The sequence below is a fragment of the Lolium perenne genome, chromosome 7 (genome assembly GCF_019359855.2).
Source record: "Lolium perenne isolate Kyuss_39 chromosome 7, Kyuss_2.0, whole genome shotgun sequence".
Lineage (NCBI taxonomy): Eukaryota > Viridiplantae > Streptophyta > Magnoliopsida > Poales > Poaceae > Lolium > Lolium perenne.
This window is the reverse complement of record NC_067250.2, coordinates 227602137-227674225: the sequence shown is the minus strand read 5'-3', so window position 1 is coordinate 227674225 and position 72089 is coordinate 227602137. Positions and strand designations below refer to the sequence as shown.

Here is a 72089-nt window from a genome sequence, read left to right as displayed (position 1 = left end):
GGTCTGTTTTTTGGTGGAGTAGCAGACATGAAGATCATTGTTTTGAATACCTCGCCGGACATCTTTATTTTCTTCAAAAATTAGCTAAGCTCGCGCTATTAGGCGCAAATGACTTCAGTAACGATCAGGGTTCCAGCGCTGCTCCATGTACCACATATTTTTTTTTGGTAAGGGTACCCCTATGTACCACCTTACCAATAAAAAGTTCTCAAAAAAAACCTTACCAATAGAAAAAGGGCACGTCTAGCGAGCACGCGCGTGCTCGTTGGTTAATCTTGGCACACCCTTAAATAAGGAAAATTCATGCCCCATCCTCCAAAAGATATAAAAGAAAAGATTATGTACACGGTGGTAAGTGTACCAGAAGGAAAGGCGTGAAATAATTTAGATTAATTTTCCTTTATAAATGTTCAAAATCGTATAATTTTTCACAAGATGTCGAAATTAAGATCCGCTTTCACTTTTGAATTTCTTGCGGTGAGCTCTTCAAAACTAGATCTCATTTCTATGTATTTTGATAAAGTTTTTTCTAAAGCAACTTCTACGTGCGACAAAGCAATTATAATGGAAGACGATGCAACTTTAGTGCGGGACGAAGCAACTTTGCTGCACAGCGTAAATCTATATTCACAATGAAAGTTGCATCGCTGGATGCCAAAGTTGCTCATCCATACATCAAAATTTATTCGGTGGACACCAAAGTTGCTTTGATGGACGCCAAAATTAGACCATCACAAACCAAATTTGCTCTCTCGAGTACCAAAGTTGCTCTACAGGACACTAAATTTGCCCGGTCGGACGCCAAAGTTGCTCTGCAAGGTTAAAAAACTATGTCGCCAGGCGCCAAAGTTGCTATGCAGTGCACTTAAGTTCCTTCGTCACACATTGAAAATGCTCCGATTGACACCAAAATTGTTGTCGGGCATCAAAGTTGTGACTTCGCGTACCCAAAAGTGCATATGTTAGTTGCATATCAAAGTTGCTTTGTCACATACCAAAGTTATTTTGCTGCATAACAAAATTGCTTTGTCACGCATCAAAGTTGCTTGTTTAAAAAATTCGTCGAAACATATGAAAATGTGGTCTAGTTTCGAAGCTCTCGTCGTGGGGATTGTAGAAGTGAAAACGGATTGTAATTCCGCCGCACGGTTTAAAAGTTACATTTTTTCAGAAAACGGCACCTGATATCAGATAGCTTACGCATCAGTTGTGCCCGGGACGTACGTCTGGCACGCGCCCGCCGGTTAGATTTCAGGATAGAAAAAAAGTACTCGTACTGTACGGCAATCTACATGGTAATTTACGTGGGCCTACTAGCTCAGGAGATAACGGCCCAATACCTGCGTCCTCATCATTGAAATGCGGCCAGAGATCAAAAGAAAAAAAATCCAAGAAAGGAAACATTTATTCTACATAGAGGATGACATGTGGGACCTATTTTGCAGCAGTGTCCTCAACGTTGACAAGGCAGCAGGGGATCGAAAGAAACGGCAATGTAGCCCGAAATCAGGGGTCAAATATAAATTCGAGAAAGGAAACGTTTATTCAACAGTCAGGCTGACATGTGGGACCTATCTTGCAGCCGCGGCCACAACATTTATCATTCAGAGAGGATGACATGTGGGACCCATGAACCAGCATCGTTCTCGATGTTTCTCAAAGGGGGCAGGAGATCGAAAGAAAAAGGCAAGTAGCTCGAAATCAGGTGTCCCAAAAAAATCCAAGAAAGGAAAGGTTTATCGCACATAGATGCTGACATATTGGACCCAATTTGCAGCAGCGTCATCAACGTTTCAAAGGCGGTGGAGCTCGAAAGAAAAAGGCAAATAGCCAGAAATTAGGGGTCAAAATAAATCCAGCAAAAGAAACTTTTATCGTACAAAGAGGCTGACATGTGGGACCCATGAGCCAGCAGCGTCCTCAACGTTTCTAAGGCGGCAGGCGATCGAAAAAAGGCAAATAGCCAGAAATTAGGGGTCAAAAATAAAGTAGCCAGAAATTAGGGGGAAAAAACTCCAAGAAAAGAAAGTTTATTGTACATAGAGGATGACATGCGGGTCCCAAGGCGGCAGCTTACTCAACGTTTCCAAGGCGGCAGGGGAACAAAAGAAAAAGGAAATAGCCAAAAATCAGAGGGTGAAAAAAAATCCAAGAAAAGAAACTTTTATAGTTCATAGAGGATGACATGCGGGTCCCACGAGGCAGCAGCGTCCTCAACGTTTCCAAGGCGGCACAGGACCAAAAGAAAAAGAATGTATCCCTGCTGGGGCTGCATGGCGATCTGGGCTTTCTAACCTGCTGGACGCCTTTTGACTCGTACAATTTCAGCCCACTCCAAAAACAGGAAAGTCCTATGCTTCGCAAAAACAAAACAAAAACAAGGAGATTCAACATATTAGTTTGTTTACGTAAAAATAAAGATATAATTTATCCGTTTGCAATAGCTCAGAGCGAAATACACTTTTTATTGTCTGCAAAATAAACAAGATATCACATGTTTCTTGTACGGGGAGGCTGACATCGGGACCCATGAGCCAGCAGCGTCGTCAAAGTTTTAAAGGCGGCAGGGGATCGAAAGAAAAAATAAATCAAAAATAAGTTGGTAAAAAAATCGAAGAAAAGAAACATTTATCGTTCTGAGGGGATTGACATGCGGGACCCATGTGGCAGCAGCATCCTCAACGTTTCCAAGGTGGCATGGGATCCAAAAAAAAGGAAAAATAGCCAGAAATTAGGGGTCAAAATAACTCCAAGAAAAGAAATGTTTATCGTTCATAGAGGCTGCCATGCGGGACCCATGAGCCGGCAGCGTCCCCAACGTGTTAAAGGCGGCAGGAGATCGAAAGACAAAGGCCAAAAATCAGTTGGTAAAAAAATCCAAGAAAAGAAACATTTACCGTTCTGAGAGGCTGACATGCGGGACCCATGAGGCAGCAGCATCCTCAACGATTCCAAGGCGGCAGGGGATCAAAAGGGGTCAAAAATAAATCCATCATAGGAAACTTTTATTGTTCATAGAGGATGTGGGACCGACCAGCCAGTAGCGTCCTCATCGTTTCAAAGGGGGCAGGGGATCAAAAGAAAACGGCAAATAGCCAGAAATTAGGGGTAAAAAATAAATCCAATTTAGGACACTTTTATTGTTCATAGAGTATGACATGCGGGACCCATGAGCCAATAGATTCCTCAACGTTTCTAAGGCGGCATGAGATCGAAATGAAAAGGAAAGTGACCAAATATCAGGAGCCAAAAATAATCTAAGGAAAGAAACTTTATTGTGCATAGAGAATGACATGCGGGTCCCATTTTGCAGCACCGGTCTGAAGGTTTCAAAGTCGGCATTAGATCGAAAGAAAAAGACAAGTGCCAAATATCAGGAGCCAAAAATAATCCAAGAAAAGAAACTTCTATTGTACATAGAGGATGACATGCGGGTCCCATTTTGCAGCCGCGGTCTCAATGTTTCCAAGGCGGCACATGACCAAAAGAAAAAGGAAGTAGCCAGAAATAAGGGTGTCAAAAAATCCAAGAAAAGGAATATTTCAATTGGGCTGCTTCTGGCCATCTCGGGCCTTCAAACTATCCCATTTGGACGCCTTTTGATTCGTACAATTTCAGCCCATTCCAAAACAGGAAAGTCCTATGCCTCGCAAAAACAAAAAAAAACAAGGAGATTCAACATATAAGTTTGTTTATGTAAAAATAAAGATTTAATTTATCCCTTTGCAATAGCTCAGAGCAAAATACACTGTTTATTGTCTGCAAAATAATCAAGATATCACATGTTTCTTATACGGGGAGGCTGACATCGGGGACCCATGCGCCAGCAGCGTCGTCAACGTTTTAAAGGCGGCAGGGATGGAAAGAAAAAATAAACCAAAAATCTGTTGGTACAAAATCCAAGAAAAGAAACATTTTCGTTCTGAGAGGATAACATGCGGGACCCATGAGGCAGCAGCATCCTCAGCGTTTAATGTTAGAGGCTGACATGTGGGACCTGTGAGCCAGCAGCGTCCTCAACGTTTTAAAGGCGGCAGGAGATCGAAAGAAAAAATAAGCCAAAAATCATTTGCTATTCAAAATCCAAGAAAATAAACATTTACCGTTCTGAGAGGATGACATGCGGGACCCATGAGGCAAGCAAGATCCTCAACGATTCCAAGGCTGCAGGGGATCAAAAGAAAAAAAGGAAATATCCAGAAATTAATTAGGGGTTCAAAATAAATCCATCAAAGGAAAGTTTTATTGTTCATAGAGGATGGCATGTGGGACCGACCTGCCAACAGCGTTCTCATCGTTTCAAAGGGGGCATGAGATCAAAAGAAAAAGGCAAGTAGCCAGAAATTAGGGGTAAAAAATAACTCCAAGAAAGGAAACTTTTATTGTTCGTAGAGGATGACATGCGGGACCCATGAGCCAGCAGCTTACTTAAAGTTTCAAAGGCGGCATGAGATCGAAAGAAAAAGGCAAGTGACAAAATATCAGGAGCCAAAGATAATCCAAGAAAAGAAACTTTATTTACATAGAGGATGACATGCGGGTCCCATTTTGCGGCGACGGTCCCAACGTTTCAAATGCGGCTTGAGATCAAAAGAAAAAGAAAGTAGCCGTAAATTAGGGGTCAAAAAAATCCAAGAAAATAAAGTTGATGGACATAGAGGATGACATGCGGGTCCCATGAGCTAGCGACTTACTCAACGTTTCCAAGGCGGCGAGGATCAAAAGAAAAAGGAAATAGCCAAAAATCGAGAGGGTGAAAAAACAAAGAAAATGAACTTTTATAGTACATAGAGGATGACATGCGGGTCCCATGAGCCAGCAGGTTCCTCAACGTTTCAAACGTGGCATGAGATCGAAAGAAAAAGGCAAGTGACCAAATATGAGGAGCCAAAAATAATTCAAGAAAAGAAAGTTTTATAGTACATAGAGGATGACATGCGGGTCCCATGATCCTGCAGGTTCCTCAACGTTTCAAACGTGGCATGAGATCGAAAGAAAAAGGCAAGTGACCAAATATCAGGAGCCAAAAATAATTCAAGAAAAGAAACTTGATTGTACATAGAGGATGACATGCGGGTCCCATTTAGCAAGAAATGGTATCACCGTTTGAGAGGCTGCACGGGATCGAAAGAAAAAGGCAAGTGACCAAATATCAGGAGCCAAAAAAAATCCAAGAAAAGAAATTTTATTGTACGTAGAGGATGACATGCGGGTCCTATTTTGCAGCAGCGGTCTCAATGTTTCCAAGGCGGCACAGATCAAAAGAAAAATGAAGTAGCCAGAAATCAGGGGGTGAAAAAAATCCAAGAAGAAAGATTTCAATTGGGCTGCATCTGGACATCTGGGCCTTCGAACTATCCTGCTTGGCCTTTTGACTCGTACAATTTCAGCCCACTCCAAAACAGGAAAGTTCCGAATTTTCTAAAAAAAACAGGAAAGTCCTATGCTTCGCAAAGACAAAAAAGCAAGGAGATTCAACATACATGTTTTTTTTATGTAAAAATAAAGATTTAATTTTCCGTTTGAAATAGCTCAGAGCGCAATACACTGTTTATTGTTTGCAAAATAATCAAGATATCATATGTTTCTTGTACGGGGAGGCTGACATCGGGGACCCATGAGCCAGCAGCGTCGTCAACGTTTTAAAGGCGGCAGGGGATGGAAAGAAAAAATAAACCAAAAATATGTTGGTACAAAATCCAAGAAAAGAAACATTTTCGTTCTAAGAGGATGACATGCGGGACCCATGAGGCAGCAGCATCCTCAGCGTTTATTGTTCATAGAGGCTGACATGTGGGACCCGTGAGCCAGCAGCGTCCTCAACGTTTTAAAGGCGGTAGGAGATCGAAAGAAAAATTAGCCAAAAATCATTTGGTAAACAAAATCCAAGAAAAAAAACATTTACCGTTCTGAGAGGATGACATGCGAGACCCATGAGGCAGCAGCATCCTCAACGATTCCAAGGCGGCAGGGGATTAAAGGAAAAAAAAGGAAATATCCCGAAATTAATTAGGGGTTCAAAATAAATCCATCAAAGGAAACTTTTATTGTTCACAGAGGATGACATGTGGGACCGACCTGCCAACAGCGTCCTCATCGTTTCAAAGGGGGCAGGAGATCAAAAGAAAAAGGCAAATAGCCAGAAATTAGGGGTCAAAAATAACTCCAAGAAAGGAAACTTTTATTGTTCGTAGAGGATGACATGCGGGACCCATGAGCCAGCAGCTTACTCAACGTTTCAAAGGCGGCATGAGATCGAAAGAAAAAGGCAAGTGGCAAAATATCAGGAGCCAAAGATAATCCAAGAAAAGAAACTTTATTGTACATAGAGGATGACATGCGGGTCCCAAATAGCAGCAGCGGTCTCAACGTTTCAAATGCGGCTTGAGATCAAAAGAAAAAGAAAGTTGATTGTACATAGAGGATGACATGCGGGTCCCATGAGTCAGCAGCTTACTCAACGTTTCCAAGGCGGCAGGGGATCAAAAGAAAAAGGAAATAGCCAAAAATCAGAGGGTGAAAAAAAACCCAAGAAAATAAACTTTTATAGCACATAGAGGATGACATGCGGGTCCCATGAGCCAGCAGGTTCCTCAACGTTTCAAACGTGGCATGAGATCGAAAGAAAAATGCAAGTGACCAAATATCAGGAGCCAAAAATAATTCAAGAAAAGAAACTTGAGTGTACATAGAGGATGACATGCGGGTCCCATTTAGCAGCAGCGGTATCACCGTTTGAGAGGCTGCACGGGATCGAAAGAAAAAGGCAAGTGACCAAATATCAGGAGCAAAAAATAATCCAAGAAAAGAAATTTTATTGTACATAGAGGATGACATGCGGGTCCCATGAGCCTGCAGGGTCCTCAACATGGCATGAGATCGAAAGAAAAATGCAAGTGACCAAATATCAGGAGCCAAAAATAATTCAAGAAAATAAACTTGATTGTACATAGAGGATGACATGCGGGTCCCATTTAGCAGCAGCGGTATCACCGTTTGAGAGGCTACACGGGATCGAAAGAAAAAGGCAAGTGACCAAATATCAGGAGCCAAAAATAATCCTAGAAAAGAAAGTTTTATAGTACATAGAGGATGACATGCGGGTCCCATTTAGCAGCAGCGGTCTCACCGTTTGAGAGGCGGCAGGGGATCGAAAGAAAAAGGTAAGTGACCAAATATGAGGTGCCAAAAAAATCGAAGAAAAGAAAGTTTTATAGTACATAGAGGATGACATGCGGGGCCCATTTAGCAGCAGCGGTATCACCGTTTGAGAGGCGGCAGGGGATCAAAAGAAAAAGGCAAGTGACCAAATTTGAGGTGCCAAAAAAACTCCAAGAAAAGAAAGTTGATTGCTCATAGAGGATGACATGCGGGTCCCAATTAGCAGCAGCGGTGTCAACGTTTCCAAGGCGGCAAGGGATCAAAAGAAAAAGGAAGTAGCCGTAAATCGTGGGTCAAAAAAATCCAAGAATAGAAAGAATTTTGGTTCATAGAGGATGACATGCGGGACCCATGATCCTGCATCGTAAACGGCTCGATCGGAGAGCATTGAACGAGATGGCGCGATCGAGAAAAAAAACAATGCCAGAGAGGCTGCCATCTGGGCCCTACATCCCTCGGCGGTGCGGATTTGCGTTGACTCTGCCGGCGAACCCGAGAATTCGAGATGCACCACGTCCCGGGCCACCATACGCAACGTTTTGGCCGGTTTCGTCGGGCTAGGTGGCCTCAAAAACGAGAAAAAAAACGTTTTGACATGCACAACGGACAGACCCAAAATCGTCGGCCATGGTACACCAGCAACCACGACGCGACTTCAACTTCGTCGGCCATGGCAACTTTTCTTGTAGTGAGTTCTAAGGTTGTGGATGTGCTGTTGCCACTAGGGATAAAACATCAATGCTTTGTCTAAGGATATTTGTGTTGATTACATTACGCACCATACTTAATGCAATTGTCTGTTGTTTGCAACTTAATACTGGAAGGGGTGCGGATGCTAACCCGAAGGTGGACTTTTTAGGCATAGATGCATGCTGGATAGCGGTCTATGTACTTTGTCGTAATGCCCAATTGAATTTCACACTACTCATCATGATATGTATGTGCATTGTCATGCCCTCTTTATTTGTCAATTGCCAACTGTAATTTGTTCACCCAACATGCTTTATCTTATTGGAGAGACACCACTAGTGAACTATGGATCCCGGTCCATTCTTTTACATCGAATACAATCTACTGCAATACTTGTTCTTACTGTTCTTCGTAAACATCATCTTCACACTATACATCTAATCCTTTGTTACAGCAAGCCGGTGAGATTGACAACCTCACTGTTACGTTGGGGCAAAGTACTTTGATTGTGTTGTGCAGGTTCCACATTGGCGCCGAAATCCCTGGTGTTGCGCCGCACTACACTCCGCCACCAACGACCTTCACGTGCTTCTTGACTCCTACTGGTTCGATAACCTTGGTTTCTTACTGAGGGAAAAACTTGCCGCTGCACGCATCATACCTTCCTCTTGGGGTTCTCAACGGGCGCGTGCTGTACGCGTACAAGCAACGTTTTTTCTGGCGCCGTTGCCGGGGAGATCAAGACACGCTGCAAGGGGAGTCTCCCTCTTCCAATCTCTTTACTTTGTTTTTGTCTTACTTTACTTTATTTTATTTACTACTTTGTTTGCTCATTATACCAAAATACAAACAAATTAGTTACTTGCTTTACTTTATTTATTGTCTTGTTTGCGTTCTCCATATTAAAAACACAAAAAATTTAGTTACTTGCATTTACTTTATTTTATTTCATCATGTTTCCTCCTAAGTTTACTCTGAAATATATACCGGTAGGACGAGGGTCTATTATTGGAAGAGATAATATAGAAGAATTTTTCACCCATGTTAGTATGGATGAAGATTTTGAAGATATACCCTTGGTAAAAGCTTTCCCTACTTATGAAAGTGCTTCTGCCTGTTTGGTACACATGTTGGAAACTAGATTTGTTAATCTCAATCCCATAATACAACATATGTTTCTTACACTTTCTGATATGGAGATGTGAGAAAAGAGAGATTTTGTTTTAAAAGTACTAGTTAGAGAATTTGAAGATATAGCTAAAGAAGCTAGAAAAGTTTTTATTAAGCATAAGAGGCTTGGTTTGTTCACTGATTTTAAAAGAACACTTGAAAAGGTGGACATGGATAGAATAAGGTACACTAATAATGTTAATGATGGTGGGGAGATTAAAGTACCGATACCTAGTAAGCTCCTAGGAATGCATGAAGCTCTAGAAAATAACTATGCTTGGTTTGTTCCTGAAAATTTCTTTGATGAGAATAGTAAGCCTAAAAGAATACAAAGAGGAGAAACTTACATAGACCAGATACAATGCATATTTGAGAAAACTCCAAACCCCTCTATTGATGCTTCATCTCTTGATAATACTTGATTCACACTTTCTGCGCCTAGCTGAAAGGCGTTAAAGAAAAGCGCTTATGGGAGACAACCCATTATTTTACTTCTGCACTTTTGTTTTATATTTGAGTCTTGGAAGTTGTTACTACTGTAGCAACCTCTCCTTATCTTTATTTTATTGCATTGTTGTGCCAAGTAAAGTCTTTGATAGTAAGGTTCATACTAGATTTGGATTACTGCGCAGAAACAGATTTCTTGCTGTCACGAATTTGAGTAGTATTCTCTGTAGGTAACTCAGAAAAATCTGCCAATTTACATGAGTGATCCTCAGATATGTACGCAACTTTCATTCAGTTTGAGCATTTTCATCTGAGCAAGTTTAGTGCCCCAGAAAAATTTGTCTTCACGGACTGTTCTGTTTTGACAGATTCTACCGTTTATTTCGCATTGCCTGTTTTGCTATGTTTGATGGATTTCTTTGTTCCATTAACTTTCAGTAGCTTTGTGCAATGTCCAGAAGTGTTAAGAATGATTATGTCACCTCTGAACATGTGAATTTTTTATTATGCACTAACCCTCTAATGAGTTTGTTTTGAGTCTGGTGTGGAGGAGGTTTTCAAGGATCAAGAGAGGAGGATGATACAATAGGATCAAGGAGAGTGAAAGCTCTAAGCTTGGGGATGCCCCCGTGGTTCATCCCTGCATATTTTAAGAAGACTCAAGCATCTAAGCTTGGGGATGCCCAAGGCATCCCCTTCTTCATCGACAAATTATCAGGTCACCTCTAGTGAAACTATATTTTTATTCCATCACATCTTATGTGCTTTACTTGGAGCGTCTGTTTGTTCTTGTTTTTGTTTGTTTGAATAAAATTGGAACCTAGCATTCATTGTGTGGGAGAGAGACACGCTCCACTGTTGCATATGAACACATATGTTCTTAGCTTTATTCTTAATGTTCATGGCGAAGGTTGAAACTGCTTCGTTAATTGTTATATGGTTGGAAACAGGAAATGTTGCATGTGATAGTGTATAATGAAATACTTGTAGTTCATTGAGCTTTGATAACTTGATTCTTTGCAAATGTTTTGAGGTATTTTGATGGTAAAGCTTGCTGGATAAATAAGTTAAATTTGGTAGTGGATTGTTGTCTTTAAGCTTGTGCCGTACTACGAACTTTATTTAAATAGTTGAAGGTGTAGTTGGACTTGATAGCTTTCCATGTCTGAGAGTTCATCGTAATAACTAAGTTGTGCTGAAGGTCGAGAGAGCTAGCGGGGTACTTGTGCCACCGTGAACGGCCCTCCTTGGAGTAAATTTTAATCATGCTCTTAATGTTGAACCTGTTAGATGTTTGCAATAAGCTTGTGAGTTCTTTTTGACTAATGTTAAGCTACGGTTTTTGGAACTTCCACCATCCAAATTTGCTAGCCTCTTCAGTACTGTGCATTGCCTTTTGCTCACATTGAGAATTGTGCATACTTCGCCAGTACATCTAAACCCGTGGGAGGACTTTCTCTTGTTCTCCTACACATAAGCCATACATCTTCCTCAAAACCGCCACCATACCTACCTACCACAACATTTCCATAGCTGTTCCGAGATATATTGCCATGCAACTTCCATTTTACATTACATGACTTGTTGTCATTTATCATTTATATATTGCTTTGCATGATTCTATACAGCTGATGTGAGGTTTACCCATGTTACGCTAGATCATTGCACATCCTGCTACACTGGCAGAGGCATATAGTTTTACACATCATGTTTCATTCATTATGAGTTATTTGTTCCAAAAAGTGTGTTGTCATATTAGGATGTTGCCCCTAAAAGTGAAAAGAGCCATGGAGGCCATCAAAAAGAGAAAAAGAAAAAAAAATATAGAAAAGAAAAAAAAAGAAAAAAAAGAGAAAAAGAAAAAAAAAGGGGCAGCATTACTATCTTTTATCCACACTTGTGCTCATGTTTTAGCACCTGCAGTATTCATAGTCATCATTTGTGCTCATGTTTAGCACCTATACTCCATATGAGAGAGTTTTCATGGTTTACTAGTATAACTATGTGAGGAATTTACACTATAGAACTTGGCTTGTATATTCCAATGATGAGCCTCCTCAAAAGTGCTCTAGGTCTTCGTGAGCAACCAAGTTGGATGCACCCCACTAGTTCCATTGGAGAGCTTTCATACACATATAGCTCTATGTGCATCCGTTGCATGACAATCACTACTCCTTGCATAGCTTCGATCATAAGACTTCCTCTTGTCTAATGATCACTTATAGCTTTGTAAGACTTTCTTCCATTTGGCCTTCCAAACCCCCATTAACGTTCTTTATGCCATAACATCTTGGTGCCAATACCAAATGCTTGCGCTCACCGGTTGAGTAGACTTCGAAACAGTTGATTCATGACGTTCATGTTTATTTTTACTTGACTGAATCCTTCTTATGTTGTGAAAATTTACTTGATGCTTGGAATGAAGGATAGAACTTCTACGCTGGATACTTAAAACATCTTTAATGAACTTTGTACGGTGACGTGGGCATTACCCTTCGAGTAACCAGCATTGCCCTATCCGGTATTGACTAATTGGAGGCCCATGAAGATACCTGAAGGCGAGATGGGCCACTGGGTCGGCGCACCAGAAGATTCCTTGACGGGCAAGACAAGGAAGCGAACAAACAAGGAAAGATTGGATCTAAACTACTGTAAACCTAGTCGTACTCGGTTAGGCCTCTTGAGACCTGGCCTCCTATATAAAAGCCAGGAGAGGGGCTGCCGAGGGACACGATCAATCTTAGCAGTCTTAGCCAGGAAAAGCTTAGAGCTAGGTAACCCTAGCAATAGCAATCTCGACTAGATCTCAGCCGAACTATTCGGCACCCCATTGTAACCCATTGTCTTCATAATCAAAGAACAGACAGGTAGGACGTAAGGGTTTTACCTCATCGAGGGCCCCGAACCTGGGTAAATCGCTCTCCCCGCTTGTCTGTGAACCGATGTCTTGTGTCAGCCTACAGGATTCCGTCAACCCTAAGCCCCTATCGGAGGGCATTGGCGAGGAGTACCCTCGACAATTGGAGCCGTCTGTGGGAACCCTGTCGGCACAAGATCGGACATCGGTTGAACCCGTTATGCCATCAGCAGCTTCATCAGCACCATCATCGCCTCATCTGGGAAGCCCGATCCGTTTTGGCTCCTATGAATTCACCCCGCACAGCGAATCATCTCGCTCGACCTTCTCTGTTCTTCAAGGCAACATGGAGATGGCTTTTGGGAGCGTCCACTACAATGTCAACTCAGAAGGAATTCTTCGGTTGCTGGAATCCCCTATCTCCAGATCGACGAGTCCAAGCGCATCGTCGACACCCGACCTTTCGGCTGGCCTGACAAGCCCGTCGAGTCCGTCCGCGCCATCGACTCCTCGTTCGGTATCTTCCATGTCGGTTGGATCTGATGACCCCGTGCCCTCGGAGCTGACCTCGTATTACTGCATGAACTGCGACACCAGGCACGGACTAGGGTCAAGCGACACGCCATTCATCTGCAACGCCTACTATTCATCGGGAGAGGACAGCATCGGCAGCATCGCCCGAGGAGACACCCGAAGAGTGGCACCCCTCCAAGTTTACGTCGCTAACAGAGGAGACGGAGATCGCACCCCCCCCCCCCCGTTCCAGCAGGCGTGCTAGTTTTGAGAATAGCGCCAGCAATGACAATAGCGACCACACCATTACGGAAGAGGAGTGGGCGGCGGCCAAGGCAGCCGTACTCAACAACACACCGCTTTCGGCGGGAACCACGGTCGGCACACTCAATTCTTACCGCTCCATATTGGAGAAAAATCGGGAGCGCCTGTCTAAGGAGCAAGCCACCCTCGAGAGACGCTTATCTGCGGCAGACCGGTCCAGCGAGCGACGAAGGGGCTCGCGGGGGAGTGCCTCTCGAAGTACCCACGGAGGAGGCAAACATCGATCGAGACTGTCCAGGCTTTCGAAAGATGATGCAAGGGAGATAACATCAAACCTGACCAAGTCTTTTATAACCACGGACACCGCGGGCATGCCACGGCCGAAAACCGTTGCAGGAGCAACAGCCAACCTTGCAGCATACCTCATTAACCAGCGTCCCGAAGGATCCATGGCTCAGGCCCACCGTGGCACTTTGGAAAGTCTTGCGATACTAGGACATAATCTAGTTCCACCGAAAGAGAAGACCCTGCAGACCAGCGGGTCAAAGCATCGCGCAAGAGACGCTCGGGACGAAATCACACAGAGCAGGATCGACAAAGCAAGGCGGCGACGCGCCATCAGAGAAGAACTTGACAGTGATTCTTCGGACGAGACCCAGGAGAACGACGGCGAGCTTAGAGGAGCCGATTGTTTGAGCTACAAAATTCGGGAGGCGATGCCACCCAAGAAGTTCAAACGTACACCTACCGATGCCGCCAAATATGATGGGCAGCAGGAGCCAAGATCCTGGATAGAGGACTATCTGCAGACAGTAATTCTGCAAAAAGGGAATCAGATAGCTGCAATGCAATGCCTGCAGCTTTACCTAAAAGACTCAGCACGAGCCTGGCTCAGAGGGCTGCCGAAGGGTTCCATCAAGTCATGGGATGACCTAGTAGAAGCTTTTGTCGCTAACTTTCAAGCAACCTACAAAAGGCCCGTCGGGATCGAGGAGTTACGGCACTGTCAGCAAAAGCAGAAGGAGTCGATGCGCGCATATATCGGGAGGTTCACCAAACTCCTGAATGTTGCGGAAGACGTATCTGTCGACAGAGCAATCGATGGTTTCAGTGATGGCATCCGACGTGAAAGCTATATAGAAGAACTTGGGCGCAATAAGCCGAAAACCATAACCAAGTTAATGGAAATCGCCAACAGCTGGGCCGACGGTGAAGACAACGTCCGAAAGCCACGACAGCGCAGTGACGACGAAGAGGATGACCAGCCGAAGCATGATTCGGGTGGTCGAAGGGATCGGAACAAGAGAAGGAAGAACCGCAGTTACGATGACAATAACTTGGTGGCCGCAGGTTACTCTGATCGGCAGGATGATCGGTACGACAACAGGCGAGACGATCGGCAGGACGGTAATCGGAACGACTCTGGGAACCGTAGCAACTATAAACCACGACCACAGAGAACTCCCGAATTACCTTACGCTGAACAGATCAACGCCCCTTGCTACCTGCATTCGTATGCCGATTCTAAGGATGGTAAAGTAAAGTCTAGCCACCTGCTCATGGACTATCGGCAGTTCCTCGATATGCATAAACTCATCCAGCAGGCAGGCCAGCAACAGCTACCGCCACCACCACCGCCACCCCCGTCACAACATCAAGTCCAGCAAGCTCAACCTCATCAACCCAACGAGGCGTTTCCACCACCACGTGGGCAAATGAGTATGATCCACAGGACAGGTGTTTCAAGGAGAGAGATGAAGAAGCTCACCCGAGAAATCAACCTGGCAGAAAGTGTTATGGCGAACATTCCTGAATATGTCGAGTGGTCGTCTCAGGAGATCACGTTTAGTCGAACGGACCACCCGATGACTATACCAAAACCAGGGCACGCCGCCCTAGTAGTCGAAGCACAGATAAGAGGGTTCAAGATGAGCAAAGTCTTCATGGATGGAGGAAGTGGACTCAACTTAATATTTCTTGACACAATTCAAAGTATGGGGATCACCATGAGAATGTTGGAAGACTCAGACACCCGCTTCCATGGGATACTCCCTACTTCACCAGCGTACTCTCTTGGCAAGGCATACCTGAACGTCGTCTTCGGCAAACCCGACAACTTCAGGAAGGAGAAGATCGAGTTTGAAGTCGTGAACTGGGAATCACAGTATCACGCCATACTCGGGAGACCAGCTTATGCCAAGTTCATGGCTGTACCGCACTATGCATACCTCAAGCTGAAGATGCCAGGGAACAACGGAACAAACATCACAGTCTACGGAAGCTTCTCGCGCTCGGACAATTGTGATCGTGACTTCCAAAGGATTGCTGCAAAGTTTGGGCCACGGCGAGAGACTGTCGACCCCCCGCCCAAATTGACGATACAAGAAATCAAGGAGGAAAAACTCGACGGGGAAATCAAGAAGAAGCCAACTCCTGAAGCCCCAGCAGCAAAAGCATCGGCGGAAAAAGTTTCGGCAGTGGCCAAAGCAGAAGATATAGGAGGCGGCAAGATGCTAACAACCGCTGCCCAGGCACCTGGCGAAATCAATAGTGCTGCAGCAACCACCAGCATGACGAAGAAATCGGAAGATGCTTCTGAAGAAGAGAAGAACCCCTTCCTTGATAAAACACTCCCTTAGCTTTTAAATTTTTCCCTTTACTTTAAACAGGGCCTCTTGTTTTCGCCTTCTAGTTTCGTATTTACCCTATCAATAAGTGATGGCGTGTAACTCACACGTTCGTTGGGAACCCCAAGAGGAAGGTATGATGCGCACAGCAGCTAGTTTTCCCTCAGAAAGAAACCAAGGTTTATCGAACCAGGAGGAGCCAAGAAGCACGTTGAAGGTTGATGGCGGCGGGATGTAGTGCGGCGCAACACCAGGGATTCCGGCGCCAACGTGGAACCTGCACAACACAACCAAAGTACTTTGCCCCAACGAAACAGTGAGGTTGTCAATCTCACCGGCTTGCTGTAACAAAGGATTAACCGTATTGTGTGGAAGATGATTGTTTAAAAAAAGAGAACAAAGATTACAAGAGATTGTATTTCAGTATAGAGAATTGGACCGGGGTCCACAGTTCACTAGAGGTGTCTCTCCCATAAGATAAACAGCATGTTGGGTGAACAAATTACAGTTGGGCAATTGACAAATAAAGAGGGCATGACCATGCACATACATATTATGATGAGTATAGTGAGATTTAATTGGGCATTACGACAAAGTACATAGACCGCCATCCAGCATGCATCTATGCCTAAAAAGTCCACCTTCAGGTTATCATCCGAACCCCCTCCAGTATTAAGTTGCTAACAACAGACAATTGCATTAAGTATTGCGTGTAATGTAATCAGTGACTATATCCTCGAACATAGCACTAATGTTTTATCCCTAGTGGCAACAGCACATCCATAATCTTAGAGATTTCTGTCACTTCCCCAGATTCACGGAGACATGAACCCACTATCGAGCATAAATACTCCCTCTTGGAGTTACAAGCATCTACTTGGCCAGAGCATCTACTAGTAACGGAGAGCATGCAAGATCATAAACAACACATAGACATAACTTTGATAATCAACATAACAAGTATTCTCTATTCATCGGATCCCAACAAACGCAACATATAGAATTACAGATAGATGATCTTGATCATGTTAGGCAGCTCACAAGACCCGACAATTAAGCACAATGGGGAGAAGACAACCATCTAGCTACTGCTATGGACCCATAGTCCAGGGGTAGACTACTCACACATCACTCCGGAGGCGACCATGGCGGCGTAGAGTCCTCCGGGAGATGATTCCCCTCTCCGGCAGGGTGCCGGAGGTGATCTCCTGGATCCCCCGAGATGGGATCGGCGGCGGCGGCGTCTCTGGAAGGTTTTCCGTATCGTGGCTCTCTGCACTGCGGGGTTTCGCAACGGAGGCTTTAAGTAGGCGGAAGGGCAGGTCAGGAGGCGGCACGAGGGGCCCACACCACGTGGCCGCGCGGCCAAGGGGGGCCGCGCCGCCTAGGGTGTGGCCACCTCGTGGCCCCACTTCGTCTCCTCTTCGGTCTTCTCGGAAGCTTCGTGGCAAAATAGGACCCCGGGCGTTGATTTCGTCCAATTCCGAGAATATTTCGTTACTAGGATTTCTGAAACCAAAAACAGCAGAAACGACAAGAATCGGCACTTCGGCATCTTGTTAATAGGTTAGTTCCGTAAAATGCACGAATATGACATAAAGTGTGCATAAAACATGTAGATAACATCAATAATGTGGCATGGAACATAAGAAATTATCGATACGTCGGAGACGTATCAGCATCCCCAAGCTTAGTTCTGCTCGTCCCGAGCAGGTAAAACGATAACACAGATAATTTCTGGAGTGACATGCCATCATAACCTTGATCATACTATTTGTAAAGCATATGTAGTGAATGCAGCGATCAAAACAATGTAAATGACATCAGTAAACAAGTGAATCATATAGCAAAGACTTTTCATGAATAGTTACTTCAAGACAAGCATCAATAAGTCTTGCATAAGAGTTAACTCATAAAGCAATAATTCAAAGTAAAGGCATTGAAGCAACACAAAGGAAGATTAAGTTTCAGCGGTTGCTTTCAACTTGTAACATGTATATGTCATGGATAATTGTCAACATAGAGTAATATAATAAGTGCAATATGCAAGTATGTAGGAATCAATGCATAGTTCACACAAGTGTTTGCTTCTTGAGGTGGAGAGAAATAGGTGAACTGACTCAACAATGAAAGTAAAAGAATGGTCCTCCATAGAGGAAAAGCATCGATTGCTATATTTGTGCTAGAGCTTTGATTTTGAAAACATGAAACAATTTTGTCAACGGTAGTAATAAAGCATATGTATCATGTAAATTATATCTTACAAGTTGCAAGCCTCATGCATAGTATACTAATAGTGCCCACACCTTGTCCTAATTAGCTTGGACTACCGGATCATCACAATGCACATGTTTTAACCAAGTGTCACAAAGGGGTACCTCTATGCCGCCTGTACAAAGGTCTAAGGAGAAAGCTCGCATTGGATTTCTCGCTATTGATTATTCTCAACTTAGACATCCATACCGGGACAACATAGACAACAGATAATGGACTCCTCTTTATGCATAAGCATGTAACAACAATTAATAATTTTCTCATATGAGATTGAGGATATATGTCCAAACTCGAAACTTCCACCATGGATCATGGCTTTAGTTAGCGGCCCAATGTTCTTCTCTAACAATATGCATGCTTAACCATAAGGTGGTAGATCGCTCTTACTTCAGACAAGACGAACATGCATAGCAACTCACATGAAATTCAACAAAGAGTAGTTGATGGCGTCCCCAGTGAACATGGTTATCGCACAACAAGCAACTTAATAAGAGATAAAGTGCATAAGTACATATTCAATACCACAATAGTTTTTAAGCTATTTGTCCCATGAGCTATATATTGCAAAGGCGAATGATGGAATTTTAAAGGTAGCACTCAAGCAATTTACTTTGGAATGGCGGAAAATACCATGTAGTAGGTAGGTATGGTGGACACAAATGGCATAGTGGTTGGCTCAAGTATTTTGGATGCATGAGAGGTATTCCCTCTCGATACAAGGTTTAGGCTAGCAAGGCTTATTTGAAACAAACACAAGGATGAACCGGTGCAGCAAAACTCACATAAAAGACATATTGTAAACATTATAAGAATCTACACCGTCTTCCTTGTTGTTCAAACTCAATACTAGAAATTATCTAGACCTTAGAGAGACCAAATATGCAACCAAATTTTAGCATGCTCTATGTATTTCTTCATTAATGGGTGCAAAGTATATGATGCAAGAGCTTAAACATGAGCACAACAATTGCCAAGTATCACATTACCCAAGACATTTATAGCGATTACTACATGTATCATTTTCCAATTCCAACCATATAACAATTTAACGAAGAAGAAACTTCGCCGTGAATACTATGAGTAGAGCCTAAGGACATACTTGTCCATATGCTACAGCGGAGCGTGTCTCTCTCCCATAAAGTGAATGCTAGGATCCATTTTATTCAAACAAAACAAAAAACAAAAACAAACCGACGCTCCAAAAAAAGCACATAAGATGTGATGGAATAAAAATATAGTTTCAGGGGAGGAACCTGATAATGTTGTCGATGAAGAAGGGGATGCCTTGGGCATCCCCAAGCTTAGACGCTTGAGTCTTCTTAGAATATGCAGGGGTGAACCACCGGGGCATCCCCAAGCTTAGAGCTTTCACTCTCCTTGATCATGTTGCATCATACTCCTCTCTTGATCCTTGAAAACTTCCTCCACACCAAACTTAGAACAACTCATTAGAGGGTTAGCGACAATAAAAATTAACATGTTCAGAGGTGACACAATCATTCTTAACACTTCTGGACATTGCATAAAGCTACTGGACATTAATGGATCAAAGAAATTCATCCAACATAGCAAAAGAGGCAATGCGAAATAAAAGGCAGAATCTGTCAAAACAGAACAGTTCGTATTGACGAATTTTATCGAGGCACCAGACTTGCTCAAATGAAAATGCTGAAATTGAATGAAAGTTGCGTACATATCTGAGGATCACTCACGTAAATTGGCATAATTTTCTGAGTTACCTACAGATAAAACAGCCCAGATTCGTGACAGCAAAGAAATCTGTTTCTGCGCAGTAATCCAAATCTAGTATGAACTTTACTATCAACGACTTTACTTGGCACAACAAAACGCTAAACTAAGATAAGGAGAGGTTTCTACAGTAGTAAACAACTTCCAAGACACAAAATAAAAACAAAGTACTGTAGGTAAAAACCATGGGTTGTCTCCCATAAGCGCTTTTCTTTAACGCCTTTCAGCTAGGCGCAGAAAGTGTGTATCAAGTATTATCAAGAGACGAAGTGTCAACATCATAATTTGTTCTAATAATATAATCGAAAGGTAACTTCATTCTCTTTCTAGGGAAGTGTTCCATACCTTTCTTGAGAGGAAATTGATATTTTATATTACCTTCCTTCATATCAATGATAGCACCAACAGTTCGAAGAAAAGGTCTTCCCAATATAATGGGACAAGATGCATTGCATTCAATATCCAAGACAACAAAATCAACGGGGACAAGGTTATTGTTAACGGTAATGCGAACATTATCAACTTTCCCCAAAGGTTTCTTTGTAGAATGATCAGCAAGATTAACATCCAAATAACAATTTTTCAGAGGTGGCAAGTCAAGCATATTATAGATTTTCTTAGGCATAACAGAAATACTTGCACCAAGATCACATAAAGTATTACAATCAAAATCTTTAACCTTCATCTTAATGATGGGCTCCCAACCATCCTCTAGCTTTTTAGGAATAGAGGCTTCGCGCTCTAGTTTCTCTTCTCTAGCTTTTATGAGAGCATTTGTAATATGTTGCGTGAAAGCCAAATTTATAGCACTAGCATTAGGACTTTTAGCAAGTTTTTGCAAGAACTTTATAACTTCAGAGATGTGGCAATCATCAAAATTCAAACCATTATAATCTAAAGCAATGGGATCATCATCCCCAATGTTGGAAAAAATTTCAGCAGCTTTATCACAGGCAGTTTCAGCAGTTTTAGCAGTTTCGGGCAGTTTCTCGCGCTTTGCATTAGGAGTGGAAACATTGCTAACACCAATTCTTTTATTATTAATAGTAGGAGGTGCAGTAACATGTGTAGCATTAACATTGCTTGTGGTGGTAATAGTCCAAACTTTAGCTACATTCTTCTCTTTAGCTAGTTTTTCATTTTCTTCTCTATCCCACCTAGCACGCAGTTCGGCCATTAATCTTATATTCTCATTAATTCTTACTTGAATGGCATTTGCTGTAGTAACAATTTTATTTTCAATATCCCTATTAGGCATAACTTTCGATTTCAAAAGATCAACATCAGCAGCAAGACTATCGACTTTAGAAGCAAGTATATCAATTTTCCCAAGCTTTTCTTCAACAGATTTGTTAAAAGCAGTTTGTGTACTAATAAATTCTTTAAGCATGGCTTCAAGTCCAGGGGGTGTGTTCCTATTATTGTTGTAAGAATTCCCATAAGAATTACCATAGCCGGTGCCATTATTATAAGGATATGGCCTATAGTTGTTACTAGAATTGTTCCGGTAAGCATTGTTGTTGAAATTATTATTTTTAATGAAGTTCACATCAACATGTTCTTCTTGTGCAACCAATGAAGCTAACGGAACATTATTAGGATCAACATTTGTCCTATCATTCACAAGCATAGACATAATAGCATCAATCTTATCACTCAAGGAAGAGGTTTCTTCGACAGAATTTACCTTCTTACCTTGTGGAGCTCTTTCCGTGTGCCATTCAGAGTAGTTGATCATCATATTATCAAGAAGCTTTGTTGCTTCACCAAGAGTGATGGACATAAAGGTACCTCCAGCAGCTGAATCCAATAAATTCCGCGAAGAAAAATTTAGTCCTGCATAGAAGGTTTGGATGATCATCCAAGTAGTCAGTCCATGGGTTGGACAATTTTTAACCAGAGATTTCATTCTTTCCCAAGCTTGAGCAACATGTTCAGTATCTAATTGTTTAAAATTCATTATGCTACTCCTCAAAGATATAATTTTAGCAGGGGGATAATATCTACCAATAAAAGCATCCTTGTATTTAGTCCATGAATCAATACTATTCTTAAACAGAGATAGCAACCAATCTTTAGCTCTTCCTCTTAATGAGAAAGGGAACAATTTTAGTTTAATAATGTCACCATCTACATCCTTATACTTTTGCATTTCACATAATTCAACAAAATTATTAAGATGGGCAGCAGCATCATCAGAACTAACACCAGAAAATTGCTCTCGCATAACAAGATTGATAAGAAAGCAGGTTTAATTTCAAAGAATTCTGCTGTAGTAGCAGGTGGAGCAATAGGTGTGCATAAGAAATCATTATTATTTGTGGTTGTGAAGTCAGACAACTTAGTATTTTCAGGGGTAGCCATTTTAGCAACAGTAAATAAAGCAAACTAGATAAAGTAAATGCAAGTAACTAATTTTTTTGTGTTTTTGATATAACAAACAAGATAGCAAATAAAGTAAAACTAGCAACTAATTTTTTTTTGTATTTGATTTAGTGCAGCAAACAAAGTAGTAAATAAAACTAAGTAAGACAAAAAACAAGTAAAGAGATTGGGATGTGGAGACTCCCCTCGCAGCGTGTCTTGATCTCCCCGGCAACGGCGCCAGAAAAAGAGCTTGATGGCGTGTAACTCACACGTTCGTTGGGAACCCCAAGAGGAAGGTATGATGCGCACAGCAGCAAGTTTTCCCTCAGAAAGAAACCAAGGTTTATCGAACCAGGAGGAGCCAAGAAGCACGTTGAAGGGTGATGGCGGCGGGATGTAGTGCGGCGCAACACCAGGGATTCCGGCGCCAACGTGGAACCTGCACAACACAACCAAAGTACTTTGCCCCAACGAAACAGTGAGGTTGTCAATCTCACCGGCTTGCTGTAACAAAGGATTAACCGTATTGTGTGGAAGATGATTGTTTGCAGAAAACAAGAGAACAAGATTGCAAGAGATTGTATTTCAAGATAGAGAATTGGACCGGGTCCACAGTTCACTAGAGGTGTCTCTCCCATAAGATAAACAGCATGTTGGGTGAACAAATTACAGTTGGGCAATTGACAAATAAAGAGGGCATGACCATGCACATACATATTATGATGAGTATAGTGAGATTTAATTGGGCATTACGACAAAGTACATAGACCGCCATCCAGCATGCATCTATGCCTAAAAAGTCCACCTTCAGGTTATCATCCGAACCCCCTCCAGTATTAAGTTGCTAACAATAGACAATTGCATTAAGTATTGCGCGTAATGTAATCAGTGACTATATCCTCGAGCATAGCACTAATGTTTTATCCCTAGTGGCAACAACACATCCATAATCTTAGAGATTTCTGTCACTTCCCCAGATTCACGGTGACATGAACCCACTATCGAGCATAAATACTCCCTCTTAGAGTTACAAGCATCTACTTGGCCAGAGCATCTACTAGTAACGGAGAGCATGCAAGATCATAAACAACACATAGACATAACTTTGATAATCAACATAACAAGTATTCTCTATTCATCGGATCCCAACAAACGCAACATATAGAATTACAGATAGATGATCTTGATCATGTTAGGCAGCTCACAAGACCCGACAATTAAGCACAATGGGGAGAAGACAACCATCTAGCTACTGCTATGGACCCATAGTCCAGGGGTAGACTACTCACACATCACTCCGGAGGCGACCATGGCGGCGTAGAGTCCTCCGGGAGATGATTCCCCTCTCCGGCAGGGTGCCGGAGGCGATCTCCTGGATCCCCCGAGATGGGATCGGCGGCGGCGGCGTCTCTGGAAGGTTTTCCGTATCGTGGCTCTCGGTACTGGGGGTTTCGCAACGGAGGCTTTAAGTAGGCGGAAGGGCAGGTCAGGAGGCGGCACGAGGGGCCCACACCACAGGGCCGCGCGGCCAAGGGGGGGGGCCGCGCCGTCCTAGGGTGTGGCCACCTCGTGGCCCCACTTCGTCTCCTCTTCGGTCTTCTGGAAGCTTCGTGGCAAAATAGGACCCTGGGCGTTGATTTCGTCCAATTCCGAGAATATTTCGTTACTAGGATTTCTGAAACCAAAAACAGCAGAAAACAAAGAATCGGCACTTCGGCATCTTTTTAATAGGTTAGTTCCAGAAAATGCACGAATATGACATAAAGTGTGCATAAAACATGTAGATAACATCAATAATGTGGCATGGAACATAAGAAATTATCGATACGTCAGAGACGTATCAATAAGCACTTAAGTTTCGATTCTTGTTAAAGTATTGCAGTAATTTAAAGCATCTATGACCGTGCCGCCGCCAAGTAACGGCATAGCGTAACGCGCGGCAGAAGATAGCGCCCAGGGCAAAAGCCTCTACGAGCACTGCAAAGAAGAATAAGGACATTAACCCTTCCCTCTGCTTCAGATGCCTCTACGAGTGTCGTACAAAGCAAGAGTTTGGAAAATTTATACACAACCCACGCTCGATATTTCACTTATGGAAATATCAGAGAGCAACGGGCTCATCGGCAGAATCATTACACCCGAAAAATTTGGGAATGACTGTCGAAATTTACAATCGGTTGAAAGCAAAGTTGCGCATACAACAGGTTTAGCAAAACCTGCAACACGAGCTGATCACTCATAATGATTTGCTGACCAACTAGTTCACATACATCCAACGGGCAATTAAGATTTGCTCCTTTGAATATTTGCCAACGGCATGGTAAAAGTACATATTCATGTATTAACCAAATAAAAAGTTTTGGCTCAACAATCCTAACACTAGGATGGACTAGCCAAAACAATTTACAAAAAGTAACTTTACACCTTCACATCACCCTTGCGGAGTTTCTCTTTCCTCAGGTACCTTTGACTCCTCCTCAAGCCTGTCAACAATTATATGGGCGGGTGCTAAAACCTTCGGATACAGCTCTTCAAAATCACCAGTCGCATTGGCAATAGATAACAAGCAAGCTGAAGGATAATGAGCAAGCACAAGGGCAAGCGTACACTTGGCCCCTGCAAAAACTTGAGATCTTACTAGCTCCCGAACCTTCTTGGCACTTCCAAACTCAGACATCAAAGTCAAAAGGAACTGCATTCAAAGGAAACATCGTCTTCCAAACTACCCTCATAGCCTTGTAGCAATTGTCGAAGAACTGGTGGACTTGTTGCACTCGATCCTGAAATTTGACGACAGCCGAGGCCTTCGAGTGTTCCCGCCAGAAAATCTCTTCGGATGAGGAAAGCTGAGTCAAAGCATGCACTCGCTCGTGTATCCGCTTGTTCACTTCCGCATGGTTCAAAGCTATGACTGGCAAAAGAATCAGCAAAGACTTAGACAAGAAGTTGCTAGCAAACAGGCAAAGGGATCAGGAAACTTACAGTTTAAACTTTCAGTAGCCTTATGCAGCTCGCTAAGAATGTACCGCTCCACGTCGGCTGCAATCTCGCTCTTTTTATTGACGATGGCAGCTAAGGCATAAGTGCTGCGTAAGTCCTTTTCCATCTGCGTGACCCGGTCCTTCATACGCTGGATCCGATCACTTTCAGGAAGAGCACCCGACGAGTCGTCAACAAACGAGGGCACTGGGAAGACCTGCAGAAAATACCGTTATAAAGGGATGATGGATATGGTACAGCCGAACATCCAAAATAACTCCCATCGGGAGAAGTGCAAGAAAGTGATATCATAACAAAAGTGTGCTAACACCACTGCTAGCACGGAGTTTATTACAAGCATAAGTTTTGCGGCAGAACAATGTTTCGCATCAGCTCAAGGCACAAGTTTGTTACAAGAATCAAGGGAGTTGGGTCTGAGTCGATAAACTGGGTCCAGCCGATGACTTCCTTGATGAAACCAGTTCAAGGAGCTGACGGGCACAAGTGAGAGCAGACGCCTTAAAGGTGCTCAAATCAACAAGCTGCCCGTCTCGCTCTTTCGGAAGCCCCTTAGTCATTTCCTCGATGTCACCCTTAAAGCCGTAACCCATCATAAGCTGGAAGGCAAGGACAGCACCAAAAGTGTGCGATGTACGCTTGAATACCTCGATAACCTCCTTGGTGTCAACCGCGAAGGTATCGACCAGCTGTCCCAGGGTCTTCTCTTGCTTGATCTTGGGAAAGATCATTGAGTGCATCCGCGCCAAAGCACCCTTCCCCTTCACAAGAAGCTCTTGTGTAAGCTGGTGAGAAGCAAGAATCGTTGATACATCATTCGCCGGAGAGTTATTTGGAACTCTTTCCAGGGCATCGACAGGGATGTTCGCTGCTTCTGCAGTAGAAAGGAAGGAAAAAATTCAGTCATTGACAAAAAAGTTCGAATCCATAAGTATGTCATTCGACAGAAGTATGACAGAAATTACCAAGCAAGGCCAAAGAAGACTGACGAAGGACTTCATCCTTTTCGGCTGCCCGAGCTTCAGCCGCCAGCCTGGATGCTTCCTCCTCCTTTAGCTTCTCTTTCAGCCTGCCTAGTTCCTCCTTCAGAGAATCGATCTCTTGGCGAGCCACAGTAGCTATCTTGACTGCGCCATCCAATTTCGAGGAAGAAGATTCGACTTCCTCTTGTAGCCGAGCCTTGTCGGCTTCTAGAGAAGTGAATCGGGAGGCGAAAACCTCCAGAGAAGAGATAACGCCTCGCAGGTCCTTAAGAGAGAAAGAAAAATAGTTAAACAAGGCACGCTCCAAGAAATCTGTATTGCAATCAGAAGAGGACTTACAGAAAAAGGAGCCGCAGTGGCAGCAGTTGGAGAAATATCCTTCCCTTTGGAAAGGGAAGAGGCAGTCGATGCTTGAGCCATGGGGGCAGCCTTAGGAGCCGAAGCTTCGGAAGCCACCATGACCGGCGAGGCAGCATCAGATTTGGCCTTTTTAGGCGGAGGCTCGATAAAGCCCTCGTCGCTGCAAAGGTGAATGGTCGACTATGATTATAAAAGTGGTATGAAAAGTAAAAAGGCACAGTATAACTTTTGGAAAAGAACTACTTACATGTCGAAGAGATCATCTTCATCGGCAAAGCCGCCGGTTGATCTCTTCGCAGGTGAAGCTCTGACCCCTTCCGCAGCTGCATCAACAAAAGTATCACGATCAGTGTCGTCATTGCGCACTGATCCATTTGCGACACAAGTGGTATCGGCTGAGGAGGGAAGGTCAGTGTGGGCAACTTCGAGATCCATCAGACCATTATATTCATCCTCTAGACCTGTTTGCTCGGTGGTGTGAAAATCTACGGGGATTGAGGAGCCTCTCCCCTCAGAAGTATCATCCAGTAAATCATGTGTATTTTCAGAAGCCATGGGGATCTGGCAAAGAAAAATGACAAGTAAGAACAAAGGTAATTATGTCGGCTAAGAAAGAAGGCATGGTAGAGATGTGAAGAAAGGAAAATACCCCTGATGGTGGATGATCAACGTCAAGGGGAGCATAAGAGGAGATCAGCGGAATCGAATCTTCCTGGTTGAAGGAAGTAAGGCGACGGACTTCATCAAGCAACTCCTTTTCTGATAGATCGGCAGCATTAATCCTGGTCTCATCCTTTGGACCTGAGTACAACCACATCGGGTGAACTCTGGCCATGACTGGCTGGATTCGGCGCTTCAGGAATACTGCTGCCACCTCTGTACCAATCATAGTTTGGCCGTCAGCCTCTTTGATTCGAAGGAATTTGGCAAATAATTCTTCGGCTGAAGCCCTTTCGTCGGCTGAGAGAATATTCTTCCAAGAGTTCTTGGGCTTGGCTTCAGAAACATCGGCATAGCAAGGGAGCCGACACTCGGGTGACGAGGAGTCCTTGACGTAAAACCATTTTAGCCTCCATCCTTGCACGGACTCTCTCATTGGGAAGTTAAAGTAATTGACCTCTGAGCGAGCGACAACACCTACTCCTCCGGTGACAAAGTACCCATTACTACTGCTGTATCTCTTCACATAGAAGATCTTCTTCCACAGCCCGAAATGAGGTTCAATACCCAGAAACGCCTCGCAGAGGGTGATGAACACAGCAACATGGAGGATTGAGTTGGGGGTAAGTTGCCATAATTGGATTTCATACGTCCGCAAGAGATGGAGGAGGAATCCGTGAGTGGGGAGCGAAAGGCCTCGATGAAGGAAAGATAAGAACATCACAGTAAATCCAGCAGGAGGATCAGGCCGAGAAATCGCACCTGGAAGGATCACATCTCCCGCATCGGAGGATATCAATCCCAGGCTTCGGGATCTCTTCTCGTCACGCTTGGTGACGGTTGATGCTACCCAGTCTCCAGGTTTGACCATTGAGCTTGGCGGAGCTGGGGGAGGGGCGCCCGGAGCGCTCCCCTTCGGAAGAGAAGAGGAGGACATGGCGGCGGCGCCTCCGCTGGTGGAGCTAGCGGCGGCGGCATGATTCTTCTTCTTCACCATCGTGGGATCTGAGGAAGATTGGAACAGCTGTGGTGGCGGCGCGACAATGACGAAGGAAGGAAGAAGGGGAAGAATGAGGAGATACTGCGGAACCGTGGAGAAGATTGGGAATTTTTCGCCCTTTGGAGATTTTGAGGAGAAGTTAAGAGTTAAGTAAGCACGTGGCGCTTGAGGAAGGGGAGGAACCGGCGGCCCACTACGTCCACGATTGCGCGAAAATCGAGGAGCCACCTCGATCGTTACGCGTGTAGTGGTCAAGCCCTAAAAAACTGATTGCACAGAGCTAGGGCAAGCCCGTCAGGTCAGGACCCGTCAAATCAGCCCGCAACAGTTACACGTCAACAATGACGTCATAAAAAGAAACTAGAAGCATTCGAAGGAAACATGAAAAGTCATCGGATAAAGGACTTGAGTCTACGCACGGATTGCAAGCATCCGAACTTAGACTCGGGGGCTACTCCCATCGGGAGTACTGACATGCACCCGATAAAAAGAAGGCTCGACAGGATAAACAGTCGAAGGAAGAAGGTTTGAGTCTGTACCCAGACTCGATAATTACTCCCATCGGGAAGACGTGGTGCACACCCGTTAAAAGTTTTTTGCACTCCAGGATCATGCCCGGGGACTTGATTCTGTGTAGGGTAACGATGTTTTGCCATCGACAGTTAACCAACAAAAGTTGGGCACGTTACTCATTATCCTTTGCGTAAAGAAAGAATATCGGATGACTCAAGAAGATCTGCGAAAAATTCGGCAGAGGAAAGCATTCGAGTAGAACAACTTGAGTCTACGCACGGATTGCAAGCATCCGTACCTAGACTCGAGGGCTACTCCCATCGGGAGCGCTGACGCGCACCCGATAAAAGAAGGTGAAGCAGATTCAAGATGAACAAGGACAATGAAGGAGAAAAATATCAGGAGAAAACATGCATTAAGTCTCTACCCGAATAATCTTCAGCTAGACACTCGGGGGCTACTGACGTGGGCATTACCCTTCGAGTAACCAGCATTGCCCTATCCGGTATTGACTAATTGGAGGCCCATGAAGATACCTGAAGGCGAGATGGGCCACTGGGTCGGCGCACCAGAAGATTCCTTGACGGGCAAGACAAGGAAGCGAACAAACAAGGAAAGATTGGATCTAAACTACTGTAAACCTAGTCGTACTCGGTTAGGCCTCTTGAGACCTGGCCTCCTATATAAAAGCCATTAGAGGGGCTGCCGAGGGACACGATCAATCTTAGCAGTCTTAGCCAGGAAAAGCTTAGAGCTAGGTAACCCTAGCAATAGCAATCTCGACTAGATCTCAGCCGAACTATTCGGCACCCCATTGTAACCCATTGTCTTCATAATCAAAGAACAGACAGGCAGGACGTAAGGGTTTTACCTCATCGAGGGCCCCGAACCTGGGTAAATCGCTCTCCCCGCTTGTCTGTGAACCGATGTCTCGTGTCAGCCTACAGGATTTCGTCAACCCTAAGCCCCTATCGGAGGGCATTGGCGAGGAGTACCCTCGACATACGGTTTCATGTCTTTAAAGCAATAGTCCATGAAAACTTTTAGCTTGTTTAACTCTTGCATTATCATCTCTTATATCAATATAGATATTTTCTTTGAATAATTTGATCTCAGCTCATATGCTATACAAATAGTATTGATCAATATTATGATAGCATGTCACTTCAGAAATTACCTTTGTTATCGTTTACCTACTCGAGGACGAGTAGGAACTAAGCTTGGGGATGCTTGATACGTCTCAAACGTATCTATAATTTCTTATGTTCCATGCTACTTTATTGATGATACTCACATGTTTTATACACACTTTATGTCATATTTATGCATTTTCTGGCACTAACCTATTGACAAGATGCCGAAGAGCCAGTTGCTGTTTTCTGCTGTTTTTGGTTTCAGAAATCCTACAAAGGAAATATTCTCGGAATTGGACGAAATCAACGCTCAGGGGCTTATTTTTCCACGAAGCTTCCAGAAGACCGAAGGAGATACGAAGTGGGGCCACGAGGTGGCGCCACACTAAGGCGGCACGGCCAAGGAGTGGCCCGCGCCGCCCTGTTGTGTGGGCCCCTCGTGACGCCCCTAAACTACCCTTCCGCCTACTTAAAGCCTTCGTCGCGAATACCCTAGTACCGAGAGCCACGATACGGAAAACCTTCCAGAGACGCCGCTGCCGCCAATCCCATCTCAGGGGATTTAGGAGATCACCTCCGGCACCCTGCCGGAGAGGGGAATCATCTCCCGGAGGACTCTTCATCACCATGATCGCATCCGGATTGATGTGTGAGTAGTTCACCCCTGGACTATGGGTCCATAGCAGTAGCTAGATGGTCGTCTTCTCCTCATTGTGCTATCATTGTTGGATCTTGTGAGCTGCCTAACATGATCAAGATCATCTATTTGTAATGCTACATGTTGCGTTTGTTGGGATCCGATGAATATGGAATACTATGTTATGTTGATTATCAATCTATCATATATGTGTTGTTTAAGATCTTGCATGTTCTCCGTTGCTAGTAGAGGCTCTGGCCAAGTTGATACTTGTAACTCCAAGAGGGAGTATTTATGCTCGATAGTGGGTTCATGCCTCCATTTAATCTGGGACAGTGACAAAAAGTTCTAAGGTTGTGGATGTGCTGTTGCCACTAGGGATAAAACATCAATGCTTTGTCTAAGCATATTTGTGTTGATTACATTACGCACCATACTTAATGCAATTTTCTGTTGTTTGCAACTTAATACTGGAAGGGGTGCGGATGCTAACCCGAAGGTGGACTTTTTAGACATAGATGCATGCTGGATAGCGGTCTATGTACTTTGTCGTAATGCCCAATTGAATTTCACACTACTCATCATGATATGTATGTGCATTGTCATGCCCTCTTTATTTGTCAATTGCCCAACTGTAATTTGTTCACCCAACATGCTTTATCTTATTGGAGAGACACCACTAGTGAACTGTGGACCCCGGTCCATTCTTTTACATCGAATACAATCTACTGCAATACTTGTTCTTACTGTTCTTCGCAAACATCATCTTCCACACTATACATCCAATCCTTTGTTACAGCAAGCCGGTGAGATTGACAACCTCACTGTTACGTTGGGGCAAAGTACTTTGATTGTGTTGTGCAGGTTCCACGCTGGCGCCGGAATCCCTGGTGTTGCGCCGCACTACACTCCGCCACCAACGACCTTCACGTGCTTCTTGACTCCTACTGGTTCGATAACCTTGGTTTCTTACTGAGGGAAAAACTTGCCGTTGCACGCATCATACCTTCCTCTTGGGGTTCCCAACGGGCACGTGTTGTACGCGTACAAGCATATCTACAAGTTGTTTGCACATGTCTATGTCCGGAACCCGAGGCCCCAGAGTGACAGCAACTGGGATAACTGGAGGGGAAGGCGTAGGTATGAGGATCACATGTTTTCACCAAGTGTTAATGCTTTGCTCCGGTGCTCTATTAAAAGGAGTACCTTAATTACCAGTAGATTCCCTTGAGGCCCGGCTGTCACCGACTGGTAGGACAAAAGATGTTATGCAAGTTTCTCATTGCGAGCACGTATGACTATATATGGAAAACATGCCTACATGATTAATAATCTTGATGTTCTGTCTTAATGCTATTTTAATCCTATCAATTGCCCAACTGTATTTTGTTCACCCAACACTTGTCACTTGTTATTGGAGAGTTACCACTAGTGTAGATAGCTGGGAACCCCGGTCCATCTCTCATCATCATATACTCGTTCCTACATGTCATTGGAAGTAGTATCAACTATTTTCTGGTGCCATTGCCTCTGTGTTACTGCTACTGCTGTTATTGTATTACTCTGCTCTCATATTATCGCTTTCACATCACCCCTGTTACTAGTGCTTTTCCAGGTGCTTCTGAATTGACAACTCAGTTGTTAAGGCTTATATGTATTCTTTACCTCCCCTTGTGTCGAATCAATAAATTTGGGTTTTACTTCCCTCGAATACTGTCGCGATCCCCTATACTTGTGGGTTATCAGGCATCGATAGCATTTTGGAAGGGCGGCATCGCAAATAGGCTCACATCAGCGCGCCTCAAAAGGCGCCGACGCGTTTTCGCACCCAATAGAAGCGCTAGCAACCCCGTGCTGGCCCTTTCGCAAAGGGCACGAATCGGGCACGCCGACGGCTAACGCAGCGAATGATTTTGGGCGTGGGACCCACATGTTAGCCGGACATCCCAAAATTATACATATTCTTTCCCCCAAAACCCATTCTCCTCCGCTGGTCATTTCTCCCGCCCGTCGCTCCATCTCTCATCCAGACTCCAACGCAAAAAACCCTCACTGCCTCCATGCCGCCGAAGAAAAAGGCTTCGGTGAAGGAAACGAAGGTGCCGATGAAGGCGTCGGCGAAGCCGCGCACCGTGGCGCCGAAGGAGAAGCCGGCGCCCATGTCGCAGGAGGCGTGACTACACCACCATGCACATGATCCGGATCGAGGACATCCTCTCTCACCGTTGGAACATCATCAAGACGGCGTGTAGCAAATTCCATGGCTACTTTGAGAAGATTAAGGCCCGAAAGGAGAGCGGCAAGCCGATGGTGGATTGGGTATGTTCTATGTCCATTTGATGATGTCTATTTCATAATGCATCATAGTATATCTTGTTAATGTAATCTTGCATTGTTAGATGATCGACGCCCTCGATATGTACAAGAGCCAAAACGAGGACAAATATTTCCTCTTCATGCACTGCTTTAAGAAACTAGAGGGTTGCAAAAAATGGGACACCATCCGCCTCACTCTCAAAAAATGGGACACCATCGGGGAAGATGGGCCGGTCGATCCCGCCGGCGCCTCCACCGGGCGCCCCATTGGAAACAAGAAGGACAAGGCCGAGAGGAATGCGGCGCAGGCATTGGTCACCATGGACGCTTCCCTCGAGAAGATGATATCCTCCTTCTCAACGGAGAACAATGATGCGACGGATAGGGCCGCCGTTGTGTGGAAGGTAATACTGGAGAAGCAAGATATGAAGATTGAGCCGGAGAGGGAGAAGGTGGAGGCGGCGGAGATGGAAGCTCAAGCCGCTGCCATCAAAGCCACCAACAAAGCGACGCAGCTTTCGTTGGCCAAGATGACTCAATAATCAAAGATCTTGATGGCGAAGATGGACCCATTGGCGAGGGTGTGGCACGAGATGTACCGCGAGCGCATCGAGCAAGAGGTGCTGGCGGCGCGAGCTGCGTTGGCGTCCATGACGTTCATGCCTCCCCCGATGCACGTGGAGCCGGTTCCCGCGATGGAGGTGCCACCGGTGCTCGTTGACGATGAGGACGTCGTCGAGGTTCAGTCGACCATGACCCCGTTCATCTGATCATTTGGTCTGGAAGCCCAAGTTGTTTTTGCAGTCGGACTATGATGGTGATTCGGTGGCCGTATGTTGGTGCAAACTTCATATTCGAAAAACTATTCGAATTTTGTGGCAATATGTTTGCCCCAAACTTCATATTCGAAAACCTAGTCGAATTTTTATGCATGTTTTATGAGTTTTTGTTCCAATGATCTATCGGAGCCGCCGGTTTGGGGAGCGCCGGTGTGGGAGCATCACCTCCAACTGGAGGATGCTGTGCCGGCGTACCCCATACGGCTGCGCCTGAGCCCCTGTCAGCGCCTATTTGGGGGTGCCAATGGAGATGCTCTAAGGGTGTCTCTAAGGGTTGAACCAAAACGACGACACATTGACACATTCCAGTCGTACTGGTTTGTTTTGGCTAACCCGTGGATAAAATTTAGGTTGTTGTTTGGTCTGCCATTTCAGCGTATACACCAGTGAAATGGTCCGCATTGACCGTTTGGCTCAAATTTGAATAAATTGAAAAAGCATGTGAAAGTTGGATAAAGATGTCATTCATTCCAACATAATTTATTTAAATTTACATAGAAAAAACTAAACCCATTCCTAGCGCCGTCGTCTTCTTCGTCATCGGAGACAAGCTCGGCGAACTGCGAAGGTGCCCAAGCAGGGACCTTCGGCGGCCGCGGCACATACTTTAATGGAGTGGCGGGTGGCGCGCACTCTGGAGGAGGCGGCGCCATCTGGCCTTCCCACGCGACCAGCGGCAGATGTGGTGATGGAGGAAGAGACGCGACGTGCTCCACCATCAAGACGAACAAGATGACGTCCTCCAGGCCAAGCTAGAGATGCCCTTATCTAGACTCTGCATATTGCTGTTTGGACATGACATAGATCTGTGGAGAAAAGCCAAAAAAAAGAAAATTTGTAGGATGAAGGCCACCATGAGTAGAGGATGATTCCAATGCACACGACCTGTTTAATGGAATGCATCTCTTTATTTTCTTTTCCTCCATCTCTTTGTAGGAATGGGTATATGTAAGGGGGAGCTATGAGGTATTGCCATCAGTCATATTCTGATTTACTGCTATTTTCTTTCTAACAACAAAACTAACTATTTTCTTGATAAATAAGGTTTCAGACTAAGCACCATAGTGTCCCCATGTCTCTACGTGGTGCTCTCATGCGGTGTGAGTGCACTATCCAGTATCGTTGATGCCAACTTTCTGTTTCGGAGTGAGTACCTCCATGCATGCTGGCCAACTGCATTTTTCACGGATGATGAGTATTAGAATATTAAAATCTCCATAAAAATTGGGGTTGAATCCTACAAAATACTTATATAAAATATGTCGAAGATCTATTAAAAATTAAATATATCTATACATTAAATCATGCTTAGATTTGTCTAAGTTTAGACAAATTTGTAGTATCCCTCCTGCAGTCAGGCTCCACCCTCTTCCCCCGATCCCCAAACCCCTACCACCCTTTCCCGTAGCGCGGAGCCGCCACTTCCCCACCCCGCGGCCCATTTTGCAAAACCTAGATCCAGCCGCCGGCCATGGCGAGTAGCCGGGCCATCTCATCAGCCCTCCGCACGGCCTCCCGCACCCGCGCCGCCTCCCCGTCACCGTGTCCCCGCGCGCTGCTCCATCGCCCATCCCCCGCCGGCTTCCTCTTCAACCGCGCCGCCGCCTACGCGTCCTCCGCCGAGGCGCAACCGGTAAGGGCACGACCACAAAGAAAATCCATGCTTGTAGTTTACGAATGTCCACAAACATATTGATTTGTCGCTGATCGTTAGCAAGGAGACACATGCGAAATGTTGACTCTGCACATCATGCCTGCCATGATATTGCCATCTTCGACACTAATTTTATGAACTCTATCTTTTTAGCCTATTCTTATCACCTGAGGTTGAGGACGAAAATATTTAGTAGTATTAGATACTTGCGTTACTGGATGATGCATGCCTCGAGACAAATTTTCTTGAGTGTTCAAAAAAAAAAGATATTTTTTCTTGCTTAGTACATCTCTGTGGTCTGAGAATCGTTCAAAGCATAGAGTTATCTTGTTTCTTCGTCCTATAGTGGAAAAGGCGGAGTGTGTGTGCGCGCTTTGGTGGTTCTCACTAAGTAATCATACAAATTGGCAGGTCCAGAGGACCATACATTTCCCAAAGTTGTAATATTGTGCTGCAGAATGACCTTATGAAAATGACATCAGTGAAACATGGAAATGTATTTTATAATATTTTATTATTATAATTGTGCTCAAAGTGTTACATTAAGGACCATGTCAATCTCCTAATGACATTTCTCGATTGAAATTTGGTTGTTATGGATTTGAGACGATTGGGAGTAGTTAGTGGTGATGCTGCTGGTAGAAATTGCTAACAGATAGTTTATTTGCGCAGACACGTCGGGTGGGTAACAAGGCCAAGGGCGCGAAAAGCGGAAAAGCCATGATGTTTCCGCTCCATTTTCATTACGAAGATGTATTGCGTGAGGACCTGCTGCTCAAACTCAATCACACCAATGTCATGGAAGTCCCCGGACTGTTTGAGATCAGACTGGTACCAAAATCTACCTCTGATGCCAAAATCCAATTTGGAAAGTTGGCCATGGAGATTCTGTGTGGTCAGAAATCCATACAGGCACAATTGCCCGACCATTTGAAATCAGGAAGGTCGGGATCCAATGCGTTTCTGGCGTCCCAGAAAGACGCTACATCTCTAAGACAAAGCATCATTCGAGGGCATGGAATGTACAATTTCCTGGTCAGAGTCTTGACAGTAATGTCTATGTTGGATTCTAAGGTATCAATAGAACAGGGAAACTGCATCAAGTTCTTCATGGCAACTGAGTTTTGCGAGTTCTCCCCAGAGATAGAAGATCATTTTGAGATCTTTGAGAACATTGGAGGCTTCAATGTGACAATTGTCACTTCCGCCAGTTCAAAAGAGGAGACTTCCCTTCTGTGGAGTGGCTTTTTGCTCAAAGATGAAGGTGAAATTAACTAAGATGCTGGAGATGAAGCAGTGAGAGATCACAAGCGTCACTGCTAAATATGAACTAATATGAAAACTTTTAGCATTTTGTAATCTGATCTTTTCCCAGGTCGAGCATTCCAAGATGCCCAGAATGAAAAAGTTGGGTACTTGGCTTCTCTTGCTGCATTAGTAGCCAGTTACTTGTGAAGTTTGGCCTCTCAAGTAGGCTATGATTCTGGATAGCAACTGTGTAGATTTTCTTTTGTTACCTGAAGCAAGCCAATATTTCTTGCGCTTAAAGTTTATCATTCGAACTGATAAGATATTTGCCAAGACGTGATGTTCCTTTTGTTGTTTTCCTTGTGGATGGACATATGGTGTATGTTACTCAAGTGAAAGCAGGAGAGCAATTCCCAAGCATCATATTTCATTTTTTCCTAGGTGGTTGTCTCTTGTGAATTCTGGGAATTAACTTGATTTTTGTGTGGGAATGATGTGTTGGGCTAATGCAATTGTAGTTTGTTTGGTTGCCGACATTATCCTTCCCTCTACTATGATTAATCTTCTCTCAATCTCTCTAATTACAAGCTTGAAGCCTTGAAGTAAATAGTTCTCAACGTTCCCTATTTTCAAACCCTTTGTACCAACTATTCTTTTTAGACCAGTGAAGATGCCACCAATTGCCATTAACCATGCAGAAACAATTGAAAATGGAAAGCAACAAGCAACTCATGATAGCGTTAGAGGATAAGCATAAATATTCGCTGAAATCGTTATAGGAATCATCAGAGCACATAGTTTATGCTTCATCATCGCTGCAACTCTCTGCATTCCCATTTCTTGTGCCCATTTGAAAAGAAAAAAAATGTAAGGTAGGAATACAATATTATACTCCATTCATAAAAATGATGTCTTAACTTTGTCTGAATTTGAATGTATCTAGACCTGATTTAGTATATATATACATCCACATTTTAACAAAGTTGAGACATCATTTTATGGACAAAGAGAATAATATATAAAGAACAAGATAAGCATAGACCACATAACAAAAATATAGGCAAATAGAAATAGCACAATCAAATTTCAAGGTCACACGGCCAATACGAAAATATCCGAAGCAACAGATAAATCAACATCCAAGTTCAAATGGTAGTGCATGACATGTGCAAATATCCAAAGCTAAACGAACATATAACAGATCCTACTATTACTCTTGCACCACATAAGACGTATAAATTTTAATTCCTTCTCCTGTCCGCCGCATAATGCATCTTCAAACCAATTGAGTCTCCCCTCACTTGTCTTCATAATATATAACATGCAACGATTTTCAAATTTATCAAACAATTTAGTTGCCATGTAGTATTCCTCACTTCCTCTAGGAGCCCCACATTCCACAACTTTGTCCATGATGGCTTCAATTTCACTAGTCAATGTGACAATATTAATGCATGGCACCGAACTGCTATCAGTAGTAGATACCTCCGAATCGCTTGTAGAAATAGAATGCTCAAAATGTCGTTGTATTCTCTTTGCACGCACTAGTGGAAAACGGGCCTTTTGCACCGGTTGGTAAGGGCTATATGCACCGGATGCCCAACCGGTGCAAACAATCCGGTGCAAAAGGTCCCCCCCTTTTGCACCGGTTCAGTTACGAACCGGTGCTAAAGGGTGCACCACGTGGCGGCTCAAGGGCGTCCGAGCGGGAGGACCTTTAGGTAATACGAACCGGTGCTAAAGGGTCTGCCGCGGCAGAAAAACGTCCCAAAACGCTGCCGCGGCAGAAAAACACTTTTTTCGAATTATTTTCTACTCCCTTTTTTTTTCTTTTTTCAGAATTTCTAATATTTTAGTTATTTCACAAGTTTAGTCTCTAACTACCCTTATCTCTAGTCCAATTACTTACTCGTGCTCAAACTTCCCGCTCGGTCACCCATCCTCCCACTACTCTACCACTAGCACGCTTAACTTCCAAGTTCCTTTCCATCCCGCATCCAAGTGCTTCGCGTGCATGTATGTGATAGTAGTATCATATCAATCCTTTTAACATGTCGATCGATGTCATATTTCTTTATTGTTCGAATTTCAAATAATTATTTTAATAAACCAAAGTAATGTTGTAATAATAATCTTGAATAAATAAATAAACATTAACTTTATAATTTGTATTATTTTTAATTATTTTAAATTTTTAAATTTTTAATTTTTTTTGCCAAACCTAAAACCTAAAAATTTGAAAATCTTATAATTTGCTAAAAGTAATAGCAATCTTTATGCAGGATGCAATTATTAATTTTAATTTTAAAAAATAAAAAAAATCCTAAATTTCTGGAAAAAACTAAAATCTTCCTGCTTTCATATTTTCATTTGGAATTTTCAAAATCTAAAAATTAGCTAACCGGGTAAACCCCGGTGAATTCGGATGTAATTTTTTCCCACGATGATTTTGATATATTATACGTTTTTTTTCGACGTCGGATGCAAAAGTTAATGCGGTTTTACCATTTTTCAAACATTTTTTGCAATTAATGTGAAAATTCAAATTTGTTAATTTTCCCTAATAGTAGGTTGCATAACATACATGAATCTCAAAATATTTTATTTTTTGAATAATCTATCATTTTCTTTTCTATTTTACAGTGTTAAAAAAGGCGATCCACGCGGGGGGGGGGGGGGGGGGTGGTGGTGCGTGGGGAGCAGAAAAACCTTTTGCACCGGTTCGTGTTACGAACCGGTGCAAAAGGTCCCGCACGAACCGGTGCTAATGCCCCCTGGACGTGCAGACCGCACGAACCGGTGCTAATGACCCCTTTAGCACCGGTTCGTGCCAAATCCGGTGCAAAAGCACTTTCGAGGACAGGATAAAAGCCCTTGTTTCTACTAGTGACGGAATCATTCCTCTTATTTGGGCCAGAGGCAATACAAGCAATCCAACGGTTTAAGTTCCTGATAACTGGGTTCACTAGTTGAAAACAGGGATTCAGTCCCGGTATATTTGAGGTTTTAGTTCCGGTGTATTTAGGGCTTTAGTCCCAGTTTTGAAACCGAGACTAAACCTTCAGAATTAAAGGTCTTACCTTTAGTTCCGGTTTAAAGATAAACCGGGACTAATGGTCCTTCACGTGGTACCTTGTACCTCCTCAGTATCATCGTATGCAACACGCTGGTTAGCAACCTTCTTAGCAGCCTTGGGGTCGTTCTCGTTGATATGCACTTTCGGTAACATAACCTCAAGATCCTCCAATTATTCCAAGCCCTTAAATAGCGTTTTTACTTCGGCGGCGGGATGAAACGGCGATAATGCATCTCGAATTAGCGCTCGCTTCCCTCACGCGGCACCGGAGGCACCGGGACTCGCCGCCAATTGAGGTACCAGCTGCCGCCCGACAGGCCTGCATCCCACCAAGAACTAGTCGGTTCTCGTCGAACAGCCGTTGCGCGAAGTCCATATATAGGGACGTAGCGTCGGTTGCGTGGTTTTTTCTTCTTGCCGGCACGAGAGAATTCGGCCTCGCGACCGTTCTTCGTTTTGCGGAACTGCCAGCCCTTACCCATGGTGTTGACTGTAGGCGGAGGAGTGGCCAGAACATAGTCGGTCTGCTCCTCTTAAAATGGCCAGGCACTCCTTCACCTACAATGTCCGGCGGGATACCCAAGCGACGCCTGCACCAACACTAGCGTGCGGGAGGTGGGGCAATGCCATGAACGCGACGCAAAAATCGAAGCGGTGCAGACAACCATTACTAACACGCGGAAGACGAAACACGCATGGTCGCTGGCAGGCGAGCCCGAAGGAGAACGAATACATACACATGCACTGACCGCGTTGTGTCTGTGGCGATGCATTCCGAACCCAAAGTTGGACACTTGGACCCATGAATGCGTTAGCGCGGGCTTGCCGATTAGTTTGCGTCAGACCGCTGGACTAGGATTTTCTCCTTTTTTCTGTCCTACCCAACACAAATGGTCACTTTGGTTATGTCTTCGCTAGAGATGCCCTAATTCATGAGGGGTTGATTGCCCGAGAAACAGGTGAGACTTGAACTCACCTGCCACCTTGTGATGGAGTACCATGCTCCCAGCTTTTAGCCTCTTCCCGTCCAATGACAGAGTGCGGTGGCGCTGCTGCATCCAGAGACGAGAGCACGTACGTAGTCGCGCGCGGACAGCGCGGTCCCCGTGACGATAAAGCCGCTCCTGTACCGACCACCCACCGGCGCCCTCACGGCACTCTCGCGCGCCCGAGCCCCGCCGCACTTATTACTCGTCCCTCTTCACCTCACCTCCCGCCTCGTACGGCAATCCGATCCATGCAGCGATCGATCGACCGATCGAGCTACCACAAGTTAAAGTAGCCGCGCATTGCGTACGTAGCATACATGGGCAAGAAGCCCGGCGGCGGCGGCGGTGGCTGGCTGGCCACCGTCAGGAAGGTCTTCAAGACTAGCCCCTCCTCCTCCCCTTCCAAGGCCAACAAGGTCCGTACCTGCGATCTTGCTCCCTGAGTTCTCTGGCCATTCTGTATGTAGTTATCAGTCAGTCACTGATGCTGTTGGTTGGTTGTCGCCTCGTCGGGGCAGCAGGGGCCGGGAGGCGGGGAGCAAGAGGCGGAGATAGTGTCCGTCGAGCACTTCCCGGCTGCCGACACGTCGTCGGAGGTGACGAATGAGGGCAGCGGCGGGAGGGAGCGGGTGTGCGGCGGGGTGGAGGCGGAGGCAAGGAGGGCCCGCCGCGCCATGGCGTCGAGGATGGCGAGGCTCGCGGCCCTGCGCGGCAGGGCGGCCGGCAGGGAGGATCGCGCCGCCGTGCGCATCCAGGCGTTCTACAGAGGTTACTTGGTACGCGACGTTTCTCCTGCCAAAGTTCTTCCAGATTAACTTACATCTACAAGAAGATAAACAAGTTTCTGCGAAAATGGAAAACGTATTTTCTTTTAAATTTTCGTCAATCCATAGTTTTTGGGTAACTTGATGGCTGAACCTTACGGTACTGTTAATTAAGGTCTGTTCTTCCAGCGACCCTGGCACTGTGTTGGTAACGACTGACCAGTGCTAAACGAAGCTCTTTTCCAGTTAAGAGCAGTTTGCTTCCACTGTTTACATGCTATAAAAAGCGTGCAGGTATCAGGATTGCTTGCGATTAAGGGCATTAAAAGGTGGCTTTCAGCAAGAAAGAACTATGATTAGATCACCATCTTAGTTGCCGTTAAGTACACAGTTCACTCACCTAGTCGCCACATCCAATCCAAAGAGGCGGTACCTAGGCAATTGGGGAGTTGCCGACTTTGAGTTTAGTTTGTATGTGATGTTAAAATACTAGTTTTTATTTATTTTTCATTAATTAATTAGACAATTTATGCTCTGCTCAGTTAATAGATTGGAGCAAAACTTTTGCCTCGTTTAAAAAAAGTTGAGCAAATATCACAAAAAATAAATTATAAGGGTAGAATTTCACAAAACCACGTCGAAGGAAAATTTGATCAGAAAACAACAACTTTTAGTCTAAGTTGTTAAGGAAACCAAATTCTCAAGATTTGATATGTTTGACAACCTGAGCCCACTGGTCAAGTGCCACGCGAGGCTGCTCTGTAATTTTCTTCTTGCTGTAGCCATACTTGAACCAAACTGTAAGGTTCCTCTCGATCTCTCTTAGTATTTCACAGGGATTCGAACTCGAATTACACAGTTTCCAGCTGCCGTCAGAAGGGTTCAGGTCTTTTTTTTTTGTGAAAAGAAGGGTTCAGGTCTTTGACACAAACCATTTTGAATTTTCCCTTTTTTTCTTTGAAACAGTTTGCCAAAATTTGTTACAAAATTCAGAAGAGTTCAGAAAATGTGAGAACTTCCAAAGGCTCGGTCAACACCTGATAAGCCCATCAGAGATTAAGCTACAAATTATAAAAGACACATGATTTGTTTGCTCTTTTTTTTGAATTTTCTTAGACTGTTTTATTAGCAAGTTGTAGTGTTGTACTATGCACATGCAAAGATTGATCAGGCGGTAAAAGTTACAGTAGTAATTGGGTTGAATTTTTTTTGCAAGGACCTACAAAATTGATTGATATCCCAATTTGATAATTTATTTAAAGCTATTGAAAGTTGAGGGTTTGTCGTTGAAAACTGGATGTCAGTTGAGAGTGAAATAATAGTGGATGTTTCTCATTTTCTCAAGAAGAACAATGTGCTGAAAAGTTTAGATTCACACTTTCTTGCAGGGGAGTTCAAAATGAAATGACACTGAATGTGTGCACCTGTTGTGTTCAGGCTAGGAGAGCCCTGCGCGCGCTGCGCGGGCTGGTGCGTTTGCAGGCGCTGGTGCGCGGCCACCAGGTGCGTCGCCAGGTCCGCCAGACCATGCGGTCCATGCAGGCGCTCGTCCGCGCGCAGGACCGCGTCCGCGCCCGCCGACTCACCTCCCACGTCGACGCGCGCGGTCGACTTGCCGCCGTCCCATCGCACGGCGGTGGTCGGCGCTCCTACGGGCACGACCGCCTCTTCTTCGACGACGAACATGGCGACGAGGACGCCGAGACGGAGGCGCAGGTACGGCGACCAAGAAACAGGCAGAGCAGCATGGGCAACTTGAGCCCGTTCCAGGAAGGGTGGGACGCCGTCACCCGGGCCGGAAGCTTGCGTCGGCACGGCGGCGACACCGCGGCGTGGCCACCTGCCTACGCACACGGCTTCCAGCAGCAGGAGCACAAGGTGCGTCTACCAGGCCATTCTCTCTGTACAAATGCAGTTCCATCATGAGCATACGTAAGGTCTCCTCTTGATCAGTGAGAAGTAACTCAAGATCAAGACTCTTGCAGCTACAGTGCGACGAGCAGGACCAGCGCAAGGTCGGCTGGGACTGGCTGGAGCGCTGCATGGCGCCGAGCATCATGCCGCCGGGGCCGGCCAGCCAGCACCTGGCGGCGGAGACGTCGTACGTGACCGCCTTGGCCACGGCCAGTACGGAAGGCGTTTCGGAGAGGACCGTGGATATGGACCCGAGCAGGAAGAGCCCACCCAAGGACCTGTACCCGGTGCGCGCCGGCGCCGAGGTGATTCCAGGGTACATGGCAGCGACGCAGTCGGCGCGCGCCAAGGCACGCATGGCTGCTCCAAGGGCGCACAACCGGAGCCGGTCCGGATCGGTGGCCCTTGGCGGTGGCTCGACGGCGAGCTCGGGCTGGAGCACGAGTAACAACGGTGATGGTGGCGCCCGTGCGGGTCATCAGAGGGAAGGGTACAGCCCGGAGTCGAGCTCCAGCGGCGAGCGGACGCTCCCGGCGGTTGGCGGCCCAGGCAGGGTGGCCTATGCCTGACCCTTGCATAGTTGCATGATCACAAACTGCTACTGGAGACAACTGATAGTATGTTAGTAACGTGTTCAAGTTGTGAGGTGTGGTCATGACTGGCTAGCTGATCCCAGCTTGTTAGATCTATGGCCGTTGCTCTTTTTTTTTTTTTGCGAAACAAAGTACAATCAAACATGCTTACACATATGCGCACACACTCATCCCTATGAACGCACGCACACCTAGCATCTCCAAGAGATCACGTCGAAAAATTGATCTGATGGGTCTTGAGATTGACGAAGTTACCATAGACGTCTCACTGTCGACAGAAATGTCGCTTCCCACTGAAGAATATTCCGTCTTTTTAAGACACCGAAGTGCCAAATCTAGAATTTAAACGCTGATGAGCTGAAAGTGCCACTGCTCTCGTAACAATCCAACCACAGGTTGATTCTTCTATGACCGTTGCTCTTGTACAACAAGGATGATGGTGACGCCATTAGGGCCATCCGAGAGAAGTGTACAACCTGGAGTCGATCTCCAGCGGCGAGCGGACGCTCCCGGCGGTTAGCAGCCCCAATATGAGCATAAACTGCTAATGAAGGCAACTGATAGTATGTAAGTAACGTACATGATCATGTTGTGAGGTGTGCTCTTGACTGGCTAGCTAATCCTAGCTGGTTGGAATAACGGTCGTTGCTCTTGTACAGTAGTACGTACGTGTAGTAGGCATATAACGTTAACATATCAAAATTTTATCAGAATATTTTTGGAAATCTATTATCTATCTATCTATCTATCTATTATATACTAAAAGCACAATACAGATCTAAAATAAAGCAACGACCACTACGGGAACAACCTTCTGGGCCGACGGCGCCGCACCGTCGGCACAGTGCACATCACCGTCGGCATAGGCTCTGCCGACGGTGACTGTCGGCGTCTCGTCGTCGGCACATCTGGCGTCGGGGTCTGCGCAGGCACCGTCGGCGTAGCAGGCCACCGTCGGCACAGGAGTACGCCGACGGCTGGACGGTGGCCGTCGGCCGCTCCATCGTCGGCACGCCACCGTGCCGTCACGCCGGCTGCCGTCAACGTCGCCAGCTGTGCCGACGGTTACACCGTCGGCACAGTTTCACTTTTTTTTCCCAGAACCGGCGGGAAACAGCGACGATTCAAGCTGGAAAAAAACGCGCGCAGCTGTGCCGACGGTGTCACCGTCGGTGTCACCGTCGGCACAGACCCTGCCATTTGGCACAGCTATGGGCCTGTGCCGACGGTTACACCGTCGGCACAGCTGCTGCCCAGTTTTTTTTTTATTTTCCTGATTTTGCTCCATTTGCACAGCAATTGCATATAAAATAGCAGTATCATATATGAATTGCACACATATAGCTCACATCACAGATATAGCACAAATATGGCACCAAATCCCAAATTTAGTACAAATATAGCACACAAGCAATACGGTACATATAGTCATCCTACACAGATCATTCTACACATATAGCATGTGTCATGTAGCTAGTACAATGTAGAAACTATGGTGGTGCACCATCCGAGAGACGATCTAGCTCCGAGTGGGTGAAGCGAGGCCGCTGTACTTCGACGGTGCTCGGGGAGGTAGAACCACGACGAGAGCCACCGGAAGCAGAACCATGCCGAGGTTCGGCAGAAGCACCAGGAGAACAGCGACCGGGGTGCATCGGCGTACCATCAGGAGCGTCGTTCCCGGATTCTCCCAATCCCTACATGTTGGAGGGAGTTAGCAACTTAGCCATCTCACACCAAGTTAGCAACTTAGCCAAGTTAGCAACTTACCGGGGTCAACTGACGCTGACGCTTGTACATGCAATAGAACTCCTCCTTGGACGGGAACACTGGCGTCGGCCCCGGATGAGGTGGCTCTGGGAGTGGTTCCTCTCGCACTCCAGTCATCATGAACCGAGTGAAACTCTGCAAGAAACAGGAGAGATAGCTCAGATTCAAACATGGGGACTTATGATGTTTTGCAACCATAGAGATTGAAACTTACCGCCATCTGGTTACTCGTCCACTGGACATAGGCATCTTTCACAAGGTCATGCTCCTTAATCTTCTCGAGATACTCCTCGTAAGCTACTGCATAGGCCTCCTCGAGCTGAGTCTACAATTTCAGAAATAATGCGTCTCATCAACATAGCCATTCAGGAACAAGAGTCAAAACAGAGGATGAAAGTGTGGATGACTTACATCTACCTCTACCCGAGAACGGCATGTAGTCCGCGAGGAGGTAGCGTAGCTGCCGGAGGGGAGGGTAGCCTTGATCTGCGTGAAGTTCCTCTGAGGCTTGAAACCCCCAGCAAGGCAGGCAGGACGTCCATGCGGCTGGCCGGACCCCGCCAGCATCATCGCCACCTCGTCGACCGGCTCGGTCATCGGATCCTCCACCTCTGGATGGAGCTTGGCGTACTCCTCGCAGTATTTTTCCTTGCTCTCTTTGGCCTTGCCGTAGTACATCTCAGGCGCGGGCCGAGGCTCGTTCGGACCGGGCGTCACCAGCTTCATGTGCGTCCAGGCTTCCATCTCACCAACTTCCCTCCCGAGCTTCTTCCCCTGCATCACAAAACAAATGTTATGCATATCATCGAAAATCAAAAAAATGCAGCTTGTTCCATTTTTATATGTACCAGACGGTCCCGATAGCGATCGGTGCTGCTGCTCCCCGCACTGTGTGTTCCCTGATGCCCACGGTTGGCCTTGTTCCGGTCGCTCACGGCCTCGAAATCGGGGTTTTCGCCGACCCAATTCTTGACCAACTCCATGAAGGCGTCCCTCTTATTATTATCAGCCCAATGTGGTACAACCTGCAAAATCAAACTCATTTGAAGAACAAACAATATAGTTGCAAGTTAGCCGCAGTACATAGAATCGCATTGACAATTACTTACCGACATGAAGTCCTCTATCGTCATAGCCGGGGCCAGTCCCTGCACAATCTCAGGCTTTGTGTACCTTACGCCCTGCTCAGCATAGAAGTGGCCGATGCACGTGATCCTCTGGTTGTACCACTGCTGCCGTGTCAACTTCCGACACATGTTACGGAGGATCACGTCCGCCATCTCCTTATGCTCAGTCGCCACCCTATAATTGCGCTGCAATCAAGCATAACAGAAAGTGTGAGAGGCATGAGTTATCACGGTGGGGTTATCAACTACATATGAACGAAACCCAAAGAGTATGCATTACGTACCCTAAACTTCTTGATCACAGCGTCGGCGGCGGAAGTAAAGCCAGGGTAAGGCGCTATCTCAAAGTCTTCCCAAGTGTAGGCTAGCTTGGACTCGCCCCCTAGGACCGGAGTGTACATCCCCGGCCAGTACTTCCTAATAGCAGCTCCAATCAGACTCCCTGGCACGCGGACATTCTTCCCCGTATATGTGAAATTTCTGCACAATTATCAAACATTAGAAAATGCTAAGTGTCATAACGAAAATGAAATCACCTTACTACTTACTCTATCTTTCCTGGGACAAGGAGCCACTTCTCATCCTCCGTAGCAGGTTCCTTACTCTCATCGGGAACCTGCGCTTCCCCACGAATCCGCAACTTCTTCGGAGCCATCTCTGTCGAAGCCTCCTCGTCCCTAGACTCCTCCTCCTCCTCCCTAGTGTCCTCCTCCTCCTCCCTAGTGTCCTCCTCCTCGTCCATAGACTGTGAAGCCACTGAGCCGTGGCGAGAGGGAATGTCAGCTAGAAGGAGCTGTGCATCCCCCCTCGTCCTCCAGCTCGTCCTCCCCCTCGTTCTCCAGCTCGTCCTCCCCCTCGTCCTCCAGCTCGTCCACCCCCTCGTCCACTCCCTCGTCCTCCCCGTCCTCCGTCTGCGTCTTCGTAACGCCGGGTGGGAACAATGGGTCTTCCACTCCGTCTGGAAGCACCCGGCCCTGGCTTCCGCTGATGCATCTGATCAAGCAAGGAGCTCGATGATGCCTTCCGTCCACTCATATTGGGCAATTACCTGCATAAGAAAAGAGAAAATAATTAATGAGCATGTTGAAAATGAGTAAACACTAAGCATAATGATAATGTAGGTACTAAGCATAATGACAAATGTAGGTATTAAGCATAATGACAATGTAGGTACTAAGCATAATGACAAATGTATGTATTAAGCATAATGATAATGTAGGTACTAAGCATAATGACAAATGTATGTATTAAGCATAATGATAATGTAGGTACTAAGCATAAAAGACCCTCACCATTCATCACCACTCTCATCTCTAGGCATTGGGTTCTCAGCCTCACTATCAAAATCAGTATCATATGAGTATTCATGGTCGGCATTGGGTTCCGGTTGAGTCTCGACAATGTTGTCTTTGTTCGCATGGCGCTTGGTGAGCATAGCTATGTCCTTCAGGTCCACCACGGTCTCACCACGCATTTGTACATCGTTGTGGAGATCCTGAAGACCTATGTCTATTTGAAGGTCCCCGAACTGCTCTTCCTCTTGATAGAAAATTCCCTCATATGTTACCGGGTCAATGTTGTTGTAATCGTCCTCGGAGGGGATGGGTAGCTTACCATGTGGCGATACATGGAACACGACTTCCCAGCCCATGAGTTCCTCATTCTGACATGGGTAGGACAAATAATAAACTTGCTTGGTTTGGTGAGCCACAACATAGACGTCGGATCCGCTGTAGGTGGTTGTAGGCCTAACTTCAACTAAACCAATGGAGGGGGTGCTTCTCATTCCACCGTGTGGGTCAAACCAGTGGCATTTGAACACAAAGAGCTTGAGTTCTATGTTTGCGTTGTTGAACGTCAACTCGTATACCTTTTGTAACCTTCCATAGTAATCAAGATCATCGGCTCCGCGGGTGTAGACCCCAGTATTTATTGTTTTTTTGCATTAGGCCGGTTCTTCTGGTGAAACTCCGTATGGAAGCGATACCCATTTACATCATACTTCTCATGCGTATGGACTCTACGGTTAAAACCCTGGGAAACGCATCTCAACTCGTATGTCATTTCAACATTGGGATCAGCTCCCTACAAGTTCAGTTCAGATTAATAAGACAAGTCATGGATTGCAAAGTAAGGGGAACATTTGAGAAATTACTTTTTCATGGAACCAGTTCACGAAGCTTTTATTAAAGGGCGGGGCACCCTCTTTCAGAAGAGTGTACCACTGCGTGGGAGTGGGACCATATCTTCCTGACCACATTTCATCATGGAATTGGCTGAAAGGAGAAAATACGTATTAGACCAAAACCAAGTTACTGGTTGCAAAGTAATTGGTTCATCATTTTACCTCATGAAATCGACCACTTCCTCCATGTTCATAAGCACGTAAAGCATTATGCAATCCTTCTCTTCTGGCGAAATGTTCTCCACTTTTGAGGCACCGGCCTTGCCACCGGGATATTGGAAGAGCAAGAGCTTTGGGTCACGCTTGGGCTCGTCGGAATTGTACCGAGCGACCGGGTTATGCTTAGTGGGCACATCATTGGCATAGTACATTGTCGTGGCGTCTGCCATCTCATGGAGGAGAGTTGCCTCAGCTATGCATGCTTCAATCTTATTTTTGTTTCCACATTTGTACCGAATATACTTGAACTCCCTCTCAATACAAAACTGCCAACGATACTGCACCGGTCCCCCCAAGAGTGCCTCGTTGGCGAGATGCACGATGAGATGTAACATCGGAGTGAAGAAGCCTGGGTGGAATATCATCTCTAACTTGCATAGCATGTCCGGCACTTGCTCCTGCAGCTTCTCAATCACCTCGGTACATATCTGCTTAGCACAGACCGTGCGGAAAAAATGGCTCACCTCCGCAAACACTCGCCAGACATGATCGGGGAGATACCCTCGAAGCATCACCGGCATCAGCCGCTCAATCCATATATGATAGTCGTGACTCTTGAGCCCGTTTATTTTTCCTGTAGCAAAATTGACTCCCTTACTCATATTCGAACAATAACCATCAGGGAACATCACGTCATATTTGAGCCACGTAAATGCCTCCTTCTTGTCGGCGCTATCAAGACAGTACTTGGCATGCGACTTTAACCAACCTTTTCGATTGCCCTCAGGAGGCTGCATGTGTAGAGCCACCCTGTCACATATCTCCTCAATATCGACTCTAGCTGAAACATTATCCCTTGACTTGCCTGGTATGTTGCAGCAGGTGTTAAGGAATGCCTCCCCGCAATTCTTTTCGGTGTGCATCATATCGATATTATGGGGAAGTTCAAGGTCCTTGTAATACTCGAGCTCTGTTATGCCTGCTATGTGAGTCCAGTTGTGCGTTTTACCATATCCCTCAAATTGGTGGCCGGGTTCCCTACTAGGCTGGAGAGCACGTAGCTCAGCATCAACAGTTGCACCATCGAACTTTGGTATTTCTTTATGTTCAAGAACAACTACGCCTTTCGTGAAGTTCTTCTTGTCAGATCTGAACCGATGCCCTGGACTGAGGAACTTGCGGTGTTTGTCAAAGGCAACATATTTGTGTCCAGCTTTTAGGTGCCTGAATTCTAGTTCGTGTCGCACACCTGGGCATGGAAACTTACCAGCTTGTACTATGCCCACAGAATAGGGCGTACCGGGTAGGTCATGCATCGAATAGTGGAACCAAACTTTCATGATGAAGTTTCTCTTTGATGCTCGGTCGTATGTCAATGTACCGTGATGCCACGAGTGGTGCAAATCATCCACAAGTGGTTGCATTAAGACACTCAATTTCTTCCCTGGATATTCAGGCCCTGGAAGGATCATCGACAAGAATATGTTCTTCCTTTGCATTACGACTCCAGGAGGGAGATTGAGCGGAATAACAAACACGGGCCAGCAGTTGTACGCGGCAGTCGACATACCATATGGGTTGAATCCATCGGTTGCTATCGCAATTCTAACATTCCGAGCCTCACTTGCCTCATTTGGGTGTTTTTCATCGAAGTGCTTCCATGATTGACCATCAGATGGATGTACCATGGGTACCCGTTTCTTCTCGTCCTGCAATCTTATCCCGGTCTTATGCCATGTCATCTGCTTGGCAGTCTCCTCGAACATGTAAAGCCGCTGGATTCTTTTGATGAATGGGAGATAACGAAGAATCTTTATGGCTACTTTTGTCTGCCTCTTCTGACCATTGCCTACATCTACCTCATGATACCTAGAGTGACCACACTTGGCACAGTACTTGTCATCCGCATAGTCTTTCCAAAACAAAAGGCAAAGTTTTGGACAGACATCATATGTTACATAATCCATTTTCAATGCTTTCAAGATTTTATTCGTTTCGTACATGGTCTTGGGCAAGCAATGACCTTCAGGCAACATGTTACCTACTGTGTTCAGAGTCTTTTCAAAGGATGCTCGAGTACTCTCAAACATGCACTTGTCGGCTAGCAACTGCGTGATGCCATCAAGTTGAGACACTTTTGCACCCGGGTATAGAGGCCTCCTAGCTGAGGCCATCATATCAATGAAGGCCCTCGCGGTTGGCTCAGGTTCCTCCTCTGGAAGTTCCTCCAGTTGTGGCGGTCCGTCCGGTTCAGGCGGTTCCTCCGGTTCAGACTGTTCGTCCCATGGTAACTTTGGCATGTCAGCATCCCGAAGATCATCTAGCAAGTTTAAGATGCCATCGTTCTCATTGCCATTGATCCGCTGCCGCATCACCTCACCTCTATCACGTTCGTGCCGAGAAAAGTCGACCGGCGGGTCGTAGTCACGCATGTACCCATTCCACCAAAGGTGTTTAGTCATCTCTAGAATATCCTTAGGATGACGCCTCCTGCAGACACTGCAAGGGCAACGGGGACGAACGACCCCCTTCGAACCACGAGCTAACTCCTTCACTAACAAATCGGTCTTCCATTTCCATTCATCTGTCACTTGAGTCGAACTAACACGGCCACTGTACATCCACTCATTATCAGCCATCCTGCTTTATTGCGTGACAAACAACAAATAGTAGCATGAAATTGAATGCATCATATTTTTATTTTTCTACCGGCGAAAACGCGTGCATCAACCTACATCTCTACTAGGTGGGCTCCTAGCAGCCCCCGGACCCGTAGTTGGGTACGTTCTCCACGTTCTGCTCGGGTGCGAGACAGAATTTCGGTAGCACCTCCCACGTCTCGGCAAAAAGCCGAGAGGATGTGCATCCGGAGAACAACAGGGAGGCGCTGACGAAATCCTGTCTCGCACCCGAGCAGAACATGGAAAACGTACCCAACTACGGGTGACGAGGGAATACCTCGGCAGTGCCTACGTATTGTAGACTAGGGTTTCGGGAGAGCGACGATGGAGATTTCGGGGACGAGATTAGGCACACGACGTACCCAGCTTCGGGTCCCCTCGGTGGAGGATCCCTACGTGCTGCTAGCAATCTAGTATATGATCATATATGTGTTTACAGGGTGTCGCCATAGGCGAAGCTATGTTGTCTCTTGCTATGTCTATATGTTGTCCTCCTTATTTCGGGTGCCCTGGCTAGCTTTATATATGCAACCAGCCTAGGGTTTTACAAGAGTCCTAGTCGACTACTTCTTCGGGTTGCCTTGTTGGGCCTTCTCTCCATATTGGGTCTTCTCCATATTGGGCCGAGCCAGGTATACTAATAATGGGTACCCGAAGGGTATGCCCATGTCAGTAGCCCCCAGTTTATAGGGAAGTCGAAGACTTGCGTAGAAACTCCAAGCATAACCATCTCCGAAGTCGAAGAAAATACAAGGCGAGGTCCATGTCGTAGATCTTGTGTAGCATAGATGATGTCGACGTTTCTCGAAATTATCGGGTGCGCGACCAGCGCTCCCGATAGGAGTAGCCCTCGAGTCTATGGACAAGTGCTCGCACTTGGGCATAGACTCAAGTTGTACTACTCGATGAAGAACTTTAACTATATTTCTGGAGGACTTGATGAAATCCATGTGGTCCCGATGGGAGTAGGCTCCACTCGAGTCGTAGAATCGAGTTGAGTCTCCAAACCTTGATTGTCGTAGATACTGTCGAAGTTATTTTCTATCGGGTGCGCGAACAACGCTCCCGATGGGAGTAGCCCCCGAGGCTACAACCAAGTACTTGTGCTTGGTTGTAGGCTCAACGCTTTATGCCGTTATATTCTTTCTTTTCACATTTATCGGGTACCCGACCAGCGCTCCTGATGGGAGTAGCCCCCGAGGCTACAGCCAAGGACTTGTGCTTGGTTGTAGGCTCAACTTGCTTTTAATTGACACCACAACTTTTCCTCTTTCTTGTATCTTATCGGGAGGGTGAACAATACTCTCGATAAGAGTAGCCCCCGAGCCTATGGGCAAGTGCTTGCACCTGGGCATAGGCTCAAGTTGTACTACTCGATAAAGAACTTGGCGCAGCCCCTCTTTTTATCGACTCCAAGCCGTTGCTATTTTGACATCCATATCTATATTGTACAGGGATAATGGTAGTTGGGGCTAGTTCATCTGACGGATCAGGTACTAGTTAACTGCTCTAGTGGCAATCCGCAAAAACCTACTTCAAGATCACGTCCCTGGACATGATCTCGGGATACTGGTGTTAACTCGACAGGTGCCGCTTAAGGTCTTACCATTCTGTCGAGCCCCAGTCATGTTTTATCGGGTCCACAGCGCGTCCGCTGGGATATTTCTTCACATCTGTTGATGTGGAAAAAAGTAGCAGAGCGCAGTCTTTGGCGATGCCACGCCACACAGAACGGACCCGGGGTCTTACCTTCGCAGAGTTTTGCGGCATTCAGAGATTATTCGCGACTTTGGCGCTCTGAGAATATTTTGTCGAGTGCCTTGTTCGGCTGATGCAATGCCCCATTTTGCTGGTTCTTCTATATTTTTCTCGGGCGTGATGAGACAGCCGACTATATTGGGTTCTTCTATATTGTCGGGTGTGATGACCCACAAGTATAGGGGGTGTATCGTAGTATCTTCGATAAGTAAGAATGTCGATCCCAACGAGGAGCAGAAGGTGTTGACAAGCAGTTTCGATGAAGGATTCACTGTAAATGCTCACAGACAAGTATTCAGGGGGTTTTGATGTAACAGTTGAATAAAGTACGAGTAAGTAAAGTGCGAGAATAATAATTGCAGCGAGTGGCCCAATCCTTTTTAGCACAAAGGACAAGCCGGTTTGTTTACTTATAATGACCAAGCGTTCTCGAGGACACACGGGATTTTAGTCTAGTGCTTTCGCTACATACGGCTAAATAATCTTCATTGTTATGATAAGTGTTGTGTGGGTGAACCTATGCTAATGTACCGCCCTTCCTAGGACTAATACATACTTGTGATTATACCCCTTGCAAGCATCCGCAACTACAAGAAAGTAATTAAGAATAAATCTAACCACAGCCTTAAACTCTGAGATCCTGCAATCCCTCCTGCATCGATATACCAACGGGGGTTCAGGTTTCTGTCACTCCGGCAACCCCGCAATTAGCAAACGAATACAAGATGCATTCCCCTAGGCCCATAAATGGTGAAGTGTCATGTAGTCGACGTTCACATAACACCACTAGAAGAATAACACCACAACTTAAATATCACACCATTGAATATTACTCATCCATAGTTCACTACTAACATTTAGACTTCACCCATGTCCTCAAGAACTAAACGAACTACTCACGAGACATCATACGGAACATGATCAGAGGTGATATGATGATGAATAACAATCTGAACATAAACTTGGTTCAATGGTTTCACTCAATAGCATCAACAACAAGTAGAAATCGATACCGGGAGAGTTTCCCCTATCAAACAATCAAGATCAAAACCAAATTGCTACAGCGGTGACGAGGTGCTGCGGTGGAGATGGCGGTGATGATGATGAAGATGATGGTGATGGCGGTGGAGATGATGTCCAGCTCGATGACGGTGACGATGGTGTCGATTTCCCCCTCCCGGAGGGAATTTCCCCGGCGGATTCCCTCGCCACGGGAGAGCTCTTTCTCTCTCGTGTCCTCCGCCCGCAGAGGCGGCTGTAACTCTTCGTGAGGAACCCTCTGTGGCTTCGGTCTTCGGGACGAAGGGTTTCGCGAAGAAAAGGAGGCGAAAGGGGTCGTGGGCCCCCCAGACCACATGGCGGCGCGGCCAGGGCATGGGCCGCGCCGCCCTAGGGTGTGGGCCCACCCTGGGTCCTCCTGGCCTCTCCTTCTGGCTTCCTCCGTCATCTTGAAAAATAGGATTTTTGGTATAATTTCCTCCCACAGTTGATCTTCCGAAATATTGCATTCTGACGGTGCTTTTTCCAGCAGAATCCTGGCTCCGGTGCTTGATCCTCCAATAATGATGAAACATGCAAAATAGATGAAATAACATAAGTATTGTGTCCCAATATGAAATATATCAATGAATAACAGCAAATTATGATATAAAATAGTGATGCAAATTGGACGTATCAACTCCCCAAGCTTAGACTTCGCTTGTCCCTGCGAAACTGAGCTCGATAGACAGGACCACATGTTTATGGAGTGAAGAGTCGATAAATAAAATACGGACAAGAAGCATCATATTCATTCACACAAAACATTATAGTAAACAGCCTCTCATAACTCAACTTGAAACAAGTATAAGGTAATCACAAGTAAAGGTGCATAAGAAATCATAATTGGTGATGGCAAACTTCGTTCCTGGTCAGAGAACAATTAACAGATTATATTTATCTCATTGAGCAGCGCTCTCATGTTAAAGTTTATAAGGCACAACTTGCATACTCAATCATAATGGTCTTTTCATGATCATTGATAACTTGCAAAGCTATATTCATTCAGATAAAACTTGTACTAAACAAGGAAGAATAAAAGACATGATGAAGTGAATCACAATATAATGGTTTGATCACAACAACTCAAATGCTTGCTCAAGATGGAGGGAAATAGGTTTACTGACTCAATCATAAAGTAAAAGACAGGCCCTTCGCAGAGGGAAGCAGGGATTAAATCATGTGCTAGAGCTTTTTCAGTTTTGCAATCATATAAAGAGAATAAAAGTAATATTTTGAGGGGTGTTTGTTGTTGTCAACGACTGGTAGCGGGTACTCTAACCCCCTTGCCAGACAAACCTTCAAAGAGCGGCTCCCATATTATTTTCATTTTGTGTGGCACTCCTTCCAACCTTTCTTTCACAAACCATGGCTAACCGAATCCTCGGGTGCCCACCAACAATCTCATACCATGAAGGAGTGCCTTTTTATTTTAGCTTTATTATGATGATGACACTCCCCCCAACCTTTGCTTACACAAGGCATGGCTAACCGAATCCTTCGGGTGCCGTCCATCAATCACATACCATGGAGGAGTGTATATTTAGTTTAATTAATTTGGGACTGGGAATCCCATTGCCAGCTCTTTTTGCAAAATTATTGGATAAGCGGATGAAGCCACTAGTCCATGGGTGAAAGTTGCCCAACAAGATTGAAAGATAAAACACCACATACTTCCTCATGAGCTATGAAACATTGACACAAATAAGAGATACTAAGTTTTGAATTATTTAAAGGTAGCACATGAAGTATTTACTTGGAATGGCAGAAAATACCATGTAGTAGGTAGGTATGGTGGACACAAATGACATAGGTTTGGGTTAAGGTTTGGATGCACGAGAAGTAATCCCTCTCAAGATGTGTCTTTGGCTAGCAAGGTTAATTAGCAAGCATAAGAGTCGAGGGAAACAAACAAATATACATATGATAGAAACAATCATGCATCTTCCTTGTAAGCACAAACAATCTTAACTTCAGAATAATAAGCTATGAGCTAACAAGAAAGAAAGACAATGAAACATCTATATGTATTTCTCTTTTCTAACTAAACCTCAAAGTGTTGTTGCTATTGACCAATGCTAAGTTTGCCAAAACCAAATAGATTTATTCAATGCTCCCAAAGTGATACCAATACTAACAACAAGGTAAATCATATAGTAGAGATTGCAAACTAAAATAAGATGTGCAGTATGTAAATGATAAGACTTCTCATTAATATTTCATAACGATAACTCACACCAAGGGATACATAGACAACCAACTAAAGAAGAGATACTTCCAAACTGCAACCCATCTTATATGATAACTTCCCTACTCATGATATGACACTACTTGACAATTAAAAGTAAAAGGTAGTGATAATGTGATACCGCGGCACTCCCCCAAGCTTGGAACAAACCAAGGGGATGCCAATACCGATGATGATTTACTCCTTTGGCGATGGTGGTGATGAATTCCCGTCATCAAACTTCCAAGGAAGAGGCTCTCCATCAAGAAATGACATCTTGGTCTCGGGGATCCTGAAACTAGCAGCACGGCTTATGCGTTTAAACCTGTTTTCATACTCACAGTTTTGATTCCGAACGTCATAGAGTTGAGCTTGGAGTTGGTTGGTGGTGTCATGAAGTGAAAGGATGTCGCCCCAAAGCTTTGCAGTTTCCTTCTCGTGCTCAGCAATGAGTTCAGACACAATCTTGTGGAAGATATCCACCTCACGCTCAGCCATCTTCTTGTATTTGAAGACCTCTTGCTCTAGCTTCTCCATCCTGTCTTCCAAGCTTCCTTCTCCTTTAGGACCCTGAGCATCCTTGATCTGCAGTTTTCCCTCGACGAGCGTCAACTCCTTTGGGTGCATCCTCAGCTCCTCCATGTACACGTTGTCAACGTCCTTGCAGGAGCTGCCCTTCGGAGTTTCTGACGAAGACATGATGGATCTAGATCCGGAGCAGGACCTGGCAGAAACAGCTCAAAACAAAACACGTCGAGGAAACGATATACGGACCTCCAGGGGTCCGGGGGATTATATAGCATGAATTTTTATGTCAAAAGGAAAGTACCAGATCGAACCAGAGTCGGAAAGGGGCGACGAGGCGGCCAAACCATAGGTCGGCGCGGGCCCAGGCTTGGCCGCGCCGGCCTATGGTGGCGTCCCCTCGTGCGTCCTTTCCACTCCGTTTCGAACTCGTAATTTTTCATATTTTCCAAAAACAGTAAAAATATTGTTCGGAAAGTAAATTGCGTACTTTTCATTACCAGTACTGTTACCTATTCAAAGTTGAGTTCTGGCGGACTGTCAATTTGCCCTTTGATGAAGGCTTCCGGTGTTTCCACTTGAATAATATCAACATCAACATTATAAGAATCACCTGAGATATAATGCTTGAGTCTTTGTCCATTCACCACTTGCGTGGCATTGCCTTGGAGAGAGCTAATTTTGATTGCTCCTGAACGATACACCTCCTCGACAATATATGGTCCTTCCCATTTCGAGAGTAATTTCCCTGCAAAGAATCTGAGACGAGACCGATACAATAGGACTTTATCCCCAATATTAAATTCTCTTTTGATAATCCTCCTATCATGCCATTTTTTAACTTTCTCTTTAAAGAGTTTAGCATTTTCATAAGCTTCACTTCTCCATTCATCTAGAGAACTTAATTGCAACAACCTCTTATCACCGGCAAGTTTAGGATCTTTATTTAATTCTCTAACAGCCCAATAAGCTTTGTGCTCTAGTTCTAAAGGTAAATGACAAGCTTTCCCATAAACCATTTTATAAGGTGACATTCCCATGGGATTTTTATAAGTAGTTCTATAAGCCCAAAGTGCATCCTTCAATTTACTAGCCCAATTCTTTCTAGTTTTATTAACGGTCTTCCCCAAAATAGATTTAATCTCTCTATTTGATAGTTCTACTTGACCACTAGTTTGAGGATGATAAGCGGAAGCAATTCTATGATTAATACCATACCTAGCAAGAGTTTTTCTAAAACCTCCATGAATAAAATGAGAACCTCCATCAGTCATAATATATCTAGGTACTCCAAATCTAGGAAAAATAATATCTAAAAGCATTCTTAGAGAGGTCTCACCATCAGCACTTTTTGTAGGTATAGCTTCCACCCATTTATTAACATAATCAACAGCAACAAGTATGTGAGTGTTACCTTCTGAAGACGGAAAAGGTCCCATGAAATCAAATCCCCAACAATCAAACGGTTCAATAACAAGAGTATAATTCATTGGCATCTCATTAAATGCGGAGATATTACCAACCCTTTGGCATTCATCACAAGATAAAATAAACTTCCTCGCATCTTTGAAGAGAGTTGGCCAATAAAAACCTGATTGTAGAACCTTTTGCGCGGTTCTTTCTCCGGCGTGATGTCCTCCATAAGCACTACCATGACATTTACTCAATATCTCCTGTTGTTCATATTCGGGAACACATCTTCGCATAATACCATCCACTCCTTCTTTATATAAGTGTGGGTCATCCCAGAAATAATGCCTCAAGTCATAAAAGAACTTCCTCCTTTCTTGAGCTGAAAAGGTTGGAGGCAAGTACTTGGAAACAATAAAGTTAGCATAATCAGCATACCAAGGACTGTCTCGCGAGCTCACCTTTATTACAGCCAATTGTTCATTTGGAAAACTATCATTAACAGGAACAGGATCATAAGCAATATTTTCCAATCTAGACAAGTTATCAGCCACAGGATTATCAGCACCTTTCCTATCTACAATATGTAAATCAAATTCTTGCAAAAGAAGTACCCATCTAATAAGCCTCGGCTTAGCATCTTTCTTTGTCATTAGGTATCTAATTGCAGCATGATCAGTATGAATAGTAACTTTTGAATCAACAATATAAGGTCTAAATTTATCACAAGCAAAGACTACAGCTAATAATTCTTTTTCAGTTGTAGCATAATTTCTTTGAGCAGCATCAAGAGTTTTACTAGCATAATGAATAACATTCAGCCTTTTATCTACTCGCTGTCCAAGAACAGCGCCTACAGCAAAATCACTAGCATCGCACATAATCTCAAAGGGTAAGTTCCAATCAGGAGGTTCAACTATAGGAGCAGTTGTTAAGGCTTTCTTAAGAGTCTCAAAAGCTTCCTTACAATCATCATCAAAAACAAATGGTACATCTTTTTGAAGAAGATTAGTAAGAGGCTTTGAAATCTTGGAGAAATCTTTAATAAATCTCCTATAAAACCCAGCATGACCAAGAACACTACGAATACCTTTAACATCCCTCGGATAGGGCATCTTCTCAATTGCTTCAACTTTAGCTCTATCAACTTCAATACCTCTCTCAGAAATTTTATGTCCCAATACAATTCCTTCATTAACCATAAAGTGGCATTTCTCCCAATTAAGAACAAGGTTAGTTTCTTCACATCTCTGCAAAACTTTATCAAGGTTTCGCAAGCAACTATCAAAAGAATTCCCATAGACGGAAAAATCATCCATGAATACCTCTACAATACTTTCACAAAAACCATGAAAAATAGCAGACATGCATCTTTGAACAGTAGCATGATCATTACATAAACCAAAAGGCATGCGTCTATAAGCATAAGTTCCATAGGGACAAGTAAAAGTGGTTTTCTCTTGATCTTTAGCTTTAACAGCAATTTGTGAAAACCCAGAATAACCATCAAGAAAACAAAAATGAGTATTTTTAGACAATCTTTCTAACATTTGATCAATAAATGGTAAAGGGTAATGATCTTTCTTAGTAACTTTATTAACTTTTCGAAAATCAATGCACATTCTATACCCTACAACTACTCTTTGAGGGATGAGCTCATCATTATCATTAGGCACAACAGTCATTCCTCCTTTCTTGGGAACACAATGTACAGGACTAACCCATCTACTATCAGCAATAGGATATATAATACCAGCTTCAAGAAGTCGTAATACCTCATTTCTTACCACTTCCTTCATCTTCGGAATTAGACGACGCTGATGTTCAACAACAGGCTTTGCATCATCTTCCATATTAATAGCATGTTGGCAAATAGAAGGAGAAATCCCCTTCAAATCATCAAGAGTGTAGCCAATAGCTCCTCGGTGCTTCTTCAATATTTCCAATAACCTTTCTTCCTCAATTTCTGAAAGCTTAGAACTAATAATAACAGGATATATTTTCTTATCATCAATATGAGCATATTTAAGATTATCAGGTAAAGGCTTTAAATCAAAAACAGGATCTTCCTTTGGTGGAGGTGTTGTACCCAAATCTTCCACCGGTAAATCATGCTTGAGAATAGGTTGGCGAAGAAAAATTTCCTCAAGCTCATCTCTTTCTTTCCTAAAAACTTCACTCTCGCTTATCCTCCAAATGTTGTCGCAAAGGATTATTAGGAACAAGAACAATAGATGCACATTGCTCCATTTTAAGATCATTACTAGGCAAGTCAGCTTTATAAGGAGTTTTAGTAAATTTAGAGAAGTTAAACTCATAAGATTCACCAGCAAATTTAGTCAAAATTTTCTCTTTCTTGCAATCTATAATAGCTCCACAAGTATTTAGAAAAGGTCTACCGAAAATAATAGGACAATAATCACTAGCAGCAGAACCAAGTACCAAAAGTCGGCAGGATATTTAATCTTACCGCATAAAACTTCCACATCTCGAACAATACCAATTGGAGAAATAGTTTCTCTATTAGCCAGCTGAATAACCACATCAATATCTTCAAGTTCACAAGAATCAATTTCGTGCATAATCTCCGTGTAAAGCTCATACGGAATAGCACTAACACTTGCACCAATATCACATAATCCATAATAGCAATGATCACCAATTCTAACAGATAGCATAGGAACACTAGCTTGTTTGGGTTTATTAGGATGTGAAACAATATTAGAAGCATCTTCACGTAAAAATAATATGACCATCCTCCACATTTTCAGTCACAAGATCTTTAATTATTGCAACAAAGAGGTTCAACTTTTATTTGTTCTTCAGGTTCTACAGGTTTCTTTTCACTTTTATGAACCGCACTATTTATAACAGAGTACTCCTTCATTTTAGCAGTGGGAAAGGAGTTTTTTCAATATAAGCTTCAGGAATAACATGATCAGCCAGTTTCAACTACAACACATTTATTAATAGATGAATCAATTTTATCTTTATACGGTTCATGATACTTATCAAAATTCTTCTTTGGCAATTCATAATGAGAGGCAAAAGCTTTATAAAGATTTGCAGCAACTTGAGAATCAAGACCATATGTAGCACTCATATCACGAAATTTATCAAGATCCATAAAAGCTTCAATGCATTTATAATCATAAATTATACCGATTCTCTATCCTTGTCGTTCTCCCAAGCTTCAGTATTTTCTTGGATCCGATCAAGAAGGTCCCTTTTAAACTCTTCTTTGTTGCGTGTAAATGATCCGAACAAGAAGTATCCAGCAAGGTCTTGTCTTGAAAAGAAAGTCTTGCATAGAAATTATCAATAATAACATTACCAGGAAGCTCATGAATGGGGCATTTGAGCATTAAAGACTTCAATCTCCCCCAAGCTTGGGCAATACTCTCTCCATCATGAGGCCAAAAATTATATATGCGATTCCGATCCTTGTGAATTTCACTTGGAGGATAGAACTTAGAATAAAACCGGGGCACAATATCATTCCATTCAAGAGAATCCCCATTATCCAGTAATTTATACCAATGCGCCGCCTTACCGGACAGCGATAAAGAGAATAGCTTCTTCCTCACTTCATCCATAGCAATACCTGCACATTTGAATAACCCGCATAATTCATGCAAAAACAATGAATGATCACCGGGATGGACAGTTCCATCCCCTTCATAGCGGTTATCCATAACACGTTCAATAATTTTCGTAGGTATTTTATATGGTATCACTTCCTCACCTGGCGCCTCATCCACTACCGTTGCAGTAGTAGTAGATTTCCCAAATAAAAATTGAAGAGAAGATCTCTCCATAATGACTTATAGCAGCAGGCAGGAATAAAATCAGCACAACAGTAAAGGTTTTCCTCACCAATTCCACTTACCAATAGCGCTTCACTCCCCGGCAACGGCGCCAGAAAATAGTCTTGATGACCCACAAGTATAGGGGGTGTATCGTAGTATCTTCGATAAGTAAGAATGTCGATCCCAACGAGGAGCAGAAGGTGTTGACAAGCGGTTTCGATGAAGGATTCACCGTAAATGCTCACACAAGTATTCGGGGGGTTTTGATGTAACGAGTTGAATAAAGTACGAGTAAGTAAAGTGCGAGAATAATAATTGCAGCGAGTGGCCCAATCCTTTTTAGCACAAAGGACAAGCCGGTTTGTTTACTTATAATGACCAAGCGTTCTCGAGGACACACGGGATTTTAGTCTAGTGCTTTCGCTACATACGGCTAAATAATCTTCATTGTTATGATAAGTGTTGTGTGGGTGAACCTATGCTAATGTACCGCCCTTCCTAGGACTAATACATACTTGTGATTATACCCCTTGCAAGCATCCGCAACTACAAGAAAGTAATTAAGAATAAATCTAACCACAGCCTTAAACTCTGAGATCCTGCAATCCCTCCTGCATCGATATACCAACGGGGGTTCAGGTTTCTGTCACTCCGGCAACCCCGCAATTAGCAAACGAATACAAGATGCATTCCCCTAGGCCCATAAATGGTGAAGTGTCATGTAGTCGACGTTCACATAACACCACTAGAAGAATAACACCACAACTTAAATATCACACCATTGAATATTACTCATCCATAGTTCACTACTAACATTTAGACTTCACCCATGTCCTCAAGAACTAAACGAACTACTCACGAGACATCATACGGAACATGATCAGAGGTGATATGATGATGAATAACAATCTGAACATAAACTTGGTTCAATGGTTTCACTCAATAGCATCAACAACAAGTAGAAATCGATACCGGGAGAGTTTCCCCTATCAAACAATCAAGATCAAACCCAAATTGCTACAGCGGTGACGAGGTGCTGCGGTGGAGATGGCGGTGATGATGATGAAGATGATGGTGATGGCGGTGGAGATGATGTCCAGCTCGATGACGGTGACGATGGCGTCGATTTCCCCCTCCCGGAGGGAATTTCCCCGGCGGATTCCTGCCCGCCGGAGAGCTCTTTTTCTCTCTGGTGTCCTCCGCCCCGCAGAGGCGGCTGTAACTCTTCGTGAGGAACCCTCTGTGGCTTAGGTCTTCGGGACGAAGGGTTTCGCGAAGAAAAGGAGGCGAAAGGGGTCGTGGGCCCCCTAGACCACATGGCGGCGCGGCCAGGGCATGGGCCGCGCCGCCCTAGGGTGTGGGCCCACCCTGGGTCCTCCTGGCCTCTCCTTCTGGCTTCCTCCGTCATCTTGAAAAATAGGATTTTTGGTATAATTTCCTCCCATAGTTGATCTTCCGAAATATTGCATTCTGACGGTGCTTTTTCCAGCAGAATCCTGGCTCCGGTGCTTGATCCTCCAATAATGATGAAACATGCAAAATAGATGAAATAACATAAGTATTGTGTCCCAATATAAAATATATCAATGAATAACAGCAAATTATGATATAAAATAGTGATGCAAATTGGACGTATCAGGGTGCATCACCGATGCTCTTGCTCGAAACAAATGACGAGTCAATAGACCCGAAGATTTGCCTGTCCTCTCTTTTTTTTTTTTTTTTTTGGGATCCTCCTTGATGATAATTTCGTCGAATTCCTCTTTCAGGAAAATTTCTTCGGGTCCACCCTAATTCTTCGGGTCCATCCTAATTCTTCGGGTCCTCCCTAATTCTTCGGGTCCTCCCTAATTCTTCGGGTCCTCTCTAATTCTTCGGGACCTCCATGAAGATAATTCTTCGGGACCTCCATGAAGATAATTCTTCGGGACCTCCATGAAGATAATTCTTCGGGACCTCCTTGGAGATAATTCTTCGGGACCTCCATGAAGATAATACTTCGGGACCTCCATGAAGATAATTCTTCGGGACCTCCTTGAATAAAATTTCGTCGGGTTCTCTCAAGATTTTGTCGGGTACTCTTTTGAATTCGTCGGGTTCCCTCTTGAAGACAATTTCGTCGGGTATTCTTTTGATTTCGTCGGGTTCCTGATTTCGTCGGGTATTTCTTGAGGATAATTTCTCGGGACCTTTTTGAGGATAATTTTTCGGGTCCTGTTCTTTCTTGAAGACAATTTCGTCGAGTTCTCCCTGTAGACAATTTCTTCGGGTTCCTTCTTATATATTTTGAATTTTGCTTTCTCCTGCACAAATAAACAAACTTTTTCTATCTTTTCCTTGACTCTTTTTTTTCCGCATGCGGTGTCAGATGCTCAAATTCGATGATATGTAAAGTGAATATACGCTGCGCAGCCCCCGAGCATTGGGTGCGGCAAAAGTAAACAATAATCAACTGTGTGCAAAATAAAAGAACACTTAGCTTTTTGGACACGACGAAGTCGATGCACGATGAAGTCTTCGAGTGTAAATAATAAATCTAGCCAAAGTAGAAACCACCAAATAGCAAATAATGAATGCCGCCAAATTGTTGATGAAGAAATAGCCGAACCCCCGAGCGTTGCTGAGGTGACGTCATGATTATTGTGCCGCAGTCATGACCCGAGACGAAGTCATGGTTGAGCCCCCGAGTGTTAGCCATGATGTCGAAAGAAATTGACGTAGTCGCGGCGCCATATAAGTTGAAGCCATTTAAGAAGAAGCCATTGACAATATCATAATATAAATCCATGAAGATGAAGCCAAGATGAGATATTTGAGATGAATCCATATTGAAGATTACGCCATTAAATAGAAAACATATATTGAAGATAAATCCGTCGATATCATAGAGGATGAATCCATTGTCTCGAAGAAAATAAATCCAGTAATATTCATAGATGATAAATCCACCGGAAGTGCACCAGGTAGTATTATATACTATAGATGATAAATCCATGAAACCGAAGAAGATAGATCCATTGACCCGAAGAAAATAAATTTACTAACCCGAAGAATATAACTTCAGTACCGAAGAGAATAACTTCAGTAATAATCATAGATGATAAATCCACCGAAGAAATTAAATCCAGTAATAATCATAGATGATAAATCCACTGTCCCAAAAATGCGTCGGGTAATGTTGTATAAGAGTAAACCGGTAATATCCATATAGATGAATCTTATAAGATGAATCCAACAAAGACACAATCCTATAAGCCGAAGAAAATGAATCCACTGAGCCAAAGAAGGTAATTTCACTAAGCCGAAAATAAATCCAATGGTGTATTTGTTGTTCCAATGTAATGGCAACTCCGAATGTCGGGTGTCTTTTGCTGTGACATTGTAATGGCATAACTCCCGAATATTTGGGTGTAACGAAAGTAAATAATAATTGACTATCGAAAGAATAACACTTAGCTTTATATCTGGTGCGGCGAAAACGATGTGGAAGCAAATCACATGTCGGACACTGTCGGTGTAGTCGCGCGGTGCTTAGCCGGAAGTAGTCGATTAAGTCGTGCAGCGCCTGGCCGGCGTAGTCGATTTGAACACCCGAATATGTTGTGTCCGCGACAGGCGAACCCCCAATTACGACGAGTGCGCGATGGCGGGCGCGGTCGACCCGGCAAAGTAGTCGAAGTTTTCGTTTCAATCTGCAGTTATATTATAGTGCGCAAATCTGCGCGCAAATAATAGCACGAGCCGAAAAATATTTGGACAAATAATTTTTTGCAAAAAGTAATTAATTGGAAATATAGCACCTGATATTTTTTATATTGGATGGCGGGTTTGCGCTGGTGATTCCCTGTGCGGATCAGCGATGGTGAGTTTGGGACGTGTGAATCCGTCATGGTCTTGTAACTGGACATAGTATCTGTATCTTTGTTTTTTCTCCTTTTGCTTTGCCACGTGAGGTAGAGCTGGTTGGATCGGAACCGGTGCAGCTGATTTCTGAATCCACGTAATAATGCTTTGATTGATATACGATCTAGCCGATCAGCTCTTCGCTTCAGACATCTTTTACTTTTTCTTCTTATCTTCTTTTTTCTCTTCGAACAGGCGCTTGATTCCTCAGGTGTTCCTGCGGATGCTTCGGGTGTGTTGCGGTAGCTTTGCTTCCTCGATGAAGAACTCTATCCTAGCTGCGATCTCGGTGATTGTTGATGATGAACTCGACGGATCCCGCCCGGATAACGAAATCCAGTCGTCACAAAATCCCCACGGTCGGCGCCAATTGACGAGGGAATACCTCGGCAATGCCTACGTATTGTAGACTAGGGTTTCGGGAGAGCGACGATGGAGATTCCGGGGACGAGATTAGGCACACGACGTACCCAGCTTCGGGTCCCCTCGGTGGAGGATCCCTACGTGCTGCTAGCAATCTAGTATATGATCATATATGTGTTTACAGGGTGTCGCCATAGGCGAAGCTATGTTGTCTCTTGCTATGTCTATATGTTGTCCTCCTTATTTCGGGTGCCCTGGCTAGCTTTATATATGCAACCAGCCTAGGGTTTTACAAGAGTCCTAGTCGACTACTTCTTCGGGTTGCCTTGTTGGGCCTTCTCTCCATATTGGGTCTTCTCCATATTGGGCCGAGCCAGGTATACTAATAATGGGTACCCGAAGGGTATGCCCATGTCAACGGGTCCGGCGACTGTCCCGTAAATGCCACAAGCGTTACGGTTCAAATTATGCTGACCACTAATGCATATTTATCCGCGTAACGCTTGCGGACGGGAATTGACACCTAGGTTACGCGACTTGACGGAGAAATTAAATCTAGAGACATAAAAAATGCGGAGGGGGAGTCGGCAATTCAGCTCACCCTCGGCTGTAGAGGAAGTAGTCGAACAACCGGCGATGTCGACGGCCGTAGAGATGCGCCGCAAGATCCGGGATCGTCACGCGGGATGCTCACTACGAGGCGTAGTTTAAAAAACAAAACAAAATGTCAATGCAAATTCAATTTCTAACGCGGGGTCGTCACGTGGGGTAATTCGTAATACTAAACATGCTGTTAATAATAACGCGGGACATTTCCCCTCCGTACATCTGCCAAACAACTTGCTAATTCCTAATACTAAAAAGCTTTAAAAAAGAAACAAAAAGAGGGCAGGGGCTTACCATATGGACGGGGGTGGCAGTGGCGGGGGCCGGCGATGGGGGCTGCGGGCGCGGCGGGGCCGGCGACGGGCGAGGTAGGGGGGCGGCGGTGAGGGCTGCGGGCGCGGCGGGGCCGGCGACGGCGAGGCAGAGGGGGCGGCGGCGGGCCGGCAAAGGGCGAGGCAGGGGCCGGAGACGGGCGGCTGCGGGAGCGGCGGGGCCGGCGACGGGCGGCTGCGGGCGCGACGTGGAGGAGGCCGGAGCGGGCGGCGATGGGGCTGCGGGCGGGGATGGGAAGGAGGAGCGGGCGGCGGCGGGGGGAACCTCGGCGGCGCGGGTTTGGGGTCTTGGGGAGGATGTGTGGTTGGGTGGCCCGCGCGTGTGGGTGGTGGCCTGTTTGACCGGTTCGGTCAGGCTGTGCCGACGGCTAGACCTGTGCCGACGGCGACCGTCGGCACAGTTAGGGTTTTTTCTTTTTTCTTTTTAATGTTTTCTTCTTTTTAAAAAAAAAAATAAATATTGTCACAATTTACTGCAAATAATAAGAATAGAATAGATAATCTCAAATCCTAACCCTAACCCTAAACACTAACTCTAACCCTAACACCATGTCCGAGAAGCCGGACACACCCCGGGGGGGGGGGGGTAGCCATGTGGACACACACAACTTTTGGGGCCATTCCCTAGGTCCGATGCTCGATTTCTGACGAAACCCTAGTTCTTTTGACCGCGCCGTCTACCCCTTTGACTGCATCCCATCGGGGTTCCCCTGGTGGGCGTATGCCTACGGTTGAGCTTGGTTAGGTCATAGGTACATGTGGAAACAAGGATCATCCCATATGATCCCAACGTTCTCTCCGGTTCACCTCCGAGGGAGTCCCCCCCTATACATGCAGAATCCGCCTAAGTGTATGAACCCCCTGTCCGAGAAGCCAGACACACCCGAGGGGGTAGCATTGGATATAGAACCATCTCAAATCACTTTTGTGCATTCCATGTGGACACACACAACTTTTGGGGCCATTCCCTAGGTCCGATGCTCGATTTCTAACGAAACCCTAGTTCTGTTGACCGCGCCGTCTACCCCTTTGACTGCATCCCATCGGGGTTCCCCCGGTGGGCGTTGTTGATCGCCAAAACCCACCGGCGGGCAGCGGCCTGTCAACACGGTAGAGCCGGGAAGAGCCTAGAGCTGCGGCTGGCTGAGACCCCTCCGAGCGACGGCCCGCAATGCTCTTCTGGTCACACGCGGCGATGCGAAGTGCAAGGGCGTGCCACCTGACCTATACCTGGTCAGGAAGGTGATGGGGATGCCTCGCTTAGTTCCTGCATGGCATACACGTAAACATTAAATACGAGCCTCGATCGGCTCTCTGGTTATCCTGTGAATCGGCTCAAAGAGCCGATCCACCCATGATCCGTACGGGGTGCACGAATACTTGGTGATCCTGCTTGATCAAGATGAAGCTAATGAGATCTACGATGATTTAGGGTTTTCACCGCATAATCGGATCATCCTACTCCAGGTTGGGCCTCGCGGCCACGCACGGTGCTCATAAGCCGATCCTAAACAAGGCCAAAGAACCAACAATGATGTTGATCCGCGGAACATCCTGTTTAGGACTTGCGAACGCCACCCTACATGCCACTGGATCCTCCCCCCCTTTGTAAGGCCTAACTATTGCAGATATTAAACTAATCCTTGCATAACAAGGAGCAATCGTAACGGATCAGATCTACTAGATGATGAACAAGCAGGGTGCCGCCCCCACGCCTGAGATAGGCGTGAGGGCGGCTAGACATGCAAGGGTTACACTACGTAAGCATGTTTATACGAAGAGCCATGCTAACCCTAACACATCTATGATAACTACGTTGCGCGCCATCAAAGACGCTTCAGTACGCGCAACGCGTGAACAACGTGGAGCTTGTGCTGCCTAGATCGCAAGATGCGATCTAGGCAGCATGTCGCTTACCTGATTGAAACCCTCAAGTCGAAGGAGTTGGCGATGCGCCGAGATTGGTTTGTTTTTGGGGTGAACGTTGTGTTGTTGTTTATTCCATAAACCCTAGATACATATTTATAGTCCAGGGGACTTTCTAATTCGGACGTGCACCTAACCGTGCACGAGTAAAACTCTAACTTTTAATCTAAGATGCGATCTACTATATTACAGATACATGGGCAATTCAGCCCAACTTCGTGCATAAGGCCAATTCTTGTTTTTCCTTTCATGTATATCTTCAAGTCTATCTCAATCGTGGCCCACCTCTGACTTGGTCAAATTCCGGTGATAACACATGCCCCCCTGGTTTTGGAATTGGTAATTCCAAAATCAATCTGTTTTTTCCTTCGTCGGGTCATGTCGTGGCAGAACCGTTGCAGTATCATGATGCCTTGCCTTCTCAACTTCTCCGCGTGGCACCACTTCCTCGGAAACTGCTGTGGCATTGAATTTCCACTATATCCCCTTTTATTTAACCGCCATGAACAGTTCTCCTCTGCATCCCCTTCGCATTAGCACTCCAAGAGCCCTCCTGCCACCATGTCTTCTTCCTCCTCTGCTCCATCGGATCCTTCCAGCCAGTCCTCCACATCCCGAGAGCCGACGCCGGAGTACAACCCGGCGGAGGTCCACGCGGCCAACACCCGCCGCGCCATTGCGGCCGGGGAGGAGTCTAGCCACGACTTCTCCATCTGGTCAGAGGACGACAAGTCCCTGACCGACGGGGAGAGCGACCTCCACTTCCTCGCCGTTGGGGAAACGGAGGAGGAGAGCGACGACGGCGACTTCTCCTGCGACTTCACCTCTTCCGAGGAGGAGGAGGAGCAGGAAGAGGAGGAGGATGACACCTCCTCCGACGAGCCGCCGGCCAAGCGGTTCTGCCCCTGGCCGGGCAATCTCAGCGATTTCGACAGCGATGATGACGCTGACGAAGAAGATGAGGACAATGAGGGCCCAGTCGGCGGCCACTGGAGCGACGACGAGCCCGCCGGAAGCAGCGCCGACAGCGGCGACGACGGCGACGACGAGGGCAGTGATGGCCCGTAGATAGGACCTCTAGAATAGGGCCAGTAGTAGTAGATGGGGCAATGTATCCCCTAGTACTTCCTTTTGAGAGCAATCAGCTCTTTATGTAAGAAATCTAATCAATGAAGAACTTTCCCCAATTCGATCTTGCCGATTTCCTTTGAGTTTAATTTAGCCGATTCCCTCTTCTACTGACCTTGCCGATTCGCCCCCTTTGCCAATGCGTAATAAACCGATAACAACGCATCGGTCCTTCGAAATTCGTCCCTTCCTTCTTCAACTGATGATTTTTCCTAATTCTGGCGGATAATGCAGAATCTTCAGGAAAACCTTGGAATTCTTCCAACCAAAACCAATGGTCCTTTTTAATACTCATCATCTGTGAAGGAGGCTGCAATGAAAAATCAGCCGATGGCATCCCCATCGGCTCTTTAAACAGAGTATCCACTAGGCCTGTTGCCCCCCGAGTCTTACTCGAGCCTGCTGCCCCCCGAGTCTTACTCGGGGCGAGAATGTCAGAGAGAATGCGCCACAGCCGATCCTCTTTCTTCCTCCAACAGCCGATAATCTTCCATTTCAGCTGAACTAGCCCCAAAGATTGGAAATCCTTGACAAAGAGGTTCAGGAACCCGGATCGGCTCAAGTAGTGAAGAAGTTTCCATTGTTTTACTCACTCGAGGCATGAAGGTACCACCGTTAGCTCCGGATCTGGTGGAGACTCGATAAAAATTGCATAAATCCACTAAAGTCGATGGCTGCGCATCGCTGCCTCTCAATTCTAAAGTCGATGCCCTTGCATCGCTGTAAAATTTTTTTTTTTTTGGCCGATTTTCTCCTATCAGCCCCGTATTCATTGCACACATGTACCCTCGCATCTTGTTCATGTACCCCCGTATCTGTTCCGGTATTTAGGTGCCCCCCGAGCCGAATCTGTTAAAGAATGGCAGATATCGGCTCTGTAATTCGCACGTCGGCTCTTGATAGGGTCAAAGGTGAACACAAGCAGAACATGTGGTGAGGATAATTTTGGCCGATTGCTGGGATCGGCCTCCATAATGATTGGAGCGCTGACTGAAGGTTCCGTAATGTCCCTTCATAGACCTTTGGGGCCGATCACAAGGATCAGCCTCGCCAAGTTGCACGTCGCTTTGCTTCGACTACATGGTCGGGCCGGTGGATAAAACCAGCTTAACCCTTCCCTTTGTCACATCAATACGCTCGCAATCGTCCAAGTTGATGCCCGAGAGGGGTTCTTGGCCTGCCGCTTCCCATGCGTTCATGCCAGCCGTTGAAACTTCGGCTGAGTCGTCGCCTTGGACGACCTCTACCTCATCTCCATCCCACCGTATTATGCATTGGTGCATCGTGGAGGGAATACAGCGATTGGCGTGGATCCAATCTCTTCCCGGCGACACAAAGACAACCGCT

At 45.2% G+C, this 72089-nt stretch overlaps 2 protein-coding genes across 3 annotated transcripts; both read left to right on the top strand.

Annotated features, from left to right (window-relative positions):
• The first annotated feature begins 34967 nt into the window (after positions 1 to 34967).
• Positions 34968 to 36927, top strand: LOC127313830 (large ribosomal subunit protein uL5m-like). Its single transcript, XM_051344297.2, has 2 exons — positions 34968 to 35190; positions 35884 to 36927. Exons 1-2 carry the CDS (start codon positions 35029 to 35031, stop codon positions 36487 to 36489), a joined length of 768 nt encoding a protein of 255 aa, XP_051200257.1. The 5' UTR covers positions 34968 to 35028; the 3' UTR covers positions 36490 to 36927.
• A 3779-nt stretch (positions 36928 to 40706) lies between these two features.
• On the top strand, positions 40707 to 43889 carry LOC127313829 (protein IQ-DOMAIN 21). 2 transcript variants are annotated; one of them, XM_071823734.1, is made up of 4 exons: positions 40707 to 40940; positions 41046 to 41300; positions 42726 to 43166; positions 43264 to 43889. In XM_071823734.1, the coding sequence occupies exons 1-4, from the start codon at positions 40842 to 40844 to the stop codon at positions 43648 to 43650; spliced, it is 1182 nt and encodes a 393-aa protein (XP_071679835.1). In that variant the 5' UTR covers positions 40707 to 40841; the 3' UTR covers positions 43651 to 43889. The 2 variants fall into 2 exon arrangements, with proteins under 2 accessions (XP_071679835.1, XP_051200253.1); XM_051344293.2 differs by having other exon boundaries at positions 40713 to 40940; positions 43274 to 43889.
• Positions 43890 to 72089: the final 28200 nt, after the last annotated feature.

Excerpts from the sequence above, each read along its gene's own strand:
- LOC127313829 (XM_051344293.2), top strand. The coding sequence starts at position 40,842 with ATGGGCAAGAAGCCCGGCGGCGGCGGCGGTGGCTGGCTGGCCACCGTC. Across the intron at positions 40,941-41,045 it reads CCCCTTCCAAGGCCAACAAG|GGGCCGGGAGGCGGGGAGCA; the intron begins GTCCGTACCTGC and ends TCGGGGCAGCAG. Across the intron at positions 43,167-43,273 it reads TCCAGCAGCAGGAGCACAAG|CTACAGTGCGACGAGCAGGA; the intron begins GTGCGTCTACCA and ends AGACTCTTGCAG.
- LOC127313830 (XM_051344297.2), top strand. The coding sequence starts at position 35,029 with ATGGCGAGTAGCCGGGCCATCTCATCAGCCCTCCGCACGGCCTCCCGC. Across the intron at positions 35,191-35,883 it reads CCTCCGCCGAGGCGCAACCG|ACACGTCGGGTGGGTAACAA; the intron begins GTAAGGGCACGA and ends TTATTTGCGCAG.